This window comes from Adiantum capillus-veneris, chromosome 27 (assembly GCF_014529385.1).
Source record: "Adiantum capillus-veneris isolate H3 chromosome 27, ASM1452938v2, whole genome shotgun sequence".
NCBI classification, from domain to species: domain Eukaryota; kingdom Viridiplantae; phylum Streptophyta; class Polypodiopsida; order Polypodiales; family Pteridaceae; genus Adiantum; species Adiantum capillus-veneris.
Window position 1 is genome coordinate 49,963,929 of NC_140957.1, and position 72,089 is coordinate 50,036,017.

A 72,089-nucleotide genomic window follows, 5' to 3' on the forward strand; every position below is an offset into this window, starting at 1 on the left:
TATTCAAGATGTTATCTATCATGTACGGAACCTACAAGGTATAGCTCACCGATATTTGTATATGTAATTTAATAAAGATTTCACACATTGTTCTTCTATTTTTTTAAAGATGGATCATGTGTAACGAGATTGATACAAGATCAATACCGCAAAAGAAAAGGGAATGCATTGAGCTCCTTTGTTTGGTAGAGAAAGAGTTACCGACATCCTTTTTCAATATCCAAGTCCATGAACTCATTCATCTCATGGATGAGATAGAGATTGCAGGTGTTGTTAGCACTCGTTGGATGTTTTGGGTCGAAAGATTTATGGGAGTTCTAAAGGGGCTTGTTGGCCAAAGAGCATGAACAAAGGGTTCAATGGCCGAGGGATGGGTTCTTGGAGAGTGCATGTATTACCTTTTAGAGTACCTTGAGCGGGTTGACATAGCTACTCCTGAGAGATGGACAATGGAAGTGTCTCCTACATTGTCAGAGGAGGTGTTATGTGGCAAAGGCATTCCTCACAATCTCACAGCCACAGAATGCTTGAATATATCCACATTTGTTATTTACAAATCACAGTGTATGGAAAGATTTGTCGAAGAGTACCAGGAAGCTTGCAACCCACAAAGAAGGCAAAGGACTAACAAATCTACCAAGACTGAACCTCCATTCATTCTTTCATAGTTATCTAAACGTATCAAAGATGGAATTTTGGAGGGAGAAGACATCACTGATGAGTAGAGAGAGATCGGATTAGGTTGTGATAGAGAAGTATTAATTCTTCTATGAATGTTTATTTACAAAGCTGTTTGAATTTCTCTATGAATGTATATTTTGAAGTTGTTTGAATTTCAAAAATTCTTACTTGGAGTTTATGTACTTGACTCTATACTTTTAGGTATCCGCGTATAGCAACATGTGGGCCTATGGACAACACCTTTGAGTCCACAAAATTGATCAACGATGCGTTACTCAAGACTCTTGCATTATTTCATCTTTTAGGCAGCAATCAAGTGCAAGTGCAAGAGATACAAACCCTATCGATGAGGAGATTCCGGGCTATGTGGGAACCGTAGTTGGTATTTATGAACTCAACTTCCATATTTGCAAGCGGGTAATAATATTTTCAAGATAAACAAAAATATAGATGTTGTTAACTTTGAAGTTTTTTCTAAAGCAGTTTGAATATCTTATGTTAAAACAGATTGTTTTGGAGATTCATTGGCTCCATGCTTAGTATAAAGGGGCTAGAGCCACAATAAGACAAGATCCATTTGGTTTTTGGGCAATTGACTCTTCAAAACCATTATGGACAATACAAGAATCAATATATTTTTCCGGCACATGTAAACACGCCTTCTTCTACAATACTTTACATTCTCTCAGCCCATGGAGGCAAGTCATGCCTGTCAATCCTCAAGGACATCGGATACTTGACACCACCAACTCATATGGAATCTGAGATTATGTAACTTAAGAGAACAACATAATTTCTATGCATTCCCATCCACTAATAGCATTAGCACATGATGACTACTCTAATGAAGAAGTGAGCGACATTGATGCAATGGATGATGAAACAAAAGATCTGGTCTTAGAGTTAGAAATTGAGTCTTCATGCGAGGTTAATCTATCCTTGATTGGTTTGCCAGACACTCTCTCTCTTGATGAAAACTTGACAATTGAAGAGCTTCTCGAAGCAATGAAGAGATCAAATTGATCATTGACCTCTTCTTGAGTTTGATTGAACCCTAAAAAATAGAGTATGTCAAAAAAGAATGAGCACTCTAATCCATTCAAAAGAATGAGTACCTGAACCCTGAATCGGTAAGGACAAGCTCCCCTACTTTATTTTTTTAATCGAATATAATTTGGTACTACATATTTTTATTATTTTATTTTTGTTTTATTGCACACCCTTAGGCTCAGAGGTGAGCCCATATTGGCTCTATGGTTGGGAGGTGAGCTTGATGTCCACCCATTATGTGTCTAGGAGTGAGTCTCATTTGCAAATTTTCTATCGCACTCGTACTGGTGTGGGTTCGGTATGGGACACCGGCTCTTGCGGTAGAGGCTAGCCCACTAGCTACATGCCCTCGGGGGAGAGCCCATATTGGCTTTATGGTTGGGAGGTGAGCTTGATGTCCACCCATTATGTTTCTAGGACTCTGTACCGATGGAAAATCTGTTTGCACACCCGTACTAGTGTGGGCTTGTTGGTATGGGGCACTGCCTCTTGTGGTAGAGGCTATCCCACTGGCTACAGGCCCTCAATCTCGGGGGTGAACCCATACTGGCTCTATGTTTGGGAGGTGAGCTTGATGTCCTTCCATTATGATCTAGGACTCTATACCGATGGTGACTCTATCCGCACACCCGTTTTGGTGTGCGGTCGTTGGTATGGGACAGCAGCTCTTGTGGTAGAGGCTAGCCCACTCGCAGAAGTCCCTCAAGCTTAGGGGTGAGCCCATATAAGATCTATGGTTTAGAGATGATCCTAATGTCCACCCATTATGTATCTAAGACTCGCACTGATGGCGACTCTATCTGCACAATCGTAATTGGTGTGGGCTCGTTGGTACAGGACATCGGCTCTTGCGGTGGAGGCTCACTGGCTGTAGACCCTCAGGCTCGGGGGTGAGCCCATATTGGCTCTATGGTTGGGAGGTGAGATTTCCCATTATGTATCTAGGACAGCCAGTGTTTTTGCAGTTGAGCTCTTGCATGCATTGGTGGTTGCATATCAGCCCCATAGAACCCCCGCAAGAGGGCAGGTACCTCGTAGACCAACAGCACCCTCATGCATCTTCGGTGTTTCCTCCATGATCAGCCCAACATTTTCAGCATTAGAAGACCAACATTTTCAGCCCATAAGACCAGCTTTTTCAGATTAGTCATAAATAGCAGCGTAGCTCACCATTTCCAGTTACAGATCCTCGTCGCATAGACCATCAATACCCAGATCAGCCTAGCATTTTTGGTTTCAGCCCAAAGCAGCCAACACTTTGCAGATTCAACCCAGATCAGCTAGCAATTTTGTATATCAGCTTTGCATGCATTGACAGTTGGTTGCATATCCTCGTCGCAGTACCGCCACAGATTGTAGATCCATAGCAGAACACCTAGCGTTTTTAGTTTTCAGCCTTGATGTCATCATCATTGTTGACACCATCATTGTCATTGACATCATCATCGTCATCATCATTGTCATTGTCTACATCATTATCGTCGTTGACATTGTTGTCGTCGAGTACCATAACATTAGTACCCATTAGCATCAGCATCCCAGCATTCAATTATAGCATTTTCCCCGGGATCAGCCCATCATTTTTAGCATTAGAAGACCAACATTTTCAGCCCATAAAACCGGCATTTTCATATTAGCCCTGCACTTTCATTGCACCTAACACTACATTTTCAGCCAAGAAGACCAGCGTTTTCAAATCAGCCTTTAGCCTCGTCGAACCGCTCCCATCCAGTAGTAGAACTTCACCATAGACTCCCAATTGCAGCAGATTGGCTAGGATCAATTTCAACCCTAAGAATAGCCTAGCATTTTCAATTTTCAGTCCTAAACAGTTAGCATTTTTGCAATTCCCAGCCTTGGCATTGTATTCTTTGTACCCAGACATTGTATTTTATTTTCGTACCTAGACATTGTATTAGATCCACCAAGATTGTATCAGTTTGGTCTCATAGGTCATTTTGGCCTTTTGAAGGCGTTTAATACAACATTTCATTCCTCTCTCTCTCTCTCTCTCTCTCTCTATATATATATATATATATATATATATATATATATATATATATATATATATATATATATATGCACACACACACACACACTAGCTGTGCAATGTCTCGCATGTGTTGATCTCTACATTATAAGAAGATAGATTAGAGCAAGGGAATAGTTATAAAACATTTAATACAACACATAGATACGTACTACCAAAGTATGTGGAGTCAAGGCATGTACAGCTCTAGCAACTACCCTATGCGTTCGCAAAAAAGGATTCCGCCTTCGATGGGTACAACCTTCCCGTCCACGTCAATGTCGCAGGTCACACCTTACGAGCTGGCACACATCCAAATTGGTCCCTGGTGGTCAGAACGAGGTCCTGGCAAGGGTGCAGCAGACGTGTGGGACCCCGATCGAGAGGGTGTTGGTGTCAACGTTAGCATCGAGATTGGAGAAGGTCATGAGGCTGTAGAGGAACACCATCGAACTTGTCAAGCAGGGACACTACTTGCATAAATTAACAAAAAGATAATTAGATCAATGTTTATGTAAAATATTATACTTCTATAATTTAATACCAATCTAATATCGTGTGTCATGGTCTTGTTGTTTTGACCTCTCCATCTGGTGGCCGTTGAGTGGTCTATACTGAGGCTGATTAGTGGTAGTTGGCTCTAGAAGAGGGGTCTTTCTATTATCACGAGTGTATCACATTTTGGTGAGATGAAATGATATACTTAGGTGCACAATATATATATATATATATATATATATATATATATATATATATATATATATATATATATACTCTATATAAAAAGAGATTCAACATGTGTGCTGCTCCTGCTAAAGGGTCTCAAGAAAAGCCCTCTTCTGGGCGTACAGGTCTCAAGACCTTCCGTAGTCAGTGTATGGTCACCTCCAACTCCTTGTCAGGAAGGTTCTTGTACTCTATGATGTCCTCTACTGTCTACTCCCTCGAAATGTCGGCAACTCGTAACATGCTCTTAAGTGTTAGTAGTAGCCCCACTCAACCTGAGGTGGAAGCCATCGAAATGATTGGGTTTGTAAATTTTAGGCTTTAGTCAAAGGTAAAATGATCCACAGAGCTTCTCTAAAGAAATTTTGTCACTTATTAAAGGAAAAGAGAGAGGCTTTACACTTCCATAATTCTTTACTTCTTTCCTTTCTTCAATGATTTCTTTTAGCATGAATGATGGTTCCTTTTACTTTCCGTGAAGAGAGGGAATCCGAGAGAGCCGTAGATATGTATAGAGGGAGAAAGAGAGAGAGAAGAGGAGAACAACACCCAATGGGGTCTCAACCATCCCTCCCAAGGACCCCCCACACCATTTTCGATATGGTATTTTCTTTTGATTTGTAAATAAAAGTCACTGGGGTAACTCCACATGAAGAGGCATCTTAAGGCTATTTTGATGCACTATTGGATCCATCTCAATGTGGGATTGCTGATGGTCAGCAAGGGGTAGATCAAGGTTTGCATGCTTTCCATCAGGTCTCGCCCGCCGGCCGTAGAGGTACCCAAAGAGTTGATTTGGGAGATCATGGCTCTATACAAGTGAATGGTGGGGAATGTGCGCACTCTAGAGGTTTTTTTTTAATTTGATTCACTCCACTATTGGGTGAAACAGGGCTACCAACTATGTCCTACACTATTTGGCATGTATGTGAGTGAGGCTGCGTGAGGTTGCTCTACATTGAGAGGTTTGGTGATAAAGGAGCACAGGTGGCATGGACATGTGTGGTGATGACGACGATGATGACGATGACAATGATGTTGAATGATGAGGCACTGATGGGGTCTATTGTTCCTTATGACGAGCCAAGGAACAAGTGGAGGGCCTTCGTTGCAAGTGTGCAAGCGAGGGGAATACAGATATTGGGGATGGAAAAAGGAGGGTGCCAAAGAACAAGGGAAGATGATTTGTGGGGGCATCGCCTAGAGCTTATGGTAGGCATGAGCTCACTTAGGAGTGTAGAGTGGGTTTGCATGCCTAGCTTTCAAACATTGCAAACCATGCCACGGGTGGGTTGTCGTCGAGCATCTCTGGGAGCACCTTGCAGGGGAAATCCTTCGGGCTTGGGAACGAGTAGTGAGAATCTCAAAAGATTCCCACTAAGATAATGGATATAGAGCAAATGGGTAGCTTTGAAGAAACTTCATTTGTTTTAAGTTACTTTGTTGCTATTTTGATAGTTTCTTACTCACTTTTTTAAAATACAAATCTCACATTATGTGAGACGATATATCAATAAGAATATAATATTACATCATTGTCGTGCTCAAATCGAGCCATGGCCAAAAAAACCCATAGGAGATAGATGGCCAGGCTTTTCACAAAGAGTCCCAACTTGCATACATCATATCATCACAGACGTGATTTCGAGAGCTACACTATTCCACCCATATGTGAAATCTTGCCTTTTCCAATCCTAGCAATAGTTTCCCAAATTCCTTGGATAATGTTGGAGAAGTTGGCTACAATGAGATCCTTATAAAAAACTCAACAATTTGTGGCCTTCCAAATATGGTGGAGGAAGAAGAATCTAACAATTTATGTACATTTCAGAAGTGCTTGGCTTTTAATCCATTTCCCTCCTAGGAGTAAATCATTCTTGAAAAACCCTATCTTCCAAGTACTTTGGATCCATTTGCATGTCTTACATGTTAGGCCTCTAATCCTTGGGCACTCCTTGAAAAGGTGGGGTAGGTCCTCACTAGCCATTCTGCAGCCCAAGCACCTATTGAAGCCGATATCATGAGCTAGGATCTTGTCACCTGTTGGGAGGGCCCCCCATAACACCTTCCATAGAAATATCTTCACATTGACTAGGGCAATTGTTGGTTCCATATATTCTTTATATGCGCCACCCACTGAGCCTCCAACCATTGCTTACCCCAACGTTTTTTTGAGGGACGTGCACCAATCCGTCTTGTGCATTAGAGTGAGGTATATGCCCTTGGTATGTGGTTTGAGGAAATGGCTACTCTGTGGCCATAGCCAGGCTTTCCACTCAGTTTTTTTTATTTTTGTTTTTGCAAAACTCACAATGGTGAGTGGGGTATATTATCAAGAGCAAAAGAATTACAATTTCTTTCCATGCTCGTACCTAGCCATGACATCTTGGATAGACCATAGATACATCGGCTAAAAGGGGCACCACCCCACGACAAAGAAAGGGCCTTCCACTCAAACTTTTTTTTTGTGCAAAACTCACAATGGTGAGTGGATTATATTGAAAGATCCAAAAAATTATAAATTCGTGCCGTGCTCGTCATGAGCCATGACCACTTCAATGGATCATAGATATATCGACCGATGGGGAAGCCACCCCACGACCACAGATAAGCCCATACTTTCACCTTTGCACGTCTGTTAGTACAGAATCCACATCTGTTAGTACGGAATCCAGGGTCCTATTCCACTCCTTTGAGCTTCTTTGCTTTCTAATGGAGATGATCGTTACCCTGCTTTCTTGGACTATCCCTGTGAACTATGCATACTTCCAAGGAGTTCTTGAAGATCCAACTGTTCCTTGCCTTCCAAATGTGTTTAAAGTAGCAACACCTCATGATTTGTGTAGCAATGAGCCGTGTCTGGCTCTTGAACATCTTCCCTCCCAAGAAGAGACTGTTCTTGAAGAATCCTATTTTCCAGGTTTTTTGGACCTATTTGTAACTTTTGCCTGCAAGACCCCAGATCAACAGAGACTCCTTAAATAGGTGAGATAGGCCTTCACAAGCCATTCTACTTTGCGAGCATCTATCTGGACCAATTCCCTTGGCAAGGACCGTCACTCCAATTGGCATCGCTCCCTATAACACCTTCCATAAGAAGACCTTCATCCCATGCGGCCATTGAGGACACCGTATGTTCTTCATGACCGTCTCCCACCTTGACCCTCGCCAATTTTTGTGCCACTGCTTAACCACTCAAAACTTTTTAATCAGGACTTTGTGTGAGATGTAAAATAAACATTGTGTGAGATGTTACTTGGCTGGAAAATTGCAAGAAAGTGACAGCGCCTGTCATAGTTGTGCGTCTTAGTTTTGGAGTGTGGTTCAGCCATTCCCTGAGAAAGTAAGATGCACTCTTTGCCAGCTTAGCCTCTTGGAGGCTTTTATTACGTGAATGCATAGTCACCTTCAAAATTTGATGAATTGCACCAGTCTATTCATGCATTCATACCATGTAGCTAGCACTTATGAAGCTCGAGATTCTCTCATAATGTGGAGCTCATGAGCTACTGCTTAAAAGGGAGTGTATGACTAGCTAGGTGCGGTTGGGAATAGGGGAGTGTCGGTCGCCACCTTGGGCAGGCAGTCCCATGCTTCCAACAACACCTAGCTAGGCATGCGCTCCCTCCCTTACAATAGTTCAAGATGTTGTCATAGCATGCAATGTGGGAATTATAGTGAGAATTTGTTTAAAACTTATTGTTTTAGCAGCATTAAAATCCTAATCAGAGCCGAACCCTAGCCTTGTTCTGCCTCCCATCAACTCTAGTGTGCACTTCCTGAGCCCCTCCTCACTATCCCAGCTTGCACACACATAGCCTTTTATGGTAGATTTTAGGGAAGCTGTCCCCTACAGTCATCACAAGATTTATACTCCTTTCTCCATATGACACCCTTGAGACACTAATATAGTTTCTCTATTCTCCATATTTACGAATAGATGACCACTTACATTGACTCACCATGATTCAAGTGGATGGATGGAGAGAGAGAGAGAGAGAGAGAGAGAGTTTGTAAAGCTTGCACAACATCTTCTTATACAAATTAGAGAATTCACTCTCCTTTCACCCCCTTTCTTGTAGAACACATATTCGCTTGCCAAGAGGATGTATGTGATGTGGCAAGCCTACTCTGTCCTACGAGCTGCATCTATTCTATGTCACACAAGATGAGAAGCAGTCATTTTCTTCAGTGCAATTTGAGGAAGATGGGCCTTGTTGGGTAGTGGAAACCATTGAATTATTAGCGTTTGAACAAATTCTTTCAAGTAGACTAAAGTCTCAGTAAGGACCCATTAAAGTGACATCCATGGTTTAGGTAAAATAAAACCCCAAAAAATGTTACCTTCCATCATACTTTTTGTGAGCAACAACTAAGCGTAGCGATCAATGTGTTTGCGTTTGATGTTGAAGTGAAAGGCTCAAACATGTTTTTCTCCCCACCCCCTTGCAATTTGTTTCTATACATATATAATGGGGGGAGGGATTCTGGCCCCCCCTCCCTGCCACGCGTCGACTCCTCCTTCATCCGACAGCTCTCGGTGGTGTGCCTTGCAGCCCTACGCACTCAGCGAGACAACATGCAGAAAGAGAGAGAGGTGGTTGAAGTCCGTGGGCCACACTAATGTGTCTAATGTGCAAGTAAAAGGCACAAACGTGTTCTTCTACCCACCCCCTTGCAACTTGGGCTGCCGGCCACACTAGTGTGTCTAATGCGCAAGTAGAAGGCACAAAACTTGTTCTTCTACCCACCCCCTTGCAACTTGTTTTGTTCCACTTGTAGTTTCTTTGCATGCTTTGTATTGTGAACAAAACATTAGGTAGTATTTTTCCTGTATGGAAGTTCACTCCTTGCCAAGAAGAAGCTCAAGGTGACTAGTCTACATCATGCCCTCTATGTTGTGTGACCATGTGCATTGGACCTGCAATAGAACATTGCCTACATCACCGACCACCACCACATCTGTGTAGATCGGCTAGACTCTGACAAGTTGGAGGTAGCAAGAGGTGATACTCTTGTCATTATCACATGGAAATTAGAGGGACAATTTCTCACCAAGTAAAGGGGTGTGTGCTTACATGGATTTGGATTTCTCTTCATGGCTATTAGTGTTTACTCTTGAGTCCATGGCCTCCCACTCGCTCCCCCCCCCCCTCTCTCTCTCTCTCTCTCTCTCTCTCTCTCTCTCTCTCTAATCAACTAATGGATCCGCACTTCTTCACAGCCAGAAGTTGGTCCTCCTTTGCAAATTGCATGAGTCATTGCTCAATGTGATCAAGATTGTTCCTTGTTGATATGGCCAATCGTCTACATAACAATTTTCTCTTGCCAAGCCAAGTTTGCTTCTGCCTTGTGGTAAGGTTACTTTTGGTCTTTTTCCCTTTGCTACAACACTACTCATTGAGAAGTAGCGAAAAAAGATATTTGAGTGGCTGGAGTGAACGAGCCTCAAGGATATGAGAGAGAGAGAGAGAGAGAGAGAGTGGACCTAGCAACAAGGAATCATCTCCATCTACAAATCAAATAGTGAACATACACGTTGCTTGTTTTTCCTCCAAGTCAATTGATCCTATCCTAGCTTAAACACACAATCCCATAAAGAAAATGTAAAGAATCTAAGTTGAATCTCTCCATGGAATCTTTTTTTTTTTGCAAAACTCACAACACGTTAATGTAATGTATCAAATCTAAAAAATTACACAGTAGATCATGCTCGTATTGAGCCAGGCTTCAACCACTACCACAAGAGATAGCATGAGAACCGAAAGAGACGACTAGCTAGAATAGGGGAGGCCAACCTTGACCAAAGACAATAGAATAGAAACCATAAAGCATGCCAAGAAGGGCAGGGCCCATCGTCCCCATCATCGGAAGAGGCATCTCAAGGAGCCACCATGGCAACACCTCTGGCACAGACATCCCATATGCCTAGAAAGAGCCTTCACATAAAGCTAAGAAGAATCGAGACCATTGACACACAATCCACTAGTAGCACTTGCACCAGCTTGGGTGCCACCACTACCAATCATACCCGCATGTAGAATATCTCATTTTCCAAAGTCCCAAAGGCATCATGACCAAATCCACAACCTAGTTATAATGTATGTCCAATGTGTAAGCAAGATGCAATCCATCATGATGCCATACGTTTGAATACATCTAGCATGTTCTGGAAGACTCCAAAAACTCAACTACATTCTTATGCATTCCATTTCAATAATATATATCTTTTACTTTGGCAAATGTTGCCCATACACCTTGATGTAATATCCATAAACATTCATGACACTCTGTGATATTCTCTTGTTGAGTAGCCTTATCACACACTACCTGGAAGAGTGTTCCATGTCCTTTTTTAGGATGCTTCCATAAGTAACCATCCCTCAATAAGTATCCATATGCTTTCCTCAACACTATTTGCCTTGGATGGTGACAAGCTCGTTTGATGGCATCGGCGGTGTGCAAGTGGCGTGCGAGGAGCGAGGGAATTCGGGCCGGCCACATGGTGGTGGTGGGGGGGGGGGGGGGGGGGGGGGCGGGCCATTGCAAGACAAAAACCTGAGCACGTCGGGGGACTGAGGAGTGCCGATGTGGAGGGGTGACGAGGTAGGCCACGATGGACGAGGTGAGGCTGACCGCGACCACGTGTCTGGACATCATTAGGGGATGTAAGGGACGACTACTTGCTCCTCGAGGTTGGTACCTTAGTTAGTACCTCGTACCCTCGAGGATGGGACCTGGATTTAGTCTCACTTTTTCTGCCTCTCTTTCTGACGCTCTCTAAGGCACTCGCCAGCTCTTCTCCTCAACTCCTCTTCTCGGGGCTCCTCTGCTCAAAGTGGAGTTGCAAGCAAGACACAAGGCAGGGCCAGGGGGTGGGAGGTTGTCGTCGAAGGCTGAGTGCGGCTGCACATGGCGGGTGGAAAGACGACAAGAAAGGGGAAGGGTGGCGGCATGTGGGGTGCTTATTCCACCCCCCCCCCCCCCCCCCGCCCCCCCCCCAAGGCTGCAAAAGGAGGAATCCACACTGGGAGAAGGAAAGCCCGATCGTAGGTAACGAGGAGGGGGTTCCCTCGCTTCGACGGGCATGGGGTTGCTATTAAGGCTTGGCCTTTGACATGGGCTCCCTTTTTGCAGGTGACGATCTAGGAGGAGGATGAGCTTTCCTCACAAGGAGGGGAGGCAGGCATGCCGAATAGTGAACAGGCAAGGGTTTAGGGTGCTGCTCAATTAGCATGGATACTCACCCTCGATTAGGCGGGATTGGATACTCACCCTTGCACAAACTACGTTGCACGTCACGACGAAGGTGGTGGTGTCCAAGGAAAGGGAGGAGGATGATCCCCTCCCACTCCTCCTATGAAAAAGAACCCAAGTAAGCTCCCTATCAAGGGGGGTAAGGGTGATAAGCAACCTTCTGCACAACAAAGAAACACACGAGCTCCTAACCAGTCCTTATGCTTCCAGATCTCTCAAAGCCATTTGAGGTCCAATGTGATGCTTATGGTGATTGCCTTGGAGCAATCTTGCTTCAAGAAGGGCATACCGTAGCATCTGAGAGCTCAATGCCGATTAATGAGTCTTGGGCATATACGAAAAAGATCTTTTAGCTTTTCTACATGCCCTAGACACATGGAAGCACTATCTATTGGGGACTCCATTTATTTTGCGAACAGACCACCAAAGTCTCAAGTATTTCATGACACAAACCAAGCTTTCCGACAAACACATGAGGTGGGAAAATTTTCTTTTGCAATTTTATTTTCATATTGCTCACATTGCTGGTAAGCACAATCAAGTGGCCAACACGACGACCAAAAGTTAATGTGGTGATATAGCAACTCACAATGATCTATCTTCTATGATAGATGAGTATGCTACTGACCATGACTTTAAAGACATAATGTCGGCCCTTGCTTTGGGGAAGAAATAAGAACCATTCACCTTGCAAGATGGTTATCTTATCCATGGAAATAGGCTATGTATTACCCACTCCTTTCGTGATAAAGTCATGTATGAATCCCATGCTCCTCCCTATGCGGTACATAGAGGTATTGAACCTACTCTTCGAGTAGACATATATTTCTATTGGGCTACTATGAAAGTAGATATACATGAGTATGTTTCAAAATGTGTGGTATGCCAAAAGACCAAGTATAATGGAAGCAACTTGGATTACTCCAGCCATTGCCAATCCCACATTCACCATGGGAAAGTATATCCATGGATTTTATCTTTGGATTACCCAAGTCTATCCATGGGAATATGGGAATATGGACAATAGTTGACAGGTTTAGCAAGCAAGCCCACTTTATTCCTATCAGACTAGTGAGGCACACCAAATGGAAACTCTCTTCATATCCCATATTTTCAAACATCATGGATTGCCAACATCCAATGTGTCAGATAGAGATCCTAGAATAACCAATAATTTTTGGAAAGGTCTCTCTAAAAATCTAGGTACAAGATTGAATTTCTCTTCGGCCTATCACCCACAAATAGATGGCCAAAGTGCGATATCCAATCTTACAATTCTCGATCTACTAAAGACTTAACGTTTCAAAAGTAGATCAACACTGGAAAGTACATACCCCTTGTAGAGTATGCATACAATAATATTATCCATACTTCTACGTGAAAAGCACCTTTTGAAATCATTGAGGGAAGACTTAAAAGTCCCTTGCGACTTAAAGTACATGGGAAGATCTTCGTTGCTGTTGATGAGTATAGCCATGACCTACAAGAATCTTTTCAAAAGGTTAAGGAGGCCTTAACGTTCCAAGAAAATGATTGGGTCTTACTTAAGTTTCCCAAGGCTTGATTGAGGCAAACGACGGGCAAAAATACTACGGGCAAGCAAAAGTATTATGCTAAACTAGGAAAAATATACTATGGTCCTTTTCCAATCTTGAATCCAATCAATGAGATGGCTCATCAACTCAAGCTGCCCAACCATTGGCTCATACACAATGCTTTTCATTTGAGACTACTTAAGCCCTACAAAGGAGATCCACTACGTGAACCAATTATTAAAGACCCTCCTGAAATCAAAGACCAAGAAGAGGTACTACAACCCAAAGCTATCCTTCGGTATAAAGACAAGGTACTACGGCATGGTAAGATTATCCGGCCGTATCTTATTAAGTTCAAAAATCATCCTTTTGAAGATGCTAGATGGATGCAAGGAATACAGCTTAAGGATAGTATGAACCTTCTCAATGCTTACGATGCTACATTTGAGTAAGCAAATGTAACTTCAAGAGAGAGTTAATGTCATAAAATCTAGTATCTAACCAACCCAAATGATTTTCTCATATTAAACTAATCATTTAATATGGGAGAATAAGCGGGAACAAGGGTTAGAATATAGACATGTGTTTATGGATCTATCTCAACATGGGGCCAAGGTTAAAAAGGATCCAAATGAGAGATGATCTGTCAAAGATCAAGGCTAACTAATGGATCTTAAATACCTTATGGTTAGCTTCATAAAAGGCCTCCAAAGGTTAGTGTTAAAAGTCCTTTGACCTTAGGCAAGTTAGGGTTGTGCTTGAGGTGGCAACCCGGCCCAAGCTTGAGGTGCTTGTTGTGCTTGCTGACTAAGGTGCTTAATGTGCTTGAGGTTCTTAATGACTAAGGTGCTAAGGTGCTCCATGACTAAGGTTCTTGATGGGTTAATGTGTTCAAAAGTCAAAGAATATCCCTTCTCATGAGGGGGCGAGCCCTCTTTGTAGAAGTTAGAGAGATAACACACACACCCTCACACAAGGAAAGCTTGGTACAAAGAAAGAAACTAGGACACTTGTCAAGCTCCTCTGCATGTTTCCCTCATAGTGTGCCTAAAGCCTATTGGTTGGCCTCCCAAGGGGTCCAATGATAATTTAGTTAATTTAATTAATTGTTTATGCATTTATCGAGTCCTCTCTCTCTAAGGGGAAAGGGGGACACTTGAACATCCAAGGCTACCCTTGCTGCTTGATATTCACTAAGCATGTGATTGGCCAAGCTTGAGGATTCCAATCAAGTGCAAGCTAGTGCTAGAAGAGGGGTTCGACCAAAGAAACGAGGGGGCTAGCTTGGGGGATATACTCTCCCACACACACACACACACACACACTCATTGTGTGAGTTGCAAAGTGCAAGAGTTCCATCTCCTTCTCCAATCTTGTAAAGAAGTTGAGAGCCTACACCAACACTCTTGGCTATGGAATACAAAAATGCCAACCAAGAGCCATGCTTCAACGCTTAAGCTTGCCATCTTCATTACTATGCTATTATGTATGATAAGCAACAAGAGTGATGATAAGTGAGGAACTATTTCTTTCGCCTATAAATGCTCCTTCTTTCTCTTCCCTACCCTTGTTCCCCGCTAGCTCTTTCCACCTTTGAAGGTGTTTGAGGCCTTGGGATTGAGGCCAGGGATGGTTAATGTTTTTTTACAAAGTCTATGTTATGCTCATGATGCATGAATCTTTCCATCTTCATTGCATGACCTAGGTCACAAGGAGCACAAAGATTGTATTGTACCAAGTCTCTTTTGATGGGAGAATCTATAATAAAAAATCCTATTGGAGGGGGGACCGGCTCCACATAAATTCGGTGAGAGAGAGAGAGAGAGAAGAAGAAGAAGAAGAAGAAGAAGAAGAGAGGAGACATTTCTTATGTCGTAGGAGCAATCCCAAGGTAGATCTATCCAATAGGACTTGAACGTTTTACCATTGTAGTAATCATTTCAAGACACCTCAAAATCTATTTGACTAATCTTGAACTCAAGACCTCTTATTCAAGAAGAAGTGAACTTCAACGACTTGCTATCAATCCCAAGCTGAGACCTATTACTTCTATCTGATGACCCCTGGAATCCATACTTCTTAGGGTACCTCCACATGGAGGGGGGTAATTTTTGTGAGTTATCCCCTCCTCTAACTACACCTCAAAGACGTTTAGTTGGTGATTTGGGCATATTATAACCCCGACATGAATGGAGCATGTGTGTGTGAAATTGTTGAAGTTGAATCAATCACATCAAGCTTTCTTCTATGATTACCCCCCTCCACATGGGGAGAACCTTATTCAAGAAGGAGCAGAATAGGATTTTCAACAACTTTGGGAACAATACAAGAGATCTTACACATCTATGCAAAGAGCCTTGAAATCTTCAAAACCTCTTACCAAGTAGTAGAAATCTTGGATGATAGAAATTTGACTACATGTTCCTCTTATTCACACATGGACCCAAACAATAAATCGTGCAATCATCGGTTATGGGCTCCCTATCTTTGGGAAGGGGTGTAGGTGAATAGGGGGGTCTTTACATGATAATAATTGGCAACTATGCATTAAGGGAAGTTTGAGGTATCAAATTTTCCGTGTAAGAAATGGTAGAGAGAGAAAATACTTTATATTTTTGGAAAATGAACAAGGAATTTTAAAACTCAAAATTCGTGGGGAAACCTTTATATTTTTACTAGGTGCATGGAATGTAACTTTTCGGGGACCCACATGTAGCGTCGTTTTCAAATCTCTTGGGAAAGTGTCCCCTTTCCCAAAATTCTCCCTCTCAATGCACCGTTTTTCTCTTTTGGTCCAAATTTCAAATTTCCCTCTACTCATTCTATCCTTTCTCTACACCTTTCTTTGCATCTTTCTCTGCACCATATCCAAATAATCATCTTCTCCACATCATCTCCATGTATCTTGCTAAAAGAAGTATCTATCATCTCCATGTCGAGTTGGAAGATGAATATTCCCCTCTCCAAAAAATAAATAGGCTTTGTGAAACTCCTCCTTCTATCATAGAAGCATTGAGATTAGAACAACAGAGGCACACTGATCTATGGAAAGATGGTAGATTGTATCCCATAGACCCTATCACCAAATGCACCCCACCATTCTTCAATTGTTCTTCATTGACGAGATTTGTAGGAGATGGTATGAAAGGGCTATTACACAAAACCTTGCAGCAGAGAGGGACATTCTTAAGCTGGAAAACCATTTGCTACTATAGTTCAAGGATTCTCTTTACAAACGGATGCGTGGAAGACCCTGCAAAATAACAAAGACAACATACCGCAACCCATAAAATAGACTAATCAACATACCTGGAAAATACCGTGAGCACAGAATAGAAGTCGTACGCCAGTAGAGAAATATAAAGCTCATGAGAGAGCAGAAGAGCACATGCAAATGTGACTCCTAGAGTGGAGTGCCACATCGGCACGGCAAGAGGGAAGAGAGGAGAGGAGAGAAGAAACACACAAGCACTGGGTACAATCTCCCCCGATGCAAGAGTGAGCATTTCCCTCTTGCACGTATTTCATTTATAGATTCTTCAATGCTCATAAATGAGTACACATTGGCTGGTCGACACAAATGACCATAGCTCCTAATGAGCACTTGAGTAATAAATATACATATCCCTTATCCATAAGATACTCTGGGGTTGAAAAAGCAACTACCCTCAGTTGAGAGGGACATAAGTGGTGGAGTCGAGTGCAAGGTACAAGACGCTAGGTACATTCCTACAAAGCACAATGAGTAACTAAAAACCAAAAGAGTAATAATGATTACTAGGAAGAAATTTAAAAGTGAAAAATTTTGTAACACGTGTGTCGTCTGATGGAAGTGCAGAAAATGAAGTAAATGTGCATAGGTGTGGATTGCAACGTTGATAAAAAATGTTGTTTCTAAATTGACCACCCTTTGTCAACCTTCCACCTTGCCATACCAATCCATGATATCCTTTCATATCAATCCATACCAAATGTGGTGGGCCAGTTCCACATATGCACAATGTCGCACCAATGTGCTGGGTAACGTGACCAAGGGTTTGTGAAAAAATTTATACCTGGAGGTTCGCTGATGGGAAACCGGTTCACACAGTGTTATCTGCAATAGTAATTCTCAAAGACAAAGTAGGAAAAAATGACTTCTTGTCAATTGGAAAATTAATTGAAGCACACAGTAATTGTAAATTGGTAAAATAAAAAGTAAAAATGCATTCCAACTATATGACCTATATTCAACATGGTTTACCTTAATCAGCTATAGAGGAGTACTAGAAATTTTTCATGTTTTACTGTGTCGAAAGAGCTGTGTTGTCTCTTTGAATGGTATAACCAAACACAACTAGGATTTGTGTTAGTATAGTCAATCAAGAAGTAGGAAGATATGGATCAAATAGAAGATTCGAGTGATTAGCTAGGAAGCTAGGTATTGGAAAAGCTGAGAGAACATGGTTAGTATAGTATCACTGAAACTTTTAAAACGAGTTTGCAAAATAAAGTAAGCAGATGACTTATCTGAGTGCCTCGCATTATGGCTGCATAAATTTTTGTGAATCCTTAAACGAGTTAGAGAAGTGTAACAAAAACGATGAGGATCATGATTTATAAAAAAACAGTTGATTAAGGTCAATGAAGACAGAGACACAGACGATGAATGAACCCAAAGTGCTAATGACCACAATGACACCTTCTCGTGTACAACTTTACACTTAACTACGTGGTAAAAGAAGCAATCGCTAGAGGTGAGCATTGTACTCAGCTTTACCTGTAAAAGTAGTTCTCAAAGACAAAGAACTAAAAACGATCTCTTGTTAAACTCATCTCAATAATTGAATCATACACTAAATACGTTAATATTTGAAAAGTGGTTAATGGTAAAAGTGATGCAAATTTTGGGTTGAAAATCTCCATAAGTTTATTAGTGTCATGAGTTGTAAGGTATACAGATGTATTTTTAATAATATCAATTTATGAAGGAGTCATACAAAATCCATGTCGGGTAGGTTAAATTGCAAAAAGTGCTAAAAAACAAGCGTATTATAGGAGGATCCTAAGATCTTGGTAGAATTGCTACATAGGTTACCTTAGATAATGTTTTGTCTTTCTCAATGTGAGGTCCCTGCTTCCTTTTGAGAGGAGTGGGATACCTTTGATAGGTCTCCAATCCTGAGAAAGAAAAACGAACGGACATTGCCTTAGCTACTACGTAGCCACGGGCATGAACCGTTAGTGAAGGATTGGTCCTATCTTGCTATGGCGGAGCGTGACCACCATAACCCTATCTAAACACTATCTATAATCAATTATACCTAAGAGTATAAACATTAAAGTGACCAACCTGTGTGCTTTTTTCCCATGTTTCAGAAGCACACCCACCAAGGTTCGTCTCTTTTAAGATTTATGACTATAAAAAAAGAAAACTTCTAGCATTGGAAAGTTACCCGACTCATCGGGTCCACCCGTCCAAAGAATGATACCATGAGGGTATCATTCTCCCAGTTTTCACACTACACTCACCCTTCTTTTGTTACCTAATTACTACCACACTATTTAAACATACATGTTCCTTTACCTTATTCATGATACTCGTTCGTTAAAACAACCCTTCAAACAATATTACAAACAGTAATCAAGCAAGAAGTAGTCCATTTTTAAACCAACAAATTTTGGACTAGGTTCACTTAAGAATCTTTACTTGCGCCATTAGGTCCGATCGGTATATACATTATTCATAAAAACCCTTGTCATCTTGAGCGTCCCATACTGCTCGACAAGTACTCGTTGTGCCAACCTGGGCAGGGATTTCAAATGACGTGATCACACTATAATTTTAGGTTAATAACAATAGAAATGCAAAATAACAAATATTTTGTTAATTGACATTCATCTTTTTCGACCTCCAGGGAGACCTGGAGACCGGCTCGTAGCCCGCCGGGCTAATTAGTTGGCCCGTCGGGCCCACCGGGCTAGTGAGTCTTCCCAGCGGTCACGCCGGGTAAAGCTATTTGCCCGCCGGGCCCGCTGTAGCTCAGTATGCTATCTCTTCTCTCAAGTATTATTCAAACCAAACATGAGTGTTATAATCAATATCACACCCAAGCGTAGTAGTAAAGCCTGAAGGGAATAAACCTCAATCTACTCAAACATGAGCAAGCAAATACAACGGTGAATCAAATATGTGATCAGTCCATCCCAAAAGTAGAGATATCGACCCAAAGATTCACCTTCCTACCTCCTTTCATGAATCAATCCAGTCCAAAAAAGAACTAATGACCCATGATTGGAGCTCTAATCGAAATAGCAAGCAAATACAGCGGTGAATCAAACATGTGATCAATCCATCCCAAAAGTAGAGATATCGACCCAAAGATTCACCTTCCTACCTCCTTTCATGAATCAAGTCCAGTCCAAAAAAGAACTAATGACCCATGATTGGAGCTCTAATCGGAATAGCAAGCAAATACAGCGGTGAATCAAACATGTGATCAGTCCATTCCAAAAGTAGAGATATCGACCCAAAGATTCACCTTTCTACCTCCTTTCATGAATCAGTCCAGTCCAAAAAAGAACTAATGACCCATGATTGGAGCTCTAATCGAAATAGCAAGAAAATACGGTGAATCAAACATGTAATCAGTCCATCCCAAAAGTAGAGCTATCGACCCAAAGATTCACCTTTCTATCTCTTTTCAAGAATCAGTTCAGTCCAAAAAAGAACTAATGACCCATGATAGAAGTTCTAATCAATATAGCAATCAATTTAGCAAATATAACGGTGAACCAAACATGAGATCAATTCATCCCAAATGTAGAGATACCGACCCAAAGATTCACCTTTCTACCTCCTTTCAAGAATCAGTTCAGTCCAAAAAAGAACTAATGATCCATGATCAGAGTTACATTAAGTTTTAATTTTTTTTAAAGACTATTCATTTTTTTACCTTTAGTTTTTCTTCTAAATTTTAAAGGATGACCAAATTTAGAGGAAGAGGTGATGTGATGTGATGTGATATGAAGGGTTATATAGAGCCGCCAAATATGGAGGGGGTACACAATGGGCCCGGCGGGATTCCTACTTGTCCCGCCGGGCCCACCGGGTTTAATATGAAACCCGACGGGCCTGCCGGGATTGTTGGTTGTCCCGCCGGTTCTACGTTTTCTACCGGTTTTTGTAGATCATGACATTAGATATGTTATTAACATGAAAAAAATAGTGATAATAACAACAATAATTAACATTTAACAAAATGCGTCATCGCGTAATTAAAATCCCTGAACCTAGGCGTACTCTCGTCACAACAACAACGGTGCTAAGCCGGCCTCAACACTAAAGGGCACGGGAGAAAAGAGATGGGATCCGCGGTGGGGGTCCAAATGGGGAATCTCGAGACAAATGGATGGTGGAAAAAAATGGGCACCGATCGCAGGCACAGAGACTCGAATCCTCGCCCCCACCATGAGAGCTCAATGCTCTAACCGTTACGTCCGCGGACGGGGAATATGGGCAAACCAAATAATGATAAATAAACTTGGACAGTTCCCCTGCTTGTCCAAGTTTACCTTTTTGTGTCCTAGATTACCCCGGCATCTTACGGTTGCGCGCGTTGATCGTCGTGTCTTGGCTTCGCTGCCATGGATCCCACCGCTTGGGCTTCAATAAATCTCCCGTGTCCTTTAGTGCTGAGGCTAAACCGGGCGTCATCCTCACGCCATGGAAAAACATAACTGCAATATCCAGCTGGGCCATCCTGGGTGTACTCCCACCGCAGCATGAGTTGTGCCACCGTGGACGTCATCTCACGCCTCGACAACTACCACCTAATGCCAGCGCTAATAAGTAGAGAGTCTTGAGGGAAACCATATGGAAAGTATTGGATATACATTTTTTCCTATGGAAAACAATTTAACCAAACAATCTTTCCTACTTTTCATACATATGCCGAGTTTCTTAGGGTTAAGCCCCTTGGTTTCAATCCATGTTTTCCTTTCCTAAGGTGATTAATATATGTCTATGGTCTCGCATATGCAATGATGTGTAACTTGAAATCGCAATACTAACCTATACCATAGCTCCGATTGGTCCGATTAGTGAAGACAATAGCATGTTCCGCAGGAGTTCCCCCGTTACTTGTACCAACTTCATGATCATACGCACCTTGGATTCGAGCACGCTTGGGAGCCATTTTTTTGTACTACACTTAAGTTATACACTTAGAACTTTAAATTGGTCAATTTTCCTAGTGATTTCCTTGAAATCTAAGATCGTTTTTACATATAAGTAACCTTATTATTTTTCTTGAATATTACTTTACTAAAATTTTCCAAAGAGAGTCTGTAATTTGAACCCTCGTCAATTCGGACTCGCACTTAGTGTTACTGCACTACACCTAATTTCTATATTTTAAAATCTTTCATTATCTTAATTAATCAAAAATTAAGTGTGTAAACTACGAAATTCAAAGTTAAGAAATGCATTACTTTTATGCATGACATTTCTAATCCAATTCTAACTTTCAATTCCTATTCTTCAACTAAATCAATTTTTAGTATTATTCAAAATACTAATTAATCTAATTGATAATAACATTCGTAAATGAGAATTTCATCATGCATACTAAGAGTATGATGAGTACTCTTATGTATTAACTTTCAATTAACTATGCATAAATTAATAGTTAAGATATACTAACTAGAGAGAGTAGGTATAATTAGAGAGATTAGGGTAAGAGAGAACACACACATCTTTTCTAAAGCTAACAATTGAAACTTACTAATCCATTAGAAAGATTAGAGTAAAAGAGAACACACGCACATCCTTTCTAAGACTAATTGAGTCTTACTAATCCCACTAGAGAGATTAGAGTACGAGAGAACATACACACATCCTTTCTAAAGCTAATTGAATCTTACTAATCCACTAGAGAGATTAGAGTACGAGAGAACATACACACATCCGATCTAAAGCTAATTGAAGCTTACTAATCCACTAGAGAGATTATAGTAAGAGATAACACATACACACATCCTTCCTAAAGCTAATTGAATCTTACTAATACATTAGAGAGATAAAAGTACGATAGAACATACACACATCCTTTCTAAAGCTAATTGAATCTTAGTAATGCACTAGAGAAATTAGAGTAAAAGAGAAGACACGCACATCTTTTTCTAAAGCTAATTAAACTTTACTAATCCACTAGAGAGATTAGAGTAAGTGATAACACACACACACACATTCTTCCTAAAGCATAGTTGAATCTTATTAATCCATTAGAAAGATTAGAGTATGAGAGAATACACATATCATTTTTAAAGCTACTTGAATGCTTAATTAATGCGTACCATACTAATCCACTAGAGTTTTTGCTCTCTTAGTGGTTTGTGGAGGTCTTCTCTCTAAGAGAAGTGGAAGCACTTCGTGAGCGTTATAGAGGCAATCTCTATGTTTAAAGTGGGAGTATGGATGCTCTATTTATAGCAGAAAAGAAAAACGTCCAACTTTTTTAAAAAAAAATTATTTATTTATTTTTCAAAATATTTTTTTTTCTAAAATTCATACTCGCATTTTTTGGTCCCCTTGTGGTACCCATGAGCTTGACCAATTTGTCCTCATCATCAAGAGATAAGGCCACACAGTCTCCCTCACTAAGATTAGTCAAGACTAACCTCTCCTTTCCATGTGATTGTGTGTCCCACTTTGTCCCCTCCTATGTGAGTCCGGTGAGTCCATGTGCCTTCATGTGTTGTCCATGTGTATTCTTTTGATTTTATAACTATTTTATTTATTTCTTTAATGATACATTACTTTACATTTTTAAGTTAAACTTTACAGTCTTAGAATAAACTTTATAGTAGTAAGAGAAAATTCTACAATCAATAAATAAGTCTTGCAATAAGTTAGTCAGTACATGTCAGAATTTTGTAGCGTAAATTTTAAATCTAGGTTTTCTCAACCTATGATTCATAATTTGAACTCGAATATCTTAAATAATGAGCGATGGTTGAAAAATTCAAATGCATAATAGAACTTGTGTGAAATTCGGAAGTAGAGACCTTACACTCAAGTACACATTGATACTACCTAGTAATTTGGAAGTCGTGCGCAAGGTTTATAGGACTCTAATTGACTGCTAATACTTCCTTAGATCCTAAGACATTATTTTGTTATACACAATGGAAATTGTAGATAGAGTGGGACATCAAAGTCGTGTGACAGAAGTTTCGTAGAGATGAAAAGAAATAATATGAAAACTTGGATTTAGAGCTACCTTGTGCTCTATGGGATTACATGACTGCCATCAAATCAGGTACTGGTTTCTCTCCCTTCCATCTAGTTTTTGACAAAGAGGCTTTACTTACTATTGAAGTGAAGATACCAGCTTTGAGGATGATGTTAAAGTTTGAAGATGAGACTAATGATGCACCCAAGGAGAGGCTTTTATATTTTCAATGTGTACAACTAGACAAGTTGCTGGCTTTTTAGCATTACGAACATGTAGAACAATCAAGCAAAGACAAATGAGAAGGTGAAAGACAAAGACATAAAGAAGGGTGACATGGTTCTACACTACAAAAGCAAACTTGATATCTCTTCTCAGAAGAAGTTTCAAATCAAGTGAAAAGGTCCTTTCTTGGTCTTAAATAGGTTTCCAAATGGCACATATCAGCTTGTTAACTTGGATGGTACCCCACATAAAGCATGTGTGAATGGCTACGAGTTGAAGAAGTATGTTGCAAGGTTGATGACTGTGATTGAAAATAATCCTTCTTTTGAATAATTTTTTTATCATGTGGATGATTATGAAGTTCAAATGAAGACTCCCTCATCTGGTTCACATGATCTCTTTTTTGTTGCTATCATGAATGATCTAGCAGGCTGCTGGGGTGTGGCAAACTATGTTGGGTGAATTTTTGACACCCCGTTTTTTGTAAATTTGTACATATGGACATGATGCACGATGTCAAAAGGGTGTGTGGATTTATTTTTGTGGGTTTTCTAGCTTGATTTAGCAAACACATGTACATGGATGGCAAGTCCCAAGTATAGCGCCAGCTGTCGAGTTACTGTACATGCCCATTAGTGAGTTTTTTGAAGTAAGACTTGGATATAACTAAAACTTATGTAAAAGCTTAAGAAATTTCATCCAAGGTTCATAAATTTTTAGGTTTTAGCTCTTTGTGCCTCCTTGATGGTTTTGGATGCAATTTTTTGCCCTCGCCTTACCTTCTCTACGTGTAGTCGTACCTGGACAGCTCTCTGCTTGTGTCAATTTTTCACATAGTGGCATGTAGAATAATTTTGAACATCTTAATATTTCTTGAAATTAATTTTTCAAGCTTTCTTCCAAGCTTTAAAGTGCTCCAATTGGAGTTATGCTCTTCAAGTTACGACTAGTTCTCTACAGGGTTATGCCTATGGCACCCTAGTGGAAAATTTTGTGATAGATTGGGAGGGCATGTATCTATGAATTGTGGGTTTGTGATGTTCAGTTTTGTGAAAGGGGATGCCCTTGTCTTCTTATGCATTGGTCGACATGTGCTGGAAGTCCGTGATTTAACGAGGTTTTGCTCATATGTGATATGGTCCTTTGGGTGGGCGTGTGCTTGTAAATTCCCAAGGGAGCATAGGCCTTTTTCTTGGGGTCTACTTAGAGTGGTTTTGGTATAATTTTTGGTATTGAGGTTGAATTTTTAACTCTCTTGGGCTGTAAAGCTATAGAGGTGTCCCACTTTAGGGATTTGGGAGTAATGGGGCACTTAATGGGGTACTTTCCAGAGACATCTTAGGTGTGTTTAGAATGGGTTTGGACCAATGGGATATGCTTTTGGGCTCTTAAGTGATTTGGAAAGATATTTACCGAGGTAGAAGATTTAGGTATATATTGGTTATTTTGAACGTCTTGTGTATATTGTAGCTTTCATAGAAGTTGGGTAAGTAGGACACATCACTTAAGGTGTAAACAAATTTCTTAATCCAACCAAAAGCTGTATCTTGCAGAGAATTATTGAGATTTGTGGCTTCAAAGCACCATGCAGTGTTTGTATGTGATTTATGCTTGGCAAATCACAATAAGTCACATAAATGCGAACCAATTCTAAGGGCAAAAAACTTGATTTTTTCCACAAAATCTTGGTCAAACCTATTATATCCATTCTATTTATGAAGCTTGAAGTCATTTTGACATTAATTTTGTGTACAAGACCATAAATTAAGTCTAAATTTGCCTAAAAGTCTGTTGTATTAAGAATTTAAACAAAGAAATTAATTTAGAGTTTTTCCATCGAAGTTGGCATATTGTGTATATATAGACCTTAAAGAATACATCTACCAAAATTTTCATCAAATTGGATCATAAAAATATGGTAAGACTTAGAAACTAAATTCAAGAAGTTTGCTATCCTAAAAATTGGCTTTTTAGTCACAAAAGGGATCCAAAGTGAATTAAAATTTATCAAGGTATAACTTGACCTTGTGAACAAGTATATCAAGTCAAAACTTTCACATGCTAGAACAAAATTGTGATACTTTACGATCCTTCAAGGTGGGGATATTTAAGCTCACTAAATTGTAAACATTCTTGTGCATAAGTCACATTTCAAGTTTAAGCTAGGAATATCCACTAGAGACCAAGAAAGAAAAAAAAAACAAGTGCATGTTACTTGGTCCTTAAATTGTTTTGAGTATCACTTCTAGCATAGTTCACCAAAATTGCTCTAGCTTTTGATAGACAACTCCAAATTGAGTCAAGCATAGCTAAAAAAACGCCATAGTGTTTTGGAATTAAAGACATTTTTAGATATAACTACTAATTTCAACCTTTTAGGGTGTCCAAATATCCAAAGGTGTGAGGGCCACCAAGACTTGATTGTTTAGAGACTTGACAAGGGAGCTAGTCAAAGACTATTTTAAGAGTTTTGAGAGAACCTCAACCATGACAAATCATCCACCACCAAGGTTTCTGACTCAACTAAGATCTATGCTATATATGCAAACAACAAGGAACCTTGCAACACATTAATTAAGAGCGGGTTTAAGCGCAAACCAAGGGACGTATCCATATCAATCCATACCTCAAAGTTTGGCTTATGGATTTTTAGTGAGTGATTATTCGGCTCATGTAGAGCCATCCCACTTCATACTTCTACTTTGATGCATGAGAGCTAGGATTTCATCCCAAGTGTTTGGATCCACAAGGGAAACAACACCACAAATTTTGGATAGACCTAGTGACCAATAGAACAACAAGAGGCTAAATGGGACAAAATGGTATCCAACTTGGGTTAAAGATCTAAGAAGTTGGGATACCAAACACTATCAAAAATTGGCCATACCAACACACAACAAAAGTAAGACCAACTGGCTTTCTAAAATGGAAGAATTAAGATTTGGAGTTGGAATGGCATCCATGGAAGCAGAGCATAGTGCCCTATTTTGATCAGCTAGACCATTACACGCGTGATGTTCGAAAATGAGAAAAGAAGTTAGATGTGTACAACAGATGAGGGTGAAGGTAATCATTCCAAGGAAGGTTTGAGATACGACTCTCCCTCTCCCTTCGTTTATCTCACCATGCTAGCACTTATTCCTTCTTTTATTTTTGAATGCCAAACTAAATTGTTCATCTTTTCCAGGAGGATTATTGCAGTTTCTGGTATTAGATAGATTTTCCTTGTATGAACGAATTCATGATATATCAATAGTATGTGGAGGCAAGAAGGCAAAATGCCTTCCCTCATCGCTAAATGGTAAGCCTTAATAGTTCATCATGTGATGAAATATGTCACTACAACAACTATGCCAATACAACTCATTACAATCAAGGTTCCACTCAAGGTGGGTTGCACATATTGTCAACATAGCGAAACTTCCAAGTTGTATCAATGCTAGCATGTCCCTGTGTATAATGTAAATTTCCCTGTCAAAAATGATAAGTCTCGGTTAACTCTAGAATGGTAACCTAACAGGACATAAAAGTGTCCTTTCACGGTTTTGGGAAAAATTTCCAAAACCATAGTAGATCCACTCAGTTTGAAAAATCCTTTCATGAGCTTATAGTTCAATAACTACTACATATGGAAAAAATGAGAAACTTGTAATTTTTCTCATCCCTTGGTCACTACAAGCCTCCAAAGTTGATGGACCAGTGCATTTTGCCCAAAACAACAATTTCTTACGGTTGATTGCATATAAATAAGAATGGGGATTTTTGTAGGACATGAGATAAAATACCCCATTAACTTCAATGGGTTGGTGACCAAAACATATGTTTGCTTTTACCTCATTAATTTTTTTTTGGGCAAAAAAAATAGGTACAGAAAAGTTGCATTTTTGCCATTCTACAGACCTATCATCAAAGTTTCTATAGTCATGCTCAATACAGATACTATATACATGTTTTCTTAGTTCCCTTTGGGCATTTGGATTCAACAGGAGCCATGGAGCATGTCAAAAGGATTATGGATCTCTTACAATTGGAACCTTAGGGGCAATGAAAGAATGCTAAATACAACAAACATGAAAAAACTGGGTTTAGCATTATGACCTCTAGAAAACCCCAATCAAAAAACTCAACCATCATCATATACTATGCTATACAGCATATTAGGTCCCCCAAAACTCGAGAAAGATTAGATTTATGTTATACATTACACTTACACAATCAAAATGGAATTTGGATATCAAGAAAGCCAGCAAAAAATTCATAAAAGTGCTAATTTTGGCCAAAAAACAGGACTATGCAATTCTTGTAAATTGGTCATAACTTTCAATTTTAACACTTAGCTCTCCCTACAAGCATCAAAACATGTTGAGAACTATGAAGGCCTAACCTCTGGCCATCTAAACCTCACAAAGATGAAGTTTAGAGTGGTATAGTTGCCAAAAATTGAAAAAAAGCCAAAGACAGGACCCGTTGGTTCAAAAATGTTGTGCAAGAGTAAGGTTAATGGTGAGATCGATACTTAAAAAAAAATGCTAAGTTTTTTTCAGCTCATAAGGCAACTTTGTGGATATATAGCACCTAGAAATTCATTTTCATACTCTTCAAATAATTCAAGCAAAATGGTCACTTAACAGGGCACAAAATTGTCCAAGGACATAAAAGTGTCCTGTTACCATTCTAGTGTTAATGCCATTGGGAATCCTGGTCATAAATCATGATACTAGCTTCAATTTCTCCATACATCCCATGTGTCTAATCAGCTTGCCCTTGAAAATTAAGGCAAGGAAGATGTGTGATTGATGCTTTTATTTTAATAATGCACCCAATCCTTCGGTATAGCGTACACCAACAACCAACATCCTCAATAATGTAATTTGTTATGCAATATTCAAAAAACCTGAGAGCAAGGTACAAGGAGAGATGGAAATGAAGAGAGTGGGCTCAAAATAAAACAATAATTAGTTAGATATCATGGTTATGCAAACCTTAACTAAGAATAGGGAGTCAAGCACAAGTGACCTTAAGATGAGTGTCGTTGTATTCCAAGGCTTTTCTTTTCTAGTGACCAACAAAACAACAAGAGACTAAATGGGACATAATTTTGTCCATCTTGGGTTAAAGATCTACGAAGTTGGGATGCCAAACACTATCCAAAATTGGTCATACCACCACACAATGAAAGTAAGACTAATCCACTTTCTAAAATGGAAGAATTAATATTTAGAGTTGGAAGGGCATCCATGGAAACAACCTAGTGCCCTATTTTGATCAGCTAGCCCATTAACCAGGGCCATGAAAGGACACCTCAAACTCGCGTGATGTTGGAAAATGAGAATAGAAGCTAGATGTGCACAACAAAGGAGGGTGAAGGTAATCACTCCAAGAAAGGTTTGATAAACAACTCCCCCTCTCTCTTTGTTTATCTCACCTTGTTAGCACTTATTCCTTCTTTATTTTAGAATGCCAAACTAAATTGTTTATCTTTTCCAAGAGGATTATTACAGTTTCATGTATGAGCTAGATTTCGCTTGTATGAACCAATTCAGACAGTATATGGAGGCAAGAAGGCAACATGCCTCCCCTCGTCACTAAATGGTAAGCGCTAATAGTTCATCATGTTGATGAAATAAGCCAGTACAACAACTATGCCAATACAACTCATTACAATCAAGGTTCCACTCAAGGTGGGTTGCACAAATTTTCACCATAACGAATCTTCAAATTGTATCAATGCTAGCAAATCCCTGTGTCTAATGTGAATTTCCCCGTCGAAAATGAAAAGTCTCGGTTAATATCATTGGTCATCCTGGTGATAAATCTTGATAGTAGCTTCGATTTCCCCAACCGTCCCTTGAAAATCAAAGCAAGGAAGTGGTGTCATTGATGCTTTTATTGCAGCAATGCACCCAATCCTTTGGCATAGCATACACCAACAACTAACATCCTCGACAGTGCAATTTGTTATGCAATATTCAGCAAACCCGAGAGCAAGGTACAGGGAGAGATGGATCCTATTAAGAGACCACATTTTCTCCCAATCAGTATAATGCGGCCTAAACAAAACTGAAAAGAAGGAAAGATACACATGTCGTGGTAATTAAGCTGCCTGAAGCCTCTTCCTGTATGCATGTAAGAATTCCAGCACCTTTGCAGAGGGTGCAATGGAGAGGGCCTCCTTCACACTTGGCCACTCCAACACAGCCTCCTTCCACTTGGCCAGATGGGGGCACCTTGCAGCTTCCCAGATCTTGAACTCCCCCAGGGCCTCATAAGCTTCAAACCAGCAGAGGAAAGGGGCCAAGGCAATGTCCACATACCCTATTCTTTGCCCTCCGAAAAATGGGCCTCCAGCAAACACATCGCGGAGAGCTCCATCCAATGTCTCCAGCGCCCCCACAAAATCCTTCCGGCCTTGCTCTGTCTGCTCTCCTTGGAAGCTTCGAACAATCCGCGCTCCGGCGTCGTAGAGCTGCACCAAACACACTCGACACTCACACACTAACATACTCTTACATTACTGAGCCAAAAGGACAGGTTTCCCCTTCATGATCAAGCAAATTTAGGACTTCAAACAGCAAGTAGGACATTAGATCGGAGCAAAATCAACAGAATTTCACTCATGAAAGTTTCACCTTCTTGTCGACAAAGTCTGCCCAGAAGCGGGCGACCGAGCGGTGGTATGGGTCATCGGGAAGAAGAGATACATGGCCAGGAGAGGGCCAAGCTTCTTCAATGTATTGCAAAATGACCAGAGACTCACAAACAGGGTTGCCGTTGTGGATGAGCACAGGGATCTTCTTGTGGATGGGGTTAATCTGAAGCAAGAACTCGCTCTTGTTTTGAAGGTCTTCCTCTATGTAGTCATATTTGACCCCCTTTTCGTTGAGGGCAATGAGGACCCTCAGGCCAAACATGCTGAGCCATCGGTGGAGAACTTGGACTGTCTCTGTGGCCATGCTCAATGCCAACACAGCTGCACCAGCTGCAAGACGTGAGAAGCCTAGGAAGAGTGAGAGTGAGAGTGAGAGTGAGAGAGAGAGAGAGAGAGAGAGAATGAGAGAGCATATGATTTCAAACGCTCCCATCACGCGGTCGTTGTTGATGTCGGACCCCAAAGCTTTTCCTTTTCTACGTTTTCAGAGAAGTCTGATCCGACTCTACAGACGCTTTGGAGCTTTTGCCTGCTAGGTTCGTTCTCATGTAACAATCGTGGGGCTATCCCACCAGGCTAAAAAAATACATTTTCCCTAACCGAAGAAAATTAGATTGCTTCGTTAGCTATGTTCCATCGAATTGAGATCGAACAAAATATTGGAAACTGAGAGAGAGAGAGAGAGAGATTTCATGAAAGAGTGTTAGATTTTTTTACCTGAGAGTGTTTGGGATACCGATCGTCGTAGTTTAGTCGTGTAGCTCTACATGAATTGGTTACCGATCGTAGTGCTTCAGAGGGGTACCTCGCCAAAAACCACAAGGAGTGTTAAGAGTTTTGTCAAGCTCAATGTTCATGATCATACAAGATGTCAATGTTAATAATTGTTTGTTGTTCCATTTTTATGTTTTAAAAAAAAGGAAACATGCAAGTCTCGTTACATAGGGGAGTTTGCAGAGTCCTCCCCAATTTTTATAATACGAGGAAACGTGCCATTCCCATGGCAGCGTGCAATTTTTAGTGTGTTCATTAACTGCATTCTGAGTGTCAAAAATCAGAAAATAATAATGTTTACTCATCGCGCGATTGAATGTCTATCGCCAATGGACTTCCTTGTATGAACGATGTTGGGCATCTCCTGCACTTAACCCGCTGCAAGAGACGACATCCCTGGGAGGATACCCTTCAAGAAGATTTTGTGCTATTGTGAGAACACCACATTTTGTATACATATCGATCAAACCACCACCAAGCATGAAATCGTACTCCCAACAAACGTTGACCAGCGATCATATCGTGAATTTTAATATCTATGGCTGTGTACGTCATTGCATCTGCTGACCCGCATGCCTTCTAGATTCCTGTGTAGGCGTAGTTGATTGCATTTGGATAGAGACCCTTCTTGTGATCTGTTTTGCACAACCTGTAATCAATCCGTTTCAAGAGGCGATATTCCGGAAACGAAACTCCTCAAGCACTTTTTCTGCCCATATCAGCCTCTTGCGTGGAGCTACATGCCTTCATGCATATGTACGGGATTGCATCTGGAGAGAGGCCCTCGCTTCGCATCTGTTGAAAACAAAATAGAGCTTGTTGGCCCTACCCTTGTGGAGCAAATCATGGAATCAACACATTCTAAGAGTCGACACTCAGGACACAAAGCTCCTCGAGCACTTGTGCAAAGCCACATGCCTTGAATGAATTTGGAGAGATGTAATTGCTTTGCGTCCGCTGAAAACAACCTACAGCTTTCACGTAGCACATTTGGCATACATATCGACCAAGGCATTGCCAAGCACGGAAATTTTTTGCAACAGCCCCTGACTACCAATTTCATAGTTAATTTTTAAGCCATATCAGCATCTTACGTATAACCACATGCATTAAAGATGCACGCTTATGTGATTGCATCTTGAGAGAGGCCCTCGCTTTGCATCCAATGTAGACAGCCAAGAGCTTTCTGGCCCTGCTCTTATTGCGACATCCCGCAATCAATGCTGACATTCCAGATAGGAAGCTCTTGAAGCAATTTTAGTGCTCTCTCAAGCGCACCACATTTGGCATACATATCGACCAAGAGATTGCCCACATAGCTGATAAACGTTAAAAAAGAGGACAGCCACATGGACGCTCGCTATGCTCTCATTCTGCACATTCTGGAATCATTGCATTCATTGGAAGTGGTGGCATTCTGGACAGGGAGCTCCTCAAGCACTTAGTGCTTTCTCAAGCCTTCCGGGCAATCCCCAGCTGCTCAACAGTAACACTTTCAGGCTTCAAGCCAAGATCACTGGCTATGAACTCAGCACCAGTGACGATGGCAATGTCCTACGGTAAGCCTTTCTGTCTCTCACCAAATCCTGGTGCTTTGAGAGAAGCCACTTTCACGATTCCTCTCATCTTATTCACCACCAGAGTTGCTAAAGCTTCTCCTGATACATCCTCAGCAACAATCACCAAAGGAGCATTCAGCTGTGAAACTTTTTCTAGAACTGATAGAATGTCTTTGATGGTGGCTAATTTCTGATCAGTGACAAGGATTCTTGCATTATCAAGTTCCACAATGATCTTTTCCAAGTAGTCACGAATTGAGGGGAGATATACCCCCTGTCGATCTCCATTCCTTCTTCGACTGTGATTGTCATCTTAAAGGATGATGATGATTCAATTGACAACACACCATCTGGACCAAAGTTGTCGATGACATCAGCAATCATGGTACCTATGGCAACATCATTACCGGAAGAAATAGTCGCCACAGCTTTGATATTATCACGGCCCTTGACAGGTCGAGATTTCTGTCAACGGAGAGAGGGAGAGGGAGAGAGAAGAAGAAGAAGAAGAAGAAGAAGAAGAAGAAGAAGAAGGAGAGTATTTTAACGTCGTAGAGAGACGGATTTTCTATCAACGCAGGAGAGAGAGAGAGAGAGAGAGAGAGAGAGAGAGAGAGAGAGAGAGAGAGAGAGAACGACTACAAAAGCCGCTATTTTTAGCTAAGCTACGTTTTTTTTAGAGCTTTACAGGCCCACGTTTTTAGCTTTTGAGCGACATTAGCTGGAGCCACCTGGGCTATTGAGGGGCCAAGGAGAGGAAAACGGACACTACGCTAACGAAGTAGCTAGTATGACCCTTTGAGATAACTAACAACATAAATAAAAATCTACAAGCTGAGAATGAGAGTAACTTGGTATTGACAATGATTGAGGATTTGTTCATACAATGAGAGAGAGAGAGAGAGTAGTGTGCGAGCAGAGACATTATGTACCTCATCAATTAGAAGAGGGCATTAAAATAACATTATATGATTGGAAATGCAATCAATTGATTGGGAGAGAGATAAAGAGAGAGTAATATGAAAACGAAGCACAAACAGATCTTCGAAACTACCAAAATGAATTCTTTCGTTGTAAGAAAATAAGTCAAAAGGGAATATACATTACCTACTATATTTTTTTGTGATACTTTGGACAATTAGGAGGATGACCTATCAAATTATTATATCCCTCTGTTGAAGTTGCTTCTTGATCTATGATCTCCTTTTTTTCTAATGCTAGAGCTATACTTTTTCTATTTGTCGTATGCAAAACATCGAACCTAAAATTATCAATGAACGGTTGGTATGCTGCAAAGTCTTTTCTCATTTTTTTTGGTGGTTTTATCGTGTGTGCCTTTCTCCTCGCGTCGTAGTTCTTTGTCATGCCTATGTATCTTCTTCCATTTTTTGTGCAGGTTATCGAGTAGACTATGTAGTTGATTTCCTTGTCTATCGCTACCTCTTTGATGCTGGAATCTCCTGTGATGTCTCCTCTTGTGTCTGAGTTGCTTGAGTACTGTCCTCCATTTCAATTTTTATGTCTGCGATGAATCCCTGCACTACATAAGCAAGTGTTATTTGTGTTCTAATTTAGAAATGCAGATAGCTGTAAATAGTTCTTATACTTAAGGAGTGGATGCAATGTTTACCTGTTGATTCCTTTCTTTTTCTGAACGAGTATGTTGTTTCTCCGAAGCGTTTGTTAAACCACTCTTGATCGAAGTGCCTGGTGAAATGCTCATCTGTTAATATTGGTTCATTTTCTTTGAGTCCCATCTCGACCCTAATTTTGTTTAATATCATGTCGTCATTTTTCCTATCAAGGTCGACAAGTTTATCGAGCTCTATGTTGAAGCCAAAGTGCAACATTTCGATGGCAAACAATGAAATTCCCTTTGTCTTCGTATGTAGCAACTGTAGAGCCCGAGTTTGTTGAGTATTTCTTTCTGCAGTCCGGTTGCGAACCTGACCCGTTTGTCACTGTTTTGCTTCAATATCTGCTTCATTGAGTTGATCTAGCTGCGGACGTGCGAGTATTGTGGTCGTGGTTTTATGTATGAGTGTGGATGCTCCCTTGCTAAATTTGCCATTCTCATCTGGCCGAAGGTAGGATAGTTTGATGAGCCGTCGTTGCTTGTTGCAGATGAAGTGCTTGTTGCGTTACTTTTGAACAGATCAAATAGCTGCAAGTGAGGACAAAGAATAAGCATGTTGTGGGAAGAGTTTTCTATTCATTGAAACGTATTGTTTATCTTCAAGGAACATAGATTTTGGAATGTACAGACCTTGTTGGCTGCCATGTTGTAGTTGTTTTCTTAAAAACCTGTATCACAAGAGCCAATATTAAGAAATGCATCATATGATTTGCAAGTGAGGACGAACTTTATATGAAATGGAGTTATACAATTTTACATCATTGTACATACTCAAGTATCTGAAAGCAAATCTCTCATAGGCTCAAACATGTCTGGTGTAGAAAGCTCTAGGATCCTTATGTGTCTTCTTTCGGTGACTCGCGAGAACACGACATACGCGAGGCCTGGCGTGAAAACTTGTTTGATGTTGAGTACGGCCTTTTCAGCTATTGTTGCACCCTGCGATGTGTGACCCGTTATTGCATATGCTAGTATTAAAGGGAATGTATATTTATGGTAATATTTGAAGTTGGATGCCCTAGTGGATTGTTTTGTACGCCGAATGGTGATTTTGGTATTTGTGTTCTCTATGAGCACACTGATCGCGTCTACTAGACTGTTGCAATCATGGGATATATTCTTGATCCTGCATGTGGTGCCGTTTGCAGCGCCAATTTCCAAGTCGAGATTTGAGGTGATCATACACTTTTCACCAACAGCGACATTGTGTATTTCATTGAAAGAGGTGTTGTTGACCCAGCTTTCTAAGAGTGACTTGTTGTCCACATTTGTTTTTAACGCTATTCGGACTATCTGTTTGTTTGCAAAACTCCTTTGCAATATGATGTCATTGTATCTTCAAGCGTCGTTGCGATGTGTGCAAATGATTGTGGTGTCTTCGTCCATAGTTTCCAATAGTTCTTGTTCATTTATGATGCACTCTGAAAGCGTGCTTGTTATCTCTTCTTCGGTTGTCTTTCTTTGTCTAATTGTATGCAGAAAGTTGAGGAATATTGGGTCCGCTGCGTGTCGAACTAAGAATGTGATCTTGTGGACAATTCCATGCTTGAAGTGTGCCGATTGTGTAATTGTACATACATGACAGAAAGGCCCATGGTGCTTACAGACGGGCGGTAGCTGTGCAAAGTCTCCAAAGAGAAGCACTAATTTATTGCAGAACAGATCATGGATTGATACGTTTGTGACATTGAGAAGTTGGCGAACGACCATGTTGAATGTTGTGTTTGTGAGCATTGATATCTCGTCCATTATGATAACGTCAGCCTCTTTGATGGATGTGAATCTCTCATCTCCTGGATTTTAATAATTCTGGATAGTGTTTATTCGAGCCCACCATTATCTTGAATTGATACTGCATTGTTCTTGCGGCACTCCTTAACCGAGATGCAGTTGCGCCAGTTGACGCTGTCAATATGACTGTCTTGTTTTGTTGTATGAACCTGGTCGTCATGTATTTGATGAGGAAGGACTTTCCGGATCCTGGGACGCCCGTGATAATGTGGAGGCCGGATGTTCTGGTGGATGTGTCTTCGAAAATCTTGTGTTGTTCAAGAGTGAGTGTTGCGTTATGGACATCGGCGAACTCCTTTAGAAGCTGCAGCATGTTATGCCTACTAGTTTCCTTGGTATCATTTATCTCTACACAGCTTGAATGAACCGGATTCTCGCGGTTCAAGAAGAGCTTTTGGTGCATCAGGTTCACAATGTGCCCCGTGTTCTCGTTTAAAAGCATGTTTCGTTGTGTGTACTCGTTGATGTACATCTCGAGGTCCTCCTCGTCTCTTATTAATTGTCGGATTTTGCACTTTGTAAAGTAACAAGACATTGGGTTTTGTTGCGAGATCAGATCGGATTCAGTTCTAAATGTTGCCTTCTGTAGCAATATATAGAAGAAGAAGCCCTCCGGTTGGTGGCCAAGGTGGTATTCGGTGAATCGTACGAGCCGATAATTTTCTAGTACCAAGTTATTGTAGGCATCCTACATCTGGCTCTTCTGAGATCCTGTGGTGTTGTTCTCGATCTTGAATTTTTTGTGGTACCTGCAGAACGTGTATTGCTCTAGCTGCAGTGGCCTTGCACAATACAAGTCAATTGGGTGCATAACAATCATTTGGCTCTGTGATAACAATCTTTGTCTTAGTGAAGGTGGTGATGAGTCGATATATTCCACGGCTTCGCTTCTTGTGATTATTGGAATTTGCAGGCAATTTAGTGCTGCCTCTGTTGCTGAAATCAGCTTGGACATTATCGATGCTGCAATTACACGGAGCTTGACCTTGTCTAGTCCATTCAGGCCGAGTCTTGCTATGTTCTCCTCTTATAGGTTCAGTGGACCCATTGGCTCTGTCTTCATTGCGTACTTTAGCAGGTAGTGAGATATAGATGAGTTGGTCACACGTTGGATGTTCATGTGCGCTCCCCATAGCAGCAAGATTGTCGGGTGGTAGGGAACTACGTTACGGTGTTCATCTTCGGGCCGATAGTACAACCATCTTGATGTCTGTGGGTCCATTACAAGATTGGTATAGCTGAGGATTGAATGGAAAGCCGTATTTGCATGCAGAGTGTTGGCCCAATACCCTGCAGGTGGACTTCCATTTGTGGATTTGTTTTCTTGTGACGAGGTGATGTAAATGGTTTGAGAAGTTCAAAGGAGGCTGTTGTGGGTCAGGTATGTATGCCGCTATTTCATCTGGTAACAACTCAATGTCGCCTCGGAAAACCCACAAAATCATATGAGCATGCAGCAATCCTCGGTTTTGTATCTCGTACCTTAAAAGATGATGCTCTATTTCACCTAGGACTTTGCTCCCTCCAAAAAATGTGGTTGTCCAAGAAGACGTGCAGACGCTCACGGAACGACACGACACACTCGACAGGACAATCTTTGCATGTGTAGCTTCCATTGAATGAATGGGCGATATTTTCGATTACTGTAATTTCGTTCCACCTGCTTTCTGTGACTTCGTCCCACTGTAAATGTCAGGAACAGATCAGGTAGGCCCCACAAGTCAACCATTGCGATGAGATCTTTGAGGTTCTTTCGATGCCATGATGGAGTGCCGGGCATTGTTGACGGAAGCTTGTATCTTATAATGTTTTTTACTGTATCTTGGTTGGATGCATCTATGTCATGCTGCAACATCATCGTGTTTGTAGAATTGGAAATCATGATTGCTCTCTTGAGTTGGCACATGATGAGTAGATATGTCTTGTACAAGGTATACACAGAGAACAACATATTGATCCTCATCCTGATATAGTCACTGAATTGGGTGTCTCCTTCGTAGTTTCCGCGCCTAAACGGGAATAAAAAAGGGAACACAGCTTTTTCTATTGTCACGTCTTTGGCCTCTGAGTGGCTAGCAGGCATCCCATTGTACATGAAGATAGTCGTACGCTCAATGAGGCCTGAGCTCTCACGGAGCTTTACTGAGCCAAAGTCGTGAGAGTCTCTTCTGGTATAGGCCCTGCTTCTTGAGGTGGCGTACGTGTTTTCAAGAATGCTCATCTCACATTGCGCTTCTGCTTCCTCCATCAATGCAAAAGGCTCCGTTTCTGAGTGGCTTGTTATGATTGACGTAATAGCGTCCGGTGTCAGCACACACGAAGTGGTTTTTTTGTGGGGTTGCTCTGCCATAGTCTTATACATCTTGATAGCTGGCTTATGGAGTAAGGTGTAGGCCAAAATGTCTGATAAGCGCGAGGACGCGAGCTGCTTTCATAGTTGTTGTATATTTGCTGCTTTTGTCCAACAGATCAGAGGGTCATCAAGCAAGGATCTTTTTTCAAGTACGCCGTATGCTACAACGTTCGCAGAGCTTATGACGTTTAAAGAAATGTCAATTATACTGAGGAGCTGAGTGTGAAGCTAGTTGGATCCCAGGATACGTTGGACATGGTCTGGTAGCAGTACTACTACGCTTTTGGTCCTGATGCATCTGTCGCAGCTGGAGCAACATGACCACTGTATCGATACTCCTTCCTTTTTGGCAGCGTTCAGGAATGTTATGCTAGCTAGACTAACACGGGCATTGTCTAGCAATTTCTTTCCGAGGCAAGTTTTTGAGAATGTGGAAGTTCCGCAACCGGCACAATTGTAAAGTTTTTGGATGCAGCGATGCACTGATCTTGCCAACGTTGTGATAGAATGTCGATTCCAGTCCATGAACTTGCAGCTGCACTCAGACTCTCTTTCCTCTTTTTATTATTTGTTGTTTTGCTACTTGCCTCTTTGTTTTTTGAGTGAGTTTGTCCATCACCATGCTTGGGATCTGAAAGCATTAATTACAATATGAAACATCCTATCCATTAGAGATTCTTAATTGTGGTTTGGTTTTTCAATGATGCAAGAAATGCAGTACGTGCTCGCATGCCAGTGCTCATAAAAAAAAGAAAAACCATACGCAAGTATGGTGGGGAGGTGGGACCGTCCTCACCCAAGTTTTATAAACCATAGGGAATGTGCCATTCCCCGGTCACCTTTTTTCACCTCCAGTGTTGGACACCAATGCTTCTCCTCCAGTGTTGGAGGGATACCTTTCCATCATTTGGAGTTTGTTTATTTATGTGTGTTGCATTAGTTATTCTATAAAATAAAGTAGATAGCATTAGGACGTCCATTTTAGTCTCATATACATTGACTTCTACATTTATCACTCGATTGTTCTTGCTTCTTGGGGGATGGAGTTGCTCTGCTCATGTTTTTATGAAACTTGGGTGTGTGAGTAGATATCAAGAGGAAGAAATGGGCGAGGAAGTTGGGTGTAATGTTTCCCAGCAATGTCAATGCCTATGGTGAAGAAGAACTGATGCATGAAGTTTGATGCAGTGCTGGTCATGCCCCGTGTGATGGGGAGTTGTTGGCTTGCGAGGCAAAGGTAAATCTTGAAGACTGCTGGGGCGGGGACTGTCAGGAGCCTCAGGAGGCGACAGGGTTTCGTGGCGTGCTCAATTGTGAAGAAGAAAACTGTGGGACAGCTGAGCAGCCCACAAGTGCAAAACATGCCAGACATAAATATGCACGTAACCAAGAGGGAATGTTGCTAAATGGGATGCTTGAGCAGACCTGGAACAGTCAAGGGCTAATGTTTCAAATAGGCCATAGAGTTGAAGGCAGTTGGTTGATGGGTTCCCCCTCGTCAAAGTGGGAGCACATGAGTGCGCATGAGAATAGCCAGCATAGTAGAGACCCGATCACTACGACCAGACGATGTAATGAAAAGGGTGGCAAAATTTTTGATGGTTTTTGCATGAACCATATGGTGCTTTCCTTGTGAACCCGGTTACTGCAAATCCTACTGTGCTTCAACTCATCTCAACCTTTCCCCTCTTTGGCACTGCTAGCCCATACGCTACGCCATCAACGCACCCAGCCCATCTTGCGGCCTCTCCATTTGAAGCTTCTATTGGCCGTGATGCTAAACCAGAGGTTCTCCTTCAACCCACACGAGCATTTCTTGAACCTGCTCATGCTGCTGCTACCAGCGTACACACTTGTCAACCTGTACACCTGCATGGTGCTCATGATGATGAAGTAAACGCCACCTCTTTGGCTCATCTAGCTGCGCACACTGAGCAAACCTCGGCGGTCTCTTTTACTGCTGAGCACCCCTCCTTGGGTCATTGACCCACTGCACCTGCGGCTTTCATGATCCTGGTTCAAACCAGCACAGCCAGGCGGCCTCTTGAAGCACCTGATGTAGACGACCCTGTTGTGGCCATGATTGCCGCTCACCCTGCAGAAGAAGAGGTTTTCACCAAAATGTTTGCTGCACATGATGCTGCACACCCCAATGATGTTCCTCCTAGCTTTGCGCTCGCAGATGCAAGCGCCACACTTGATGCTAAAGCTCTTGCTGTGGGTAAATCCACAAGAAGCGGACCCCTTGCATATAGTGCTTTCCTTGTGAACCCGGTTACTGTAGGTCCTACTATGCTTCAACCCATCTTAGCCCTTCCCCTCTCTGGCACTCCTAGCGAAGACACTACGCCATCAACGCACCCAGCCCCTCTTGCGGCCTCTCTATACCTACCAACTCCAACTTGCACCGTGATCATGAGTACTCTCGCCGCAAGGAAGCATGCCACGTATTTCTATATCTAGTGAGCCACAAAACTTGCACTTCCAATTGATCCTAGGAACTTATTTCTAGGCTTTGCAACATTTTGAAAAACATACCATTCCTCGACTGCTATTTCCTCTTTCAAATCGCCACAAGGTGATCTCTCTCTCTCTCTCTCTCTCTCTCTCTCTCTCTCTCTCTCTCTCTCTCTCTCTCTCTCTCTCTCTCTCTCTCTCTCTCTCTCTCTCTCTCTCTCTCTCTCTTACGCGTGCATATTCGACTGCTATTTCCCCTTTTAGATCACCACAAGGTGATCTCTCTCTGTACTAGTGCAAATAAAGAGACACAAGACTTGGGCCTTCTTCCCGACGCCCCAACCGCTCTAGATAAGCGATCGACGTCAACCTCAAAACTTAAAGATTTCTTTGAAGTCTCCTATCGGCCAGCGACCAATGAGTACTTAGAGCGGGGTAATTGTCAAGCCACAAATCCTTGAAGTTGCATCCAATCGAGGAGTAGTCCATTTCAAGTTGTTATGCCTCCTACCCCGCTTTACTATCTGATTCATACTGCACACCATGTGCTCGGATGTACTTGCCATCTACAAAAATTAGACCTCATGCTCACCCAACTTTTCGTGGTTTTGGCAAGCTGGCAAAATACACCCTCCCATGCCCGTGTCAATTAGTCACAAGGGGGCTCCCCCCGATAGAATTTCGGTTTCGAGGAATTTTCTGAACGTCCTTCAAATGTAAAGTCTCTCCCTAGCCTCCTCCCGACGTCGGAGTGCTAATTGATGTTCATGCACTACTAGCAGCCTGGAGGCGAAGAAGACGTGATGGGTCCATAGAAGAGGGGCGATGCAAGAAGCAGGAAGGTAACTTCCAGCAGCAGCAGCACTAGTCGTGAGTGTGGCGCAGGTACAGCTCTCGACTGAGAACCAACATTGCTTGTGCCGCCTACTTCAAAACACCAACAATCTCAATGCCAGCAACAGTGCAAGGGAGTCCATTGCCTTAAAGGAGCAGCTTGGTGTAAATAAACTCTTCTCTCTCTCTCTCTCTCTCTCTCTCTCTCTCTCTCTCTCTCTCTCTCTCTCTCTCTCTCTCTCTCTCTCTCTCTCTCTCTCCTACCTACTCCTACTCAGGTGATTGTAGTATATTACGTACCTACTCGGGTGGAGAGTGTGCATGCATGTGATCCCAAAGATATTAGATGTACGTTGCAGAGTCAACGTAGTTAAAATCATTATAAGCAACCGCGCTCTCTCTCTCTCTCTCTCTCTCTCTCTCTCTCTCTCTCTCTCTCTCTCTCTCTCTCTCTCTCTCTCTCTCCAGGCGCCCAACACTGATGAACGCGTTTTCTCTCTCTCTCTCTCTCTCTCTCTCTCTCTCTCTCTCTCTCTCTCTCTCTCTCTCTTACACACACACACACACACACAAAGGCACCTGACTGCCTTGAATCCAAGAGCTTCAAACCCTGCGAGTGTTGGTTACGGCTGCTTGCTGCGTCCTACGTTTACCGTGATCGCTGGCATTTTTTTAATGAGGCTGTTTTTGCTTTCAATTGCTCAAATTAGCACCGTGCAGTCGTGCCTCGTGGGTAGCTTCTCCTTCTAGCTTGCACTGTGAGCGTCTTACACCGAAAAGGGTAGTAAGGGCAAACGTGAATTTCTACTGGTTTTTAGGTCAAAATTTGAAGCTTTTGCCCATATTACACTAAAACTTGTGTCAAGGCAAGCTCAAAATCTAACCGAGATTTTATGATTTAGCCGGTTAAAAATACATTGTACCCCGGTTTTTTCTAACACTAGAAACAAAAAACTTTTTCTATAAAACTTGGCACACTTGCATATGAGAAATTTCAGAGGTAAATTGACTAAATTTGAAAGTTTTTACACTAACTTTTTTAGGGTTTTCTCACGTTCTTATTTAGAATGTGGAGGTAAATATCTGAATTTGTGGGTGGGATTACACTAAAACCTAGGTTTTTTCCGAGCTCTGGCTCAGTGCTTCCTTCCATTTCACACTTGCAACGGCCACTATATATAAAACTAGCGTTAGTATTAAGAAAATCCCTTCTCATGAATTTTCCATCATAGTGGTGGGCCTACATGGTATTTTGCTTTCTAAAGGCCTTAGTACCCATGCTAGCTCGCGACCTACCTACCGGTGGGTCTCGCTCACTCTTACCACCAATGGATCGCTCGCTAAAATCACGTACTCTACAAGCCTTCCAAAGTGGGCTTTGATCCTCTAGAGGAATTTACTTCCCTCCCTCTCTTTCTGCATACAGACCTCTTTCGCTCTTGACACCCACCCTTTAAAGCTCTAAGTGTTTTTGTGTAGTTAGTTTCTTTCTTTCTTTTTATTCAGAACGTTGTATAAGATTCACCATGGCGTCAGTCTTGCTGGGAGGGGGAGTCTGTGGCAGCGCCTCCTCTCCTTGTGGCTTGCAAGATCGGGGTCAATTCAATGGCACTGGGTGCATGGCTCACCCCAGCAGATTCTTCAGGCATTGGCTTTTGATGATCCCTCGATTATCTGATGGTCGCGTGCTTCTCTAATTTGGCGATCGGTGGAGACTTTTGTTCTGCTTCTTTTTTATGTTGCATCCTCTGAGGCACATTGATGGCTGGTGGCAGCAGCTCCTGTGTGGTGGCACCTCAAACTTGGGCTCGGGTGTTGGGGACTTTGGGCCCCGCCCCTTCTCGGATGGTATGGTCTTTTTTATTTGTCGAGGGTGGCACCCTAATCAGCTGATGTATTTGATGTTTATATACAATGGTGCTGCCTTCAGTGGCACGCATTGCCTTTGGTAGTGTTGTGTAGAGATTTGAGTGCATCCTCTATTCACACTTGCTCAAGACCACCTACTAATATACTCCAACAGCACGTATATTGATCGCAAGCAGTCGGAATCGATCTTGGAGTCAGCAGGAGCCGGCCAGCATGACTTGACCAAAAAAAGTCTCGACAGGCGAGCTTGGAACACAAGACCTCTCTCTCTCGATGGTATTTCTCTAGCACTAAGCCGACATGCATCCCTTTGAAATTGATACATCTGCGGCAAGAAATATGTAGACAATCGGTGGTGGCCCCACAAAAAAACGAGACGATTTTTATCTAATGCCCCCTAGCGTCGCCCCATCCCCCTTTGTACTATGGCAGGCTTCTCTCACAGTTTAGTTTTCTATAACCCGTTGTCTATAACCCGTGGACCTCTCTTACGGGCTCGCATGCAAAGGGAAAAACGTTATTGCGGGCTTCAAGAGACATACCAATGCTTCCAACACTCTCGTGGTCCATATCATTGATTGGACCTGCTCTTGGAATGAGTTACTCAGAGCTCAGAGCAGAGAGAGAGAGAGAGAGAGAGAGAGAGAGAGAGAGAGAGAGAGAGAGAGAGAGAGAGAGTCAAAGTTGCCTTTCAACATACGACCTTGCAACTTCATCCGTACGACTCGGTAAGATTTCACGTGTACCAAGTCTCCTCTACAACTCACATAGGTTTTTTTTGTGACCTAGAAAGACGGTTGATGTTCTCGGATACCAACTGATCTGAGCTATTGAGCTACCATTTATAGGTTGGAGGATTGCTGTTGCAATGGAGGAAGGAGGAATAGATGAGAGTTACAACAAGCACCTTGGGCATTGGGTTGGTGAAGGAGAAAATTACTGCAGTTTGACCGAGAAACAGATCGACATCCGAGGGGAGGAGAGACCTGCTAGGCTGCTTGTGATGAAAGAGAAGACCTTCAGCAAGCGTGGTTGTTGAATGGAAGCAGGCTAGCACAATAAGCGCGCATACAGGGAGGACGTTGAGGGCTTTTATCTATTTATTTATTTTTTAACTTCTATTTCTCCTCTATGTATTTACTATCAGTAACGGTGATTGTGTATTTAGAGCATGTGTGAAGAGGATCTAACATCTTCTTCCTTCCTTTTAGCATGTGGCTGCAGCCCACAATCTCTTTCAAGAAAAGGAAGTGTTGGTGGCAAGATTTTTTGAGCGCACATAAGTAGGCCATGTTTTTTACATGGGAAAAAAGGCTCACTTATCTCGCTACGAAATTTACATTTTTGGGTTGAAAATAAATGTACTACTTGTAATTCCATTGGACCTTGATTTTCAAGGTAAAAAATTTGGGCACTTTAATTATAATCAATAATATTTGAAGAGTACTCTACTTTTTGACATAAATCCCAGTTATCTATATAGTTTGCCTTTAATAAACATGGCCAAGAAAATGGTGTTTTTCATGCACTCACATTGCTAAGGAATACTAAGAGGCCTCTGTGTGTGTGTGTGTGTGTGTGTGAGAGAGAGAGAGAGAGAGAGTGAGAGAGTGAGATATATAATGAGACCCTTCTGCTCTAGGTGGGGTTGATTGAGCTCTCTGCTCTACGATCGACGGCCCAAAAACCTTCAGAAAACAAGCTCTAGCTTGAATAAAGTTTTCTTTAAATAAGTTGCTCCAAATGTAGTTGTGCTATTTCTTATTAGTTTTATTATTAAGGCATCTCAATTTATTGAGAAATCATCTGCCTCAGCATTGTACTATGGGATTGCCTTTTGATGGGTGTCAGAGAGAGAGAGAGAGAGAGAGAGAGAGAAGCAATAATGAATTGGAGAAGCTTAGAGTTGGAGGACTTTCGCCACCACCTAGAGCAGAAGGACTTAGAGAGAGAGAGAGAGAGAGAGAGAGAGAGAGAGAGAGAGAGAGGGAAAATATGAGGGGGAGGACTTTCACCTCATCCTCTGTTGCAACCAAAGAGCATGAGAGAGAGAGAGGGTGCAGTAGAAGCTACATCAGATCAGCCACTACAAGAAGTAGTTGATGTCGAGTCGACCTCGCTAAGGAGCACCGTCAATTGCCTGTGATGTTTGCAGAGAAAGGGAGTTGTCTGAGGGCATAGGTGCAACTACACGCATGGGAGCAGGTTAGAAAGAGCATACGGGGTGGTCAAAAATTAAATAATAGTGTTTGCAAGCTGGCATTTCGCTTATTGTCTAAGTGTGACCCTTTTGTAATATATAAACCTTTTATGATTATGTATGTATATTTCATTACACAATTTTATTTATAATACAATAAAAAATCAATGTGATTGTAAGCACTCATTTAGACTTACTCTTCATAACTCTTATCACCCCTTAACTTAATAGGTCCTAGTACCTCCTCACCTTGTCGGCCTGCTAGAGGCCTTAATGCACTATGTGTGAAGGTCGTTCAATTTTCATTGCTTGTTAAGTGTCCCAGGGGGCCTTGAAAGTCTTATGAATAAAAGTACATCATCTATACTGTATATGAAGCAGCTTAAATTTTTCAAGAAAGAGGAGACCCTCCATGTGTCACTCTCTTCTTCACTCAAGAGAAAACCTTATAATACCTCACTCAAGAGGATACCCTCCATGTGTGAGTCTCTTCCTCACTCAAGAGAAAACCTTATAAGACCTCTATTATAAAATGCAAAAGTAAAGAATTGGAAGATTTAAAATGTAAAAGTGAATAGTAACATTGCAGGAAATAAAAAGACTTTTGAGAATTGAAAATAAAAAACTTTCTACTTTACACAAAGTAACTGAACCCATTTAAGTACACATAACAAAAAAGCTTTGGAAAATGTGAAGTCAAAAGGCTTTCTACTTTACATAAAGTAAATCTATATCTATCTATACTATATATGAAGCAGCTTAAATTTTTAAAGGAAGGGGAGACCCTCCATGTGTCATGTGTCACTCTCTGCTTCACTCAAGAGAAAACCTTATAAGACCTCTATTCTAAAATGCAAAAGTCAAGGGTTGGAAGATTTAAAATGTAAAAGTGATAGTAACATTGCAAAACTCAAAAGGCTTTTGGGAATTGAAAATAAAAAACTTTGTACTTTACACAAAGTAACTGAACCCATTTAAGTACATATAACAAAAAGGCTTTTGAAAATGTGAAGTCAAAAGGCTTTCTATTTTACATAAAGTAAATGGTCCAACTTAAGTGCATATAACAAAAAAATGATAATTATTGTGGATATTTTATTGTTTAATGAAAATCTAATTTTTAAAGATAAAATTATCTTTGTTTTTTCAAAGAGTTTTTTTTAAGACCAATATTGATATCTTTTTTGTGCAAGTGTTTTCAAAATACATTGATACCGTTGTGGTAAGCTGCGGTAAGTAAAAGTTTGTTATTATGGTACACCTATTGTGTTCTTGGTAGCCTCGGGGAGAGGACAAATGTGTAATCTTCAGTCAGAATCAACACCTCAAGGGTCGGCTTAAGCTTGAGATTGTTTTGTAAAAATGGAAACACTTACCGCAAAGCTCGACCATCCATGGGGGAGCTCTTAATGCAAATCAAGTATGTCACCAAAGAGAGAGAGAGAGAGAGAGAGAGAGAGAGAGAGAGAGTTGGCAAAGAGAGGAATTTTGTGGACAATCCACTATTAGATTTAGAAGGAGTACATCTTCTTGTGTGCATCAGCTTTTGGGATGGTAGATAGGTCAATTTCAACACTTGCATACATGCGTGTGTACGTGTGTGTGTGTGTGAGAGAGAGAGAGAGAGATTAAAAAGGCAGTGATCAACGAGAAGAAGAGAGTAGAGAGAGGTTCTGTGTGTGTATTTGGGGGGGGGACGAGAGAGAGAGAGAGAGAGAGAGAGAGAGAGAGAGAGAGAGAGAGAGATCAAAAAGGCTCTAATCGATGAAAGGAAGATAGGGGGAGAAAGAAAGAGGAACAAAGAGATCAGAGAGAGGTTGATTCTCATAACTGTTCACGTTAAAATATCCTCAATTTTTGGTAAAAGATGATAAATGGGATTTTCCTTGGGATGAAACAATTGGTTGACTACACGCACATGTATATAGATACATAGAGGGAGAGAGAGAAGAAGAAGAAGAAGAAGAAGAAGATACGTTCTACCTTCAATAAATCTCTCTCTCTCTCTCTCTCTCTCTCTCTCTCTCTATGAGAAGAGGCTAATTTGTACTACTTAAAAACAACTCTAAGAACTAATACAAATGGTGATGATTTTGAGGGCACTGAAGAAACAACTTGGAGTTGTACAACTAGCCACATGGACAAATTGAAAAATCCAAAAACCAAATAAAAATTCTCTCTTGAAGGATTACTATAGATAATGCAGCTGAAAATTTTCTCCTACACAATGTGTATACAAATGGGCCTCTCCTACACTGTATTGATGTCCGGTCTCACATTTAAGAGGGTAGGAGCTAAGCCAAGGAGATAAGCGAAATGGTTGGTATGCATGCTTGTGCACAGAAAAAGCCAACTCATCTCTTTGAAACTTGAATCTTTATTGATATATTGGAAACTATAAGCCCTAATCTTTTCACAACTCTACTCTTAGACATGAAAAGTTTTATAATTACACAGTGTAGAAGTTATAGCCTTTGTGTTTAAAAACTTGTTGGCTTACCCAATTTGTTCTTCTCGACTTGGTAGCACTTTTGTCAACCCTAGGTAGACCAAGGAAAATACGTCCTTCTTAATATATAGGAGGTCATGATGTGCACTACTACCAAGCCTTGCTCATAAGAAAGATGCAAGGATATAAGCAAGTAAGAGAGTGGAGCAGAGAAATTGAATTCAAATGTGTTCCTATTGTTGAAACCATTTCCAGAACCCACTCCAGTCTCAAAAGAAGTTTTAGTACCTTTCATCTCTTCACACCATGTTCACTTATCTAATCTATATAATCAAGTTTTATAGCATTTCTAGACCAAGATAGACCAAAAGGACTCTCTCTCTCTCTCTACCCAAAGAGAAGTATAACACTCCTGAATTTTTTGAACAAGCACTAGCACCTCATGAAAAATAATGTCTATGAGAAGCTCCCAAGATTGGTATCAAAGAATACTTTGCAGCATCTTACACATATTCATGTTTGTTAGAATTATCAAGAGGTTGTGTCATGCATCACTTTTTTAGAAATGCAATAGACTATACATGTAGGAAGAGTCTCTCTCTCTCTCTCTCTCTCTCTCTCTCTCTCTCTCTCTCCAAATAGAAGTACAACACTCCTGAATTTGTTGAACAAGCACTAGCACCTCATGAAAAATAACGTCTATGAGAAGCTCCCAAGCTTGGTATCAAAGAATACTTTGCAGCATCTTACATATATTCATGTTTGTTAGAATTATCTAGAGGTTGTGTCATGCGTCACTTTTTTAGAAATGCAATAGACTATACATGTAGGAAGAGAGTATTGATAGTGTTCCACTTGGAAGATAAGATAGCACTATAAAAATAGAAGCGATATTTCTTTGGCCGTAGCAACGCATGGGTCACATACTAGTAGTCTTTTAAGTGCTACTAGTATGTAACAAGCACGTTGATACGGTCACAAAGGCATGGCCCTTAATGTTGTTTTTGTGCCTTAACTATGTAGCACCAACCACACAATCAGTGCTCCATTATTGTGTATTGAAATGTTTCAGGCTTATAGATCAGTGAGTCTCTCCATCGACCTAATGATAGTAACACTTAACGGCAAGGAAGGAGGACATATGGCTCATTTGATGCACTCAAATGCACCATATGGACACCATTGATAAAGAGTGACCCTCCCTCCCTCTCTCCACACCCATTCATTGACCCAAATTCATGTCTTGGCTTTGACATCAGTTTCAATATTTGGAATAAAATTAGCCTTGGAGTCTTGAGTCTATAGCCACCAATACAACCAATAAATCTTCGATCAAGAGTGGAGTTGCTATGACATTTGCCTCAACACTTGGAATGCAATATCTCTATTGCTTTCTTTTCTCGCATGCATATCTATCACGTTCTTGTGAACAATTTACAAATTTCACCCAGTTATAGAAGAGAGATCTTGAGACATTCACTCTTACATTTCAGTCTTTGAGTTCAAGACTCATCGTATAGATCTTTTATGTCTATTGGGATTGAGTGGTGACCATGCTCTCTCTCTCTCTCTCTCTCTCTCTCTCTCTCTCTCTCTCTCTCTCTCTCTCTCAATTAGCTTTGCTTTCCCAAATCCCCATTTTGTAGAGTATGCACTGAGTGTGTGTGTGTGTGTGTGTGTGTGTGTGCGTAGCTATTTAATCTTAGATAATAAGACATAATTGAACTTTTACATTCAAAAGATAGCTGGCAATGGAGCAAAGAATAGATAAGTACAAAAACAATTCAATATTAGAATTATTTAAGTACAATGTTTGTTGGAAAGAGGTCCCCTTTCAATATACAAATAGTTAAAGAACTTCCCACATCATTAGTGAGTGTTCCATCCAGCGTAGGACAGCTTGCCAAAGTAAAAAAAACCTTCCAAGATAACATAGAGTCCTTACATGCACCCCATCCAAACAAGACAACAATCCAGTTAGCATTGGATGTGTTTTACAGGTATCAATGGACCATACCAGTTGTTATCCATGTCCATCTTACAAAATTTTTTATAACTTCTTTACAAGCTAAGTCCATAGTATTTTTCTAAAAAAATATACATGCTTCCCTCTTCTCCATTAAAAAATGTATCATTTTGGTTAGAAGGCCACGACCCCTTCCAATCCAAGTTTCTCAAACATCCCCTTTTACTTTTTTCCTTTTTTTATCAGTTTATGAAAGTACTATTCAAAGAAAAAACTTCAATTCTGGTTTTAAAGTATCAAGTATTTAAAATTTGTTTAGAGGTTAGATACCTACTTTGTGAATGGACTATACTTTATCCCTCCATTTGTTTCATCATTTTCAATATATTTCACAGAGTAATCCAAATGACAAGGAGCACTATTGAAAAGCAGGAATTACTTCTATTCTAGAAGTCTTTCTTTAAAAAAAACTATAACATTTTTAAAGTGTTACTATCCAAAGCTAAAAAAGAGAAACCTATGTCGGAGCTAAGTGAAAAAACCCAAAATATAAACCCTTATTTTAGCTATGTAAAGACCTAGAATTGCCATGGTGTGCAATAGGGCATACCGTTTTTTTAAAAAAAAACCCGTGTTTATTTTTTTAAAGAACCAAAACAGTACGAGAGATATCATCGTCTATATGTGTAACCACTCAGTCAGTGAACAGAAAACACCTCAACTCTTAGTAAGTAACCATGGTGACGCCCTTCTTAGGGCCAATCAGGGCAATTGAATGGTACACTAACAGTGTGAAAAAAACCCAACTGTATCACAAAAAACACCGCAACTATTTCTTGATACTCAATGATCCACCCAAGGTAGGCTCGATATTTGCAAAGTACAGTAATGCGACAAAAAACCCTTTTTCAAAAGCCAATGTAAACGGAAAAACAGTCCTTCCATTCTTGCCATTTTAGTGAATAAACACGGTTCTAACGAGATATAGAGCCATACCCGAAAAGTGCCAGCAGTTCTGCAAGCAATTTAGTGAGCATGTATGCATGCACTAATACCCCGGGGGGTTCACCTTACATAGTATGTAACCTATCACGTGAGTTCAACAGAAGGGTATTTAAATCCCTTAAAACTTACAGAAATAAATTTACATAAGGATATGTTTTTTATAAATCTCAAAAAAATTACAGAATTTAAAAGAAAAGGGTTCATTATATTTCCTAGAAAATTCACAGAATAGGGATTTTAGAAAAAGATCCTGAATGCACGTGATATAGTGGTCTTAAATATAGTGAACCCCCCGGGACTAATACATAGAGAAAAAAATCCCTAACCAAAACAAGTGGTCCAACCATAGAAACAGTTTTCATCATCAGTCGGACAACACCGATTATCATAGAAACTACCCAATAAGATTCATCAACAGAAACAATGCAAAACAAATCAGAACCCCCCAATTGGGGTTTAACTCATTCGTGGAAGATATACCCTTTTGCAAAATTCCTTGATACCACATAATTTTCTCTAAAGTGTCATGCCTTATGACATAGCAACACTAATATTTCCATACAGTAAAAAAAACGCTTACCTGTGTTATTTGAGTTGAGGGCTCCGTGTAGAAACAGTCACGCAGTCGCTTGATGAAAAATAATGAACACAAACAAAGCTAAGTGAGGGGAAGAGGTGCACCCTCACCTTTTAAATAGAGGAAGGAGCGAGGGCAGTTTCCCTGTTGGCGCGTAGATATCCATGAGTGGGGAGATCCACAACGGGGAAGGTGAGGCCGCCTTCGAGGTGTAATGAAGAGGAACCCCCAAATGTATTCACGCTCGGCCATACCCAAGGTAGTAGCACTACATAGTTCATAGGTTAACTACAAGGGATATGCCCCATGGTGATGATATACGGCAATAGATTTAAGTAGGATCTCAAGTAATTAAGCTACCCCGAGAAAAGAAAAGTGTGTGTGTGTTCATTGTTGCTAGAAAATATATACATAAACCACCCCAACAGTTCCCAAAAGAAGGGCTAGATCTATGTGTGGTCTATTTTAAAGTAGGCTGATTAAAAAATCAAGAGTACTAAAGTAACACAGTGTGTGTATGTGTGTGTGTGTGTGTGTGTGTGTGTGTGTGTGTGTGTGTGTGTGTGTGTGTGTGTGTGTGTGTGTGTACCCGCCCTAACCTAGGCGCCATACACAATGGGTTGGTAGTAGGCCCATTTTGTATGGGCCTACTACCTTATTAGAGAAATGAGATTCTCCTGGTTAAAGTGTAACCCAGGCCAACTATGCTGGGTGAGAGCCTGTGTAATAATGTTGCAGACCTGGTTTCTATTAAACCCGTTAAGGCAATACTTTCTGATTAGTTGATTAACCTCCTCCCATGCAAGAAAATAATCAGCGGAAGAATAGTAAATCAAGTGTAGCAGGCTGATACATGAGCTAATAGCAGCCTTGTGAGGCCTATTGCTATTCTTTTTTATGAATTCCACAAGTGGTAGTTTCAGGAGATCTCTTTTCCAAACAAACCTTAGGTCATACCCACCGACAGACGGGACATGAAGGGAGATAGAAAGGTTAAGGAATTGAACTGATGTGCAAAAAGCCCCATTGGGTGTGATGATCTCATGTAAAGATGTGGGTTGAATTTTAATGCAGTGAGGATAAATCAGACAAATTTATTTGTGGAAGTCTCTATTGTTGACACTTAGTAAGTCATCCATATATTTATAGGTATGTCTGAACTGTGAAAGATGATTTTGCATGATTCCATGGTTTTGAGAGACCAATTGTTTTCAAAGAAAGCAAGGTAAATATTACACATAAGTGGAGAACAAGAGAACCCCATCGGGATGCCTAAGAATTGGTTGAAGCATAGACCGCAATTACAAAGCAGCCAGGAGATGTAAAAGCAAAGCTTAGCTTCATTGAAGTGTAAGGAGTGAGTTTTGTTAATCCACCTAGGTTTTTTGGAAAGAGAGATGTAAAAAAGTTTCTTCTTTCTAACATTGGAGAAAGACATTTTAATCACCTTGGAAAGAATGGTCTTAAGGCCAAGATCCCCATCAAGGGGAATGTTTTCGTAGCATTGTGTAATGTCTGCAGTAAAAATATGGAAGATTTACTGAGGAAGATTAAGCGAGACTTCTGTAGAGTTTCTCCTAAGCCAAAAGGGATTGTACTGAATATGTAAGAAGTCCTGGCAGATTTTCTATTTAGTGGCACAAATAAGCTCAAATTCGGCTAGTATAAGGTCAAGGCATAGCATAATATCCTTGGTGATATCAGTAAAGATACCATTGGAAGCATCAGATATCCATCTGAACTTATGCTTATGAATTTTATAGGTGGAAAATAATACAGGTAACTTGGTGTTCTGTATAGGGTAGCCTAGATTCCCTAAGTATTTTGAGATATTATCAGTAACAATTTGTAGTGGAGAGTTAATACTACAGAATTCCTTTCCAGATACTCGATCGCGGGTGGCCTTCCAAGCAAGGTATTTGCAAATAATAGTGGGATAGTTAGAGCTTTTGTCAAGCCCGATAACAAACCATTTATCAGAGATTTTTGAAAATCAAAAGCTAGCTGAGATGTAAGCCGGGATTCATCAGAGGACAACCATTTTCTAGGTAATTGTGATATTTTTCGAAGGAAGCATTCCTTCACAACTTTCCTTATGTCCGGTAGGACTGTCATCTCCAGTTGGAGAGCACTGACAAGGTCAGTGAGGCAGCTTAGTATAGCTGATAGAGCAAGGTAGGGGTTTTTGGGAAAGTTAGGTATATGATTGAGCCCTTTGGCCAAGATTCTACGTACTTTAATATTTCCAATAATGCTAAGATCACAGATACAAACATGTTTTCCATATTCCTCAAAATTCCTGCAAAAGGTGGTAAATTGAAAGCATGTACAATGGGGAATAGAATCCTGTCGAAGAAAGTCATTACTGTAAACTAAATTCTTTATGGGATATTGATACTTCCATCCTATGAGTAAATTAAGGAGTAGTTTGTGATTGCCAAAAAACAGTTCAAAGCACTCATAAAAAAGATTTTTTGGATTGAATCCAATTGAGGAGTACATTGTGAAAGAGATAGTGTATGTAGATAAATCCTTTGTTCGGATCCACTTTGTCGAGAGTTCTTCTTCTGCAAGGGCTTGTAGTAACTTGCAATATCACCAAGGATTACATTTCAGGGAAATTTCTGATGGGAGGAATCGTGCCTCTACCCCTTGCGTAGCTACGAGCTTTTCCCCGACTAGAGGATGAGCTAGGTGTTAGAAAGGAAGTAAAGGAGTTGGGGGTAGTCAAAGAGTTGGGTCTTTTAAGAGCAGGGGAGTCATCCTCATCAATACATGGTTTAAGTAAACTAGTGATGATCTTAACACCTTTAAAGTTAGCATAAGTAGTTAAGTAAATCCCAGGTTTATTAGATTTTAACTCCTTCAGGATATCCAGCATTAGTCCACGGAAGATGTTAAAGGCAATTTGCACAATTACAATTTGCTTAGCTTGGCCACCTAACCAAGAGAAAATGAGGGAGAGGTGAAAATCCATAGGTTTTACTGGGAAGAGTAGGTCCAGATGGTTGAGAATAAACCAAACGGTATGATCAAACCACATGATGCTGGATTCACAAGAGGCTTTACGGTCAAGAAATCTGCAGGCACATTATACATAAGGTTAAAAGACATTCCATATGGATTCAGTGTAAAAATCCGGATTACTCTTGGCAAATTCCATGTTTCCTTTGGTACGGATATAGAGACCGGTAATAGAGGGACATTTGGAGTGGTCAATGAGATTGAGGTTGAAGGGTGCTTTGATAAGCTCCCCTTTGTCCAGAAATAGTCCTCCTTTTGAAATCTTGAGTCTGCAGTCTTCCACAGTAGAGGCACAGAGGTTGGCAAGGTAAACCCAAGTTTCACTCAAAATGGGTGCTAAGAACGCTTTGTTGGGCAGGACCCAAAGCTGATGATCAACCCCAAGGGATTCAATTTCAATTTGTCTAACAGGTAAGACAAGAAAAACTTTGGATATCTTAGGCACCATCTCCAGGAGATTAAAGTCATTGAGGGAACAAAGATTACTTTGAAATTCCTTAACTGCTTCAAGAGCTGCACTATCCCGACAAAAGATACCACAAGTTTGTGGAATAGTTGGAGTAGCCGGTGTACAAACAAAAGAGGGATTGACACCACACAACTTCCTTAGAAAGTTAGACAGATCAGCACCAGAGGAAGAAGATAGAGTAAGCTCTTGTTGGTATTGTGAGGAAAGTAAGGGAAGCTAGGCTATGTATTGGTTAATTAAATTCACCCCTTCCATGGAGTCTTTATCCAGAGTAGCCAAAATTTTGACCCAATCATTAAAAGACAACATATGTAAGACATATAATTTCTTGTCAGAGGTAAGATCCGAATCATATATTAGTTGAGAAGCATCCAAGCTACTAATACATTTCAGTACAAGAGATGTGGCCACTAAGAGGGGCTCCGAGGTCAATTCCAATCCTTGTGAGAGAGCGAGAGTCTACAATATTTCAAAAAAGTATGGTGAGGTTTTTACTTTTACTTACCATAGTAAGTAATACAATCTTTGGCTTCCTAGAGAGGAAGGGTCTAGTTCTAACTGCCAAAGCATTCTTTGGTTTACGGTCCTTAAGGTATAGCTTAATCTGTTCGAGAATCTTTGCATGATTCTTAGGGTTGTGTTTAGTGCTCATGCGGGCTGTCTTTCTATAGGGTATGCAGTCCTGAAAAAGGAACAGTATAAACATAAATACAAGTAGAAATAGTAACTGTAGTTTTGGGCCTGCAAACCTTAAATTGAAAAAGTCAAAGACTAGTAGCCATGAGCAGGGGACCAGAAATAGAGTCTAAAAAGGACCACCTAACACCAATCAACTAGTCAAGGGAATACAGACTATGGATCCAACTTAGAACTCAATTTCGAAGATAATTTCCAAAGCCAGCATCTTGGTTTCTCTAGAAAGAAAAACCTTATGTATAGGATGTGTGTATAGCTGTTTAATCTTAGATAATAAGACATAATTGAACTTTTACACTCAAAAGACAGCTAGCAATGGAACAAAGAATAGATAAGTACAAAAAAAATTCAGTATTAGAATTATTTAAGTACAATGTTTGTTGGAAAGAGGTCCCCTTTCAATATACAAATAGTTAAAGAACTTCCCACATCATTAGTGAGTGTTCCATCCAGCGTAGGACAACTTGCTAAAGTAAAAAAAACCTTCCAAGATAACATAGAGTCCTTACCTGCACCCCATCTAAACAAGACAACAATCCAGTTAGCATTGGATGTGTTTTACAGGTATCAATGGACCATACCAGTTGTTATCTATGTCCATCTTACAAACTTTTTTATAACTTCTTTACAAGCTAAGTCCATAGTATTTTTCTAAAAAAATATACATGCTTCCCTCTTTTCCATTAAAAAATGTATCATTTTGGTTAGAAGGCCACGACCCCTTCCAATCCAAGTTTTTGAAACATCCCCTTTTACTTTTTTCCTTTTTTTATCAGTTTATGAAAGTACCATTCAAAGAAAAAACTTCAATTCTGGTTTTAAAGTATCAAGTATTTAAAATTTGCTTAGAGGTTAGATACCTACTTTGTGAATGGACTATACTTTATCCCTCCATTTGTTTCGTCATTTTCAATATATTTCACAGAGTAATCCAAATGACAAGGAGCACTATTGAAAAGCAGGAATTACTTCTATCCTAGAAGTCTTTCTTAAAAAAAACCTATATCATTTTTAAAGTGTTACTATCCAAAGCTAAAAAAGAGAAACCTCTGTCGGAGCTAAGTGAAAAAAACCAAAATATGAACCCTTATTTTAGCTATGTAAAGACATAGAATTGCCATGGTGTGCAATAGGGCATAACATTTTTTTTAAAAAAAACTGTGTTTATTTTTTTTAAGAACCAAAACAGTACGAGAGATATCATCGTCTATATGTGTAACCACTTAGTCAGTGCATAGAAAACACCTCAAATCTTAGTAAGTAACCATGGCGATGCCATTCTTAGGGCCAGTGAGTTTTACCAAACACCGAGCAAAGTTTTCTGAGCAACCTATAGTTTGAGCGAGTAGTGTGAACAAGAGGGTGGGGGAATGTAGTGCTCGAGAAAAGTGTGCCTCAGCTTAGCCTTATAATAGAAAAGGAGAAAGTCCACTTGAAAAGTTTAAGAAAATGTAGTTAAGTTGCAAAAAATGTAGGTTAGATTTCCTCAATGGATTTACTCGAACACTGGTGGAATGCAAGGATAAGGAACCTTGTATGGAATTGACTCTCCTTGCACTCAGCATTGGCGGCGTCCACATGCGCTGCCAACTTCCCAAAACACTCGTGGTGCAACTCATCTTCCCCAACGGTTTGTATTCGGTAGCATTTTTTGTCGCGACACATGGCTTCCATCTAAACTACATTCAAGGGTGCACGTCGGCGCGTGGAGAGAGAGAGAGAGAGAGAGAGAGAGAGAGAGAGAGAGAGAGAGAGAGAGAGAGTGAGTGAGAGAGAGAGAGAGAGAGACTCTTGTCCCTGACGATTTGTGTTCGGTAACGTTTCTATTGTGACACCTACCTGCCATCTAACTGCCTTCAAGGGTGCATGTCGATGTATGGTGCAAGAGAGAGAGAGAGAGAGAGAGAGAGAGAGAGAGAGAGAGAGAGAGGCTCTCGTGGCGGTTTGTATTCGAAAACGTTTTTGCCATAACAGCTGCTGCTGAAAGAACGGAGAAGGCGGCATTGGGCAAGTAGCAGAAGAAGACATGGAGCAAGAAAAAGCAAAAGGATAAGATCCACAATATTATTGTTTTGTTTGATGAGGTTACTTATGATAAGCTTTTTTTTGAGGTTCCAAAGTACAAACTTATTACCCCATCCATCCTCTAAGATCGACTAAGGATGAATGGGTTACTTTCTTGGAAAGCTATGAGGGACTTAATGGCCATAGGCACCATATTTAGGCTTGTAGCTCCTCATTAGTGTTCAAGAAAAATCATTTTTTCAAACATATAAAGTTCCTTTCCTTGAATTTGCCAAGAGGAAATTGTAGCAAATTAGGTTATCTTTTTGGTTTTTTGCACCGTTTTTCTCTATTTTGAGGTGGAATTTTCCCTTTTCCTCTTGCTCTCAATTGACATTTTAAAGTTGAAAACGGCACGATATTAAGCTATTTTTTGAAACATTGCTATCCATGCAAATCAACAAATTTTTACTAGTTTCTCTATGGAGATTCTAACTTTGTCAGTTTTGAGAGGCAAAGGTTACTGGCAGAAATTTTCCTCGAATTTTGAATGGAGATGGTTTTGCGTAAAAAGAGAGAGAAGAAGAAGAAGAGAATTTTAACGTCATAGGAAACTATCCCAAGAGACCTTAAATATCTATCCAATGAGGAGAGTTGAAATCAGTACGTGTTATTCAAGTGGGAAATGGCATAACCAATCTACCACACTTGGGTGATTGAAAGCTATACCATTTTCCTCTTTTTATCAGCACCCACACACCCACACCCCCCCCTGGAGAAGAAGAGAATTTTAACATCGTAGGAAGTTGAACCTTCCCATGAACTGCCGTAAAGTGTGTGTGTGTGTGTGTGTGTGTGTGTGTGTGTGTGTGTGTGTGTGTGTGTGTGTGTGTGTGTGTGAGAGAGAGAGAGAGAGAGAGAGAGAGAGAGAGAGAGAGAGAGAGAGAGAGAACCTGCCTTGAACCAGTGCTAAAAAAAAGCTAGGTTTACTGTAATCCCACCTACAAATTTTGAAATTTACCTCTAAAGTTTATATTTGAAGATGAGAAAACCTACAAAATTGAAAAAATAGTGTAGTTCGGTGTAAAAGCCTTGAAATTTTATCAATTTAAATTTTACCGGTCTCTATTGTCACACATACGTAGGTTTTGGAAAAAAGTTTTTTTCGAGCACTGCCTTGAACTGCTCTAAAGTGCATCCGTGGTGCGAGAGAGAGAGAGAGAGAGAGAGAGAGAGAGAGAGAGAGAGAGAGAGAGAGAGAGAGAGAGAGAGAGAGAGATAAGCGAGAGAGAATATGCCTATCAACAGGAAAAAAGGCAATAACATGAAGGAGAAGGATGGGGAAGATGGTGGCGTTGGGTCGACACTGCTATGGGTGGGAGGTTTATTTTGTGCATGGGTAGCCGTGTGGCTTCAATCCATTACTGAAGCAGGCAGGGCAGGGATCAAGAAATCTCTTAATCCCGACTACAATGTGGACGACGAGCTTGACAACAAGAACAATGCCACCTCCCCTATCCCTCATCAACCTAATGAGGGCAACCCACAAGGGCCCACAATCCAAGAAGGCTGCACCAGTTGATGACCATCCTGCTTATTGAGCCTAGTGTAGTAAATCAATGTTTTTCTTCATTGTTAACCCTCACGCACATTCCTATCACCTACGACGGCCGCTGTAATATTTATTTGGTAGAGTCAGGTACTGGGCTTGTCGGTCCAATAGGAAAAGGGTAAGAGTGATCGCCAATGAGAGGCACACTCTAACTGGAACATTCAAGGGATTAGTTGGCTAAGCATGGGTGTCCAAGTGTGAATGGGGCAAGCTCATATAAAAGTCAACTAAACCTAAAATTCACTCATTCTCTCGTTTGTGCAATTGAAGAGTGCTCTTGCTCCATCTCCACCTTCTTCTTCTTCATCTCCTTGTGTGTGTGTGTGTGTGTGTGTCTGCGTGAGAGAGAGAGAGAGAGAGAGAGAGAGAGAGAATGTGTGCGATCGAGCATTGCGACGGCACGACAGTGGCAAGGCGGTTGAGCGTGGCATAGCGGCATCTCCCTCTTCTTCGCGGCGAGGAATCCTCCATGACAGCAAGCGCAGAGCGGTGAGTGACACACCATCGCCATCTTTGAGCTTACTAGTTTAGGCTTGTTGTGTGCTTGGAGCCATTTGTGACTCGCACACAGTGTATCGGCAAGTTCCTTGCATTGACAAGTGCGATATCGAACGCGCACATTTTTGGCGCCGTTGCAGGGGAATGCCATACACTAAGCTTGAATGGCACTCTGTGCTTCTTTTGTGGTGCAATTTCAATTGTAGGAAGGGTAGGGAAGGAAGGTGTGTGTGTTGAGAAGAAGGATTTTGTGTTGCTAATGTGTATTTCTTTGTTAATGAAGTTTTGAAAGGTTACTGTGTTTTCTCTGTGATAAGGTCTTGATATTAAGGTTGTTAGTTCTATGTAACGAAAAGTACAGTAAGTAGGAAGTAGATCTATGAGAGCTAATGAAGTGTGTTAGTGTGTGACAGTAGGTGTATTAGTTGTAAGTAGGTAGGTAGAGTGTGTGTGTGCTCGCGCGCAGGCCGCGACGACCTTACTCCAAAAAAAATAAAAAATAAAAAATAAAATTTTAAAGGTAGGAGTGGGATCGGGAATATCTCCCAGACCCAAGCCCAGACCAAAGCCCAAGCTCACGCTCAGGCTCAGGCCTCAGTCGCCCTTTAAAATTACGTATTTTAGCTTCACACGTAGCTAAAAATTGACTTTTTTGAGGACCAACAGAGCTTCAGGTGACCGAACGTTGTGCTGTAAAGCACACCGCGACCCTCTGATTGATACACTCATTTTGATCTATCACACACTTTAATCAAAAAACCAATTATTAAAAAACATTACAAAACATAAAAAACGAGTAAAAACGGATGCCTAAAAAAAGTAAGCGGTTAACCTTCGAGGTTATTCGCCGACGCTTGTAGGGTGCCAAAGGCACATGCATCTGCGCTCTCGTTGTGTGCTAGAGATGGAGCAACTAGAGAGAATTTTGACTTACGTGAGTTCTCAATATCCACCTACCTTAGGTTTCGGGCCCTCGGCGAGGACCCAAGGTAGTACAAACCAAGACCCGAACATAGCGGCTAGTGACTCTTCCTCTGACTACGACGTCATGGAGGGTTTCCCAATGCCTAATCCCGATAGATCAAGCCAAGACATGCATGCCATGGGCCCGTGGTACAGGCCAAGCGTGCTTAGTCGCTTGAAGGAAACCTTTAATAGAGCCACTTGCTCTGAACATGGAGCTAATGATTAAATGAGGGGGTGGGGAAGTAAATTTTCCATTCATGACCAACGTAGACCCTATGCCCTTAGAGAATGTGCACATGAATACTCCATTCAATGCACCCCCTAACTCTTCAGAACTATTCCCCTCTGAGGTTATATTACCTGATGATAGAAGCCTTGCCGAAGTGCAAGAGGTTGAGCGGTATATCCTTGCAGCAAGGGAAAAGGAAATAGAGAGCTTACGCAAGGCAGAGAAACGAAAAGAGTTCAAAGCAAAAGCCCCTATGTCAATCCTTGCTAAGAGAGCAATCGAGTGCTCCTGAGTTAGCAACCGCTAAGGGACAACCCCTAGAAAGCAACATTGCATCTAGCTCAAAGGACACCCTTAGCACCTCAATCCTAGATGGAGCATTCTTAAATGAGAACTGGGAGTACTAACTACAAACGTAAACTCTAACCGATCTATACACAGGTCACACCTATGTTAGATGTCCTACAATCCACAATGGGTGCTACTAGTGTGGAGGATCAACAACAAAGTGTTTGTGAGGCCATCCATAGAGTCATTGAGCTAGAGAGACAGAACAAGGGGATCAACATGCCTTCAATGGGTCTCATGAGATTCTTGGATACAGGGAAGGCTAAACAACCGACCTTATTGCAAATGGAGACTCCCTCGGTACTCATATCTACAATGGGTGATCTACCGGGCCCTACCTCTGGTGCTCTCAACTGGGGTGATGTGGTCGTCATAGACACTCTCGTATGCTCATTAATCTGTGTCATCAAAGGCTGGCATGGGTCTCTAGATGGTGCAAGGTGTCGAGGTTGAGACTCTCTAAAGTACGTGTCTCGAAGGCTCTGGGTCTCCATATGTGGCTCACTCTGAGTGGTACACAAAGTGCTAGCAATCGCAGTGTACATCGCTCTAGACTCGTGATAGCTCGAAACGCTTGGTGGAAAATCAAGTCTAGGTGATGAGAATCCTGGCGGTGGTTTCCTGAGTGGTGTGGGTGGTGGCACTGTGTCTAAAGGAGGTAAGGCACTCTTACTCAAAGTAGGGTGCTGGGTCGGTCAAGCATCGTACGACAATCCACAAGTCAAATACATGACCAACAAATAGCTCATCATGAACCTTTTAAAGAACGGTTGGCTGTCATAGCACAATGCACAACCCACCAACATAATGTCAATCCGGTGGATCGGAACCCGGCTAGTGTATGGTGGCATGGATGCACCTAATGTGACGGAATGAGGACTCTAGGAAGAGGGGTAAAGCAAGAGAGGAGAAGAGGGAAAGCTGATGAAGCAAGATCTATGCACACACACTCTCAATCTACACTCTAACTCTCTAATCATGCAGACAATGGTGTATCCCTTTGCTCTAATCTCAAGCACACACACTCTAATCACACATTAAGCATACACAAAGAAGCCTAATGAGAGAAATTTATGCAGCCCACGTACGCACACACTCTAATCTAGCTCACATGTGAAGCAAGAATGTTCAAACAAGAGGGAAAACTTGAGAGAGAAGAAAAGATTAACACTAATCATACACCATTAACACACATAAGCTTGAAAGACAAGAGAAAGTAGAGAGAACTTAGCTTCCATTAATCCCAATGACTACTACATATGATGTGGAAGATCCAAGCTCCATAGCCACTCCTCTTCTTCTTCTCCACACTCCCTCATACTCTCTTCTCTAAGAATCCTCTTTCACATCTTGTGAATTGACTTATTTACAAGGGATTTTTAAAAATGGGTTGGCCAAAAAATGTATAACATGCTGCAGGTATCTAGGCTCATCTAATCATCAATGTACAACTTGGAACCCACTGTGGAGCCCGTAAATACTAAAAATATATGCATACACATATGTGTACACACCAATGGAATCATTATGCATGTCGTTCATGCTCGCTCGTCAACAAGAACACCCCGTATGACCAAAGCATACAAAGAGCTCATGACAAAGAATCTTGACCAAAGCATCACAAAGAGATCATGAAAAAGAATCACAAAGATCATCACAAATCAAACATTCACTATCACCAGTACCTAATCCTAATGAAAATTAGAAACTCAAACCATCACACGGGTGATCCTCTAGCTTAGGCGCTCGATCCCCAGCAATGACGCCAATGTTGGCGGTCATAGCACAACGCACAACCCACCGACATAATGTCAATCCGGTGGATCGGAACCCGGCTAGTGCATGGAGGCATGGATGCACCTAATGTGACGGAATGAGGACTCTAGGAAGAGGGGTAAAGCAAGAGAGGAGAAGAGGGAAAGCTGATGAAGCAAGATCTATGCACACACACTCTCAATCTACACTCTAACTCTCTAATCATGCAGACAATGGTGTATCCCTTTGCTCTAATCTCAAGCACACACACTCTAATCACACATTAAGCATACACAAAGAAGCCTAATGAGAGAAATTTATGCAGCCCACGTACAGACACACTCTAATCTACCTCACATGTGAAGCAAGAATGTTCAAACAAGAGGGAAAACTTGACAGATAAGAAAAGATTAACACTAATCATACACCATTAACACACATAATCTTGAAAGACAAGAGAAAGTAGAGATAACTTAGCTTCCATTAATCCCAATGACTACTACATATGATGTGGAAGATCCAAGCTCCATAGCCACTCCTCTTCTTCTTCTCCACACTCCCTCACACTCTCTTCTCTAAGAATGCCCTTTCACATCTTGTGAATTGACTTATATACAAGGGCTTTTTAAAAATGGGCCGACCAAAAAATGTATAACATGCTGCAGGTATCTAGGCTCATTAATCATCAATGTACAACTTGGAACCCATTGTGGAGCCCGTAAATACAAAAAATACATGCATACACCTATCTGTACACACCAATGGAAGCATAATGCATGTCGTTGACGCTAGCTCATGAACACTCTCCCCTCCCGAAGCTTTGTTGTCCCCGACAAAGCCATGTTGTGGTAGATGCTTGAGAAAGAATGTGCCTGCAAAAAGAAAAAGGTGGATGAGGTAGCAAGCTCAAATATATGGTGATAAGGCATAAGGAAAAGGCAAAGCACATGTAGTAATGAGTAAATGCAAAGAATTATGAAATGTTACACTGCCATTAAGGAAGATTAAATTGCACTTTCTGAAATTAATTAATCAAGAGTTTTGGTCTTATGAATGAGTCTATCAATTAGTTAGCTATGACTAAGGGTTAAAACATTTACTCTAGTACTAGCTAAGTTAGTAAATTTATCCCAATGCAAGATTTCCTAATTATGTCTGTCATAGATTAGCTAACTAACTCTCACAACTCGAAACAAAAGCTTGAATTTTTTTTACTTGAAGCTCAATGGAAGTCTTTCTCAGTTCATTTTTCTTGCTTTTCATTTGTTATTTTTCACATTTTGCAAAATCATTTGACGTGTGTGCTTATTTGTATACCCGAGGCTTTTTGCTTCTCAAAGAAAAGCACCCACACTGGGAACCTCTATTGCTCTAGTACCATAGGCAATACATGTGCGTGAAGTACCAAATCAAGCCAGGATTTCTCTTCCATCTTAAGCTTTTACACTTGTGGCACTTTTGTTTTCTTCCATTTCCTTTGTATTTTCACTAGTGTTCTTTGTTGTTTGGGTGAGAAAGCCTCTCTATACTTAAAACACTCCTAAGGTTTGAAACACTCAAATAATTTTACCAACTAGGACTAGTAGTCAAGTAAATGAGTTAACCTATAGTCACGGCCTCCTAACCTCAAGGGTCATCAATAAAACTAAACTCTAAGTCAATTAACTAAAGAAAGGACAAGTTTATACATCTATAATGGCAGATAACAAAAAATAATTGAATGCACTTAATCAAACCAAGAAGAAGCCACAATCAACAAATATAAATCTACAAAACCATATAGCATAGGAAGGAGTACACCTATGCATGGGCTCGATGAAGAGGTCGATGTCATGGAAGCTCCTCGTGTGTGGAGATACATCATGTCTACATGGTCGTCCAATCTCCATGGGCAAGCTAATGTCTGTCTACGTGCTGCATCAAAAGATCAACAAAAGCACTGTACCTCCAAGAGGTATGTCAGCAGAAAGATAAAATAACAAAAGTAAGAGAATAATAAAATAAAACATCTAAGCTAGGGTCTAAAACCTGGATATCCAGAGGAAAAAAACCCAAAAGGGAAAAAAAGTGCCTCTGGTATATGCACATAAATCTAGTGCACATATCAATGTGTACAAATCTAAAATCTCGTGCAACTAGGAGTCAAGAGAGAGCTCTCACCATGAAGCATGATCTGCAATCTCTTAGCTCGATCTCTAATAGTCAAGGGCTGGCTAACACCTAGCTCCATATGTAAAGTCTGCTCAACAGCACAAGGAATGGTCGTAGGGTGGGCTTCAGCCTCTACTCGAATAATCTGCGGAAGGCTCTTCGGTAGCCAAATCGACAATGATCGCGCTCTCGTAGGGATGTCAGTCTGAGCTCTCCTAGCGTGTCTACGTGTGCATCTAGCTCTAGGACATACTATCTGCTGTGAAGGTTCCGACCTCTCTAGAGGTAGTCTCATCTCTCGACATCTGGCTCATGGAGGTCTCGCTCTAGGGTATGATCTTGTATGCACTGGGTCTGCTACCGCTCGTGGCCGAGGTACCCAAACATGTCTTTGTCCCTCAAAGTAATCCTGTGCCCTAAGTGACCGTCTAGATGTGAGCCAACCATGTGAAAGTTCGTCGTCGCTCATATGGCTCTTTAGAAATATGATCATGTCATCACAAGGTAAAAATCTAGCATGTAGCTCGTCACGGGGAACAAATATTGTTTGGTTGTCCTGGAAGCTCTATGTGGAGAGCTACGTGCCTAATCTATCATGTATCGCTCCTCAGTGGCACTACTCATTGTCATGGAGCCTCTGCCTAGAGAAGGCTCTACACATGGCTGAGATGCCTGTGTACGTGGTCTCCAAGCAAGTCTAGCAGGCACTATCGTATCCCTACATAGGGTGTATGTAGAGGTCACTCTAGTCCGTGTACGTCCATGTATCTGTGGTGTAACCTCTATCTCCGTGGTGACAGTAATCCGATGGCCTAGGTACCTTATATACTAAGGCTACCTTAGGTTTAACCAAAAATGGGTTGAAAGGGTCAAATGGCTTTGTATTTACAATCTGGAAGTGCCATTGCACCCCGGCTTCTGAAACTAGAATAACTACTCATTACAAATGACGTTTATAGCCATAGTCCGCATCATTTCATAACTCGCAAAAGATAAGACTTTGGTACGAAACTTGAGTTATGTTGTGTTTTGACCCAGCGGTCAACACTCCCCCCTTCCGCGTTCATGTCTTCCCTGACATGACCTGATTGTCGATGGCGATGTGGTCTTTGCTGTCATTTTGGTTTCATCTGATGCACTGCTTGTAACTTTGTCGAACCACAACAAGAACTATGATCCATTAGAGCGGACATCTATCATCATAACCATTCATCTTTTGAGATCCTCTGATTACTTTTATGTCTGCTCTTCTTCATTGGGGACTTCTTTGTTCCTGTGCAATCATGTCGTTAGTGTTGTCTGCAGCTTTCTCATTGTAGGCCATTCTTCGACTTGCCATTGAGGAGAAGTATGCTATGATCTGAAATTGGTGCTCCAATTCATTTGTCAATTGATTTGAGTAGCATTTCCTTATAGTTGATGTAGAAGGAATATGTACAAGAGGATGGTGATAGGTGTCTTTAGATTAGGTTCTAAAACCTGCATGACCAAAGGGAAAAAACCCGGTGGCAAAAAAATGCCTTTGGTATACGCTCTTATTGGAGTTCAGCAGTTGAACGTGAAGTACATGTTCATGAAAGGTGAGTGCTTGGGTGAAACACGGAAAGAGTGCCTGATGCAAGTGCCAATTATGGGACACTCTATATGCATATGAGAAATTTGTCAACAAAATCATGCAATGTGAAAGAAGGAGATGATGGGTGTTTTGAGGAATAAATATAGCACATGTGACATCAAAAGATGTCTCAATAGCTTCCACCTTTCCAAGAAGGGTTGTCGATGTAGAAGTTTCTCCACTCGTATCTCACCGTGCTCAGTACGTGAGTGTCTTTTGGACCTTCTCCTTCACTTCACCAGACTTAAGTACTTAGACTTCGACTCTTTTGCTCACCTATACCAGCATGAGCGACACAACGTAAATATGCTCAACTCTTCCAGCTTGAGCAGTACCTAGAATAGCTAAGATGCTTAGACCACACAGAATATTACTTGAAGCTTTGGGAGTAACACCTCACTCATTTTGTGGCTTAGCTACTCGACTCTGACTTGTATGACTTGTCGGTTGCATGTTGACACTGCTTTGTGACAAGTTCTTCGGCTGTTGAGACATACTTTGTGAAGTTTCATCATTTTCTTGTACCTTCTTCTCTTTGTAGTGCTCAAGCCTCTCGTCAGTGTTTTCTTCATGTGGATTATGGATTTTTTTATTTTTTTCTTAATAATATGCAAAGAAAATCTTAAAACAACTCAACAAAAGAAAAATCATTCAAATAGAAATCTAAATGCTATGTACACTATACACATGTCCCTAGGGGCTCATATATGGATTTTGTCCCCATACTCCTCTGTAACACTACTATGAGGGCATATACTCTAAATTTCGTCAAAAAATTATCACAATAAAACGCAAAAATTCAATGCCTCTCACAAAACATTGCCCTCTAATAGTCATAATGTTAGGTCCGTATTCAGAATGCCTCCCCGTTTCCTATTTGGAGTCATCCTTTACGACACGGTATCACAAAGGGTATGTGTTGTGCTTGGGCCATTAAAAGTTGTGCATATGCAGGCCTTGTAATGTAGCCCTATTATGCATACACAGTCAATGCATGGAAAAGATTTATGTTGTGCAAGATGTGGGTATAAGCAATTTGCTTATTGGCATTTGTTGGCGAGGCTTCCTATTCTAAGCAATGTAATGGTCTTTGAAGCTCCTGTATCGTTGCTTGATTGAAGCGACTTGCTCTCTTCTAACTGTACTATAATCGTGTGAAGAATTGTAAGAATTCAAGCGGCGATGCACTGACAACAGTTTTGTTGTTCTTCTTTGGGGCCCATTTCTTTGAGATTATTGGTTGTTTTGTTGCTGGCTCTCGTTTGGGAACCCATACTTGCCCGTGCTTCGTTTGTGTTTGAAGAGACTTCTTTGGGATCCACCTTTTTGTTGTGTGAGTCAACAGTGGTCTTTGCTTCAGCCCTTGTACGCTTGGTTGGGGACGGGATTCAGGCTTTGAAAGTTGATATTGTGGTTGTTTTGGAATCCAAATGAATTCCTGACGTTTTCGTGCTTGAATCAACTTCGTTGGAGCCCAAACCTAAGTTGTGAAAGCTTGCAATTTTGTGATATTCTTACCCGTTCGTGCATGGTTTCCTTGCTTTTGTTTTGGTGTTGGATCTTGTGATTTGTCATTAGAGATCTTTGTCTTCTTGATCCATATCTGTTTTTGGCCGATCTGGCTTTTTGGTATCCAAATTTGTCGAGATTTTTGGCTTTGACTTGTTTTCCTGTTCTTTTGACCTATCATGGTGTTGCTGAAGGGGTTGGTGATAGTGATGGCATGAGTTGATGATAGGGGATGTCGTAAGATTCATCACTATCGCTACTATCCTCAACAAGGTTGACTTCTTGTACTTTCCCTTTACTTTTTGGCTGGTAGTAAAAAGTTACTGTCTGTTTGCTCGTGGGTGGTAGTTTCTTGGAAGACTTTTCTAGCCCATTGATTAGAGCATTGTTAGCTCGTTGCTCTGGTCGTATTCCTCCTAGCTGAGTCTTTGCATCCTTATTAGGATCCATGTATGAGGATGCTTGTGGTGGCTGTGTCTTCACCGAGGACTTTGGAATCCACTTTTGATGCACGTTATTCGTGTAGTGATGACATTGATTCCCGGGTCGTTGATCTTTTTGAAGCTCAAAGTGTTCTACAGAGTCATAGAACTCGTCGTCTTCTTCATCTTTTGATTCTCCACATTTCTTTGTTTGCTCCTTATGTCGAGAGCTTGTTGATGTCTGGTTCTCTTCGTTTTCCTGGATTACACTCATTGCAAAATAAGGAACGGCATCATAGCCATTTTCATCACAAAACTTTGTTGTGGGAGCATCCTCCACGGCGCACACGTCCAGAGTAGCCAAGATGTGTTCCCATCCAAAAGGCTCTAACTCTTCTTCAGGAAATGGTTCTGGGATATAGTCCATATCCTCTATAACATGCTCTAGGATACATTCCTCACGTTTCAAGCTATCACATTGTGAAGCTCCACACATCCACAGTTCTTTAGGCTTACCTAACCAAGTTGGAAGTTCTGATCGTGCTAATGTGGTGGAATCAAACTCCTCAACCGGTGTTCTCGTCACATCCCTATAGCTATGGTCCCTCAAGTTTATCTTTGTTATGGTTTCCATATGTCTCAGGTATATATGGTCATAACCCCAATCTTGGACCATTTTCAATTGTCGCATGAATGGTCTTCCCAGAATGATGTCATAGTTGTTCTTCTTGCCAAAGTCAACAACAACAAAAGTGTGTTCATATTCAATGCCACAAGAAGTAACAAGTACTTTTTCTAGCAGTCCTAGGGGCTTTCCCTTGTGTCCGTCTGCAAGCTGCAGGGTCATTCGTGTGGATATCAAGGCAGGTTTTCCCCATTTTTTCCAAACCTCTTTGGTTGCAATGGCCACACCAGATCCACTGTCAAGGATTGCCATGGTTTTTACACCATTGAATTCCACAGGAAGGGTGGTGTTTCCATCTTCTCCCTCGTAATACTCGCCTACCTTGTTTAATGGCACTGGCCTAGTATCTAGTTGAGGCATTTCAAGCTCTTTGATGCCTTCCTCGATTCGAGTCATTGGGGTTTTTACACCAAATTTCTCTAGACATTTACCCACATTAGCCCACATGTTTGGTCTTATTCTGAGCAACTCAGCTAACATTATTGTACAGGTGACTGGGGTAGATAGAATATCTACTAGCCCCTTTGAATTGATGGCCTTGTTGGGAGACAGTCTCTGTGATGGGACTGCAACCACATCTGACTTGGTCTCGTACTCTCCCATGTAGGACAGTAGTGTTCTTAGCGAATGGGGTTGACTATCCATAAATTGTATAGATCCTTTGTCTCCCCAATACAATCACACGTCTAGATTCATTTGAGATCCAGTCTCAAATTCCTCTATTGGTGGTAGAAACACTCCTCGTTCATCACCAGTCTTGTCTACTCGTCTTCTTAGGTCATCGTCTTCATTGGCCTCTTTGACTTGTTTCCACAATTCGTCAAGACCATCTATCTCTTTACAATCCTCAGGTATAGCTCGGTGAAATCCCTCGGAAGAGTTATCCATGGTATTTAGTACTATCCTTGGTTTTAATGTTGGGTCTTTGAGGTTTGGTTTGTGCTCATGACTAGAATCTGGCTCTTTTAGTTCCTGGCTTGGTGTGATTACTTGTGTAGGCATGACACGGATCACATCCTCAGGTTTTGCAACTGGTGGTTCTAGTAAAGCTTGGGCTGTTTGAATTACTTTCTGGCACATTTCAAACCTTTGCTTTTCTAGTTCCACATAGGGATATGTCATCCACCTGTGTTCTTGGGTTTGGCTGTTTTTGAGCCTCACATCATAGGCTTTCAAGAGGGCATCTAATGTCTCATTAACCTTCTCTGCCAACACAGATCCTCCTGAACTAGCACTTCTCGGTTTCTCATCCGTGGATGGTTCTTCTAGAGGTTTACCCATCTGTGTAAGAGAAGGTGCCTCCTTTTTCTCATGTTGTTTTATCTTCTCCTCAGCTTCGGTAAGCTTCTCAGCTAGGGATTTTTTATCTCGTTCCCTACGTGCTTTCATCCTAGTCTTTCTAGATTTCCAACTATTTCATTTTCTCTTGGTTTTTTGACGAGGTGCGTCTGTCTTTGGTCCATCATCTGTCTTTGGACTCATGTCACTTTCCGTGTTCTTTGTCTCTGGATTCTCATCCGCTTTCTTTTGAGCTTGTGCTCTCGTAACCACTTGAACTGGTACGACATTTTCATTTTCTGAGCTATTAGGTAGCTAAACAATCCCTAATACATTTATCGTGATTTTCCTGATTTGGTTTGGGTTTTTTGGGCAATCGGGGATCAAGTGAGTGATGCCACACTCAAGACAATAGGAATTTACTTCAGTGATCTCCGTATGAGGACATTGTTTGACCAAGTGGTTGTCACGACTTTTGTGACAATCTGTCTCTGGTTGAGGAGATTCTTTTAGCATTTCCTCTTGGCTATAAGCAAGCTTTGACCTAGATAAGCCGCTATTTGCACTGAATCTCAATGTCTTTTTGTCCATTTCATACCTTCTTTCTTTCGACTGAAACCCAGGAGGTGGAGGTTGTACTGGCCTCACCACTCCATGTGTTTCTCTCACATTTTGTTGCTCCGAAGGGTAGTACTCACTTTGGTTGCTATACCACATTGTAGTTGGTACTGGTGTTGGTTTATTTGATGCTTCCATCATTGGCATGTATCTCATGTCTACCTGCATTCTAGCACCTGGTAGCGGAGGTTGTTGTCCTAAGACAAGCTGTGGCCTTAAAACTCCTACTGGTCCTGGCGCATTCCCCGTAATGTATCTAGGTGGAGTAGGTGCTTTTGGAACAGGTTGTACATACCTCTCCCTTGCATTTTCCATGCTATAATAGCACTCTTTCCCCGTATGGTTCGTCCATTTTCTCTCAATTTCACACCACT

General features: G+C 41.1%; 1 protein-coding gene and 1 pseudogene across 1 annotated transcript; both read right to left on the bottom strand.

Annotated features, from left to right (window-relative positions):
* Window positions 1-29,310: 29,310 nt before the first annotated feature.
* Window positions 29,311-30,791, bottom strand: LOC147421935 (glutathione S-transferase U25-like). The gene is made up of 2 exons (XM_086502517.1): window positions 30,347-30,791; window positions 29,311-30,183 (listed from the first exon to the last, which is right to left on the bottom strand). The coding sequence occupies exons 1-2, from the start codon at window positions 30,668-30,670 to the stop codon at window positions 29,812-29,814; spliced, it is 696 nt and encodes a 231-aa protein (XP_086358643.1). The 5' UTR covers window positions 30,671-30,791; the 3' UTR covers window positions 29,311-29,811.
* Window positions 30,792-32,592: 1,801 nt separating this feature from the next.
* LOC147421936 (ruBisCO large subunit-binding protein subunit alpha pseudogene) lies at window positions 32,593-33,011 on the bottom strand (annotated as a pseudogene).
* Window positions 33,012-72,089: the final 39,078 nt, after the last annotated feature.

What these genes read in the sequence shown, in the direction of transcription:
- LOC147421935 (XM_086502517.1), bottom strand. Translation starts at nt 30,670, where the DNA reads ATGGCCACAGAGACAGTCCAAGTTCTCCACCGATGGCTCAGCATGTTT. An exon ending in CAGACTTTGTCGACAAGAAG is followed by an intron (nt 30,184 to 30,346) that starts GTGAAACTTTCA and finishes TGTTTGGTGCAG; the next exon opens with CTCTACGACGCCGGAGCGCG.